This window comes from Vulpes vulpes, chromosome 8 (assembly GCF_048418805.1).
Source record: "Vulpes vulpes isolate BD-2025 chromosome 8, VulVul3, whole genome shotgun sequence".
Taxonomy (NCBI): Eukaryota; Metazoa; Chordata; class Mammalia; order Carnivora; family Canidae; genus Vulpes; species Vulpes vulpes.
In genome coordinates, this window is record NC_132787.1 from 6,749,873 (window position 1) to 6,818,457 (window position 68,585).

General features: G+C 54.1%; 2 protein-coding genes across 5 annotated transcripts; one reads left to right on the forward strand and one right to left on the reverse strand.

The window, feature by feature from the left end:
- Nucleotides 1-12,643: 12,643 nt before the first annotated feature.
- On the forward strand, nt 12,644-43,501 carry COL2A1 (collagen type II alpha 1 chain). Of its 4 annotated transcripts, none has more exons than XM_026000191.2 (54): nt 12,685-12,889; nt 17,168-17,374; nt 18,810-18,826; nt 19,041-19,073; nt 19,176-19,208; nt 19,326-19,379; nt 19,543-19,644; nt 20,683-20,760; nt 21,399-21,443; nt 21,549-21,602; nt 22,005-22,058; nt 22,837-22,890; nt 23,304-23,357; nt 23,490-23,543; nt 23,855-23,899; nt 24,434-24,487; nt 27,531-27,575; nt 28,121-28,174; nt 29,349-29,447; nt 29,748-29,792; nt 29,885-29,983; nt 30,170-30,223; nt 30,589-30,696; nt 31,062-31,115; nt 31,198-31,296; nt 31,447-31,500; nt 31,916-32,014; nt 32,343-32,396; nt 32,749-32,802; nt 33,123-33,176; nt 33,391-33,444; nt 33,674-33,718; nt 33,861-33,959; nt 34,120-34,227; nt 34,531-34,584; nt 34,855-34,908; nt 35,260-35,313; nt 35,679-35,732; nt 36,008-36,115; nt 36,707-36,760; nt 37,232-37,285; nt 38,010-38,171; nt 38,364-38,471; nt 38,724-38,831; nt 39,157-39,210; nt 39,386-39,493; nt 39,721-39,774; nt 39,936-40,043; nt 40,300-40,353; nt 40,737-40,844; nt 41,210-41,498; nt 41,828-42,015; nt 42,209-42,451; nt 42,919-43,501. In XM_026000191.2, the coding sequence occupies exons 1-54, from the start codon at nt 12,805-12,807 to the stop codon at nt 43,063-43,065; spliced, it is 4,464 nt and encodes a 1,487-aa protein (XP_025855976.2). In that variant the 5' UTR covers nt 12,685-12,804; the 3' UTR covers nt 43,066-43,501. The 4 variants fall into 4 exon arrangements, with proteins under 4 accessions (XP_072621545.1, XP_025855976.2, XP_072621547.1 ...); XM_072765446.1 differs by having other exon boundaries at nt 12,807-12,889; nt 17,168-18,393; XM_072765444.1 differs by lacking the exon at nt 18,810-18,826 and having other exon boundaries at nt 12,644-12,889; nt 17,168-17,377; nt 19,024-19,073.
- Nucleotides 43,502-54,613: 11,112 nt separating this feature from the next.
- Nucleotides 54,614-60,258, reverse strand: TMEM106C (transmembrane protein 106C). Its single transcript, XM_072765447.1, has 8 exons — nt 60,116-60,258; nt 59,438-59,649; nt 58,286-58,349; nt 57,661-57,820; nt 57,428-57,568; nt 56,727-56,776; nt 56,240-56,293; nt 54,614-55,347 (listed from the first exon to the last, which is right to left on the reverse strand). Exons 2-8 carry the CDS (start codon nt 59,619-59,621, stop codon nt 55,251-55,253), a joined length of 750 nt encoding a protein of 249 aa, XP_072621548.1. The 5' UTR covers nt 59,622-59,649; nt 60,116-60,258; the 3' UTR covers nt 54,614-55,250.
- Nucleotides 60,259-68,585: the final 8,327 nt, after the last annotated feature.

The window sequence follows — 68,585 nt, forward strand, 5'->3', positions numbered from 1 at the left end:
ATTATTCTACAAATTCAGCTCCCTGCCCACTGGAACTCTCCACTTACTGGGAGAGATAGGTCTTTGCACTTGAAGCCAACAGAGAAGAAGAAGGTTTGCAGATTTGGAAGACCCAAGTTCTCCTTTGGCCTCTGGTCAAAACTAAAAAAAATAATAAAATAAAATAAAATAAATAAATAAATAAATAAATAAATAAATAAATAAATAAATAAATAAAAAAAACAAAAAAAAACAAAAAAACAAAAAAACTAGTGTTGCCTTGAGGAACTCTCCACCCTTCCTGCCAGGGCCAGGCCTAGAGTGAGGCACTTACCTTGGGTGTGGACTTTAAGGTGCATAAAAAAGCTCAATCATTTAGATAAAGAGACTTTTAAGGCATCAATAATGAATGAAATATGAAAATTTTCAATAGATATGGAATCGATATTATTGATTTCTCCTTTAGCTTTAGACTTCGATATGGCTCACAGCACAGCTCTCTAGCCCCCTTTCCCTTATCTCCAAGTCACGAGGGTTGGACTATTTGTCCTCCAAGTAGTCTGCTGGGCCCTAAAGCTTTACAGCATGGTAATGAAGCGTCATTGGAGAATTAGGGAGCATTTCCCAAAGTCTTAATTGTACAGTCCAGACAACATTGCAGGTGGGTGGCTTGGAGTCGTCAGAGAGGCAACAGGACAGCAATAGAGCTGAGAAAGCTGGAAGTGCTAACATTTGGGCAGCTTTCTCTCTTTCCACTGGGCACAACCTCACCTACGCAGCCATGGAGGGGAGAAAATCCTCCCCCTGCCTCTTTTCTTCCCCAGGAAATGGGCCCATATCCAGTCAGAGCACAGAGAACCTCATTCAGATGTGGCTTGTGGTCCAGGGGCCTGCTGGCTAACAACGCTTTCTAAGGCTACCTGGATAACTGCAAGATACTTGGTAACCTACAGGTGGAGGTGGAGGTGGAAATGGAGGGGAGAGCAGAGAGGCACTTGGTCTGGCTGTCCTGGGACACTCCCAGTGCCGGCCCTCCTCCCTTGCCCCAATATGGGCAAAACATCATAGCTGGCTCTCTCATAATCTACCTGAGGACACCCTTGTACGGACGAGTCTCCTAAGGTCAAGCGTGGAATGCATGAGAAGAGCTGTGGATATAAAACTTAAGAAATTCTATGGACATGTCTCAAGACAAACGAGCTAATAGTCATATAGTTGGGGATCTTACGTCCAAAGTGAACCATTTGCATCTCCATATCACCCAAGTCAAGGATGATATTCCTCAGTGAGACTCTGGAGATCAACACCCCACACAGGGGCTGCAGCTCCATCCCTTGAGACAGCCTTGCTACTAGCGGGACCCAGTTTCTTCAGAGCCTGATTTCAGATGTGCTTTCCTTGAACCTTCACCCGCTGGGAGATGAAGACTCATCTCTGCAAATGTCAGTCATCACTAGAAAGTGGCTGGGGCCTCTCAGGTCCTGTTCAGATCAACAGGATGAGAGTCTGGCTCTTCAGGAAAACCCACCTTTTCTCTTTGGCCCCAGTGACCCTTGGGCACTTGCTGAGCTGCTGTAAGGGGCAGCCGAAGACAAGTTGCATTGGAAAAACCGGCAGCCTCCACCCTAGGTGGGAAGAATAGCTCCCTTCATGGGGTTGCTCTGCGATGCCAGGGTATCCAGCCCCAGAGTGAGGAAGTGAATCAGCCCTTCCCAGCCTTCAGTCATCCGGCTGGCTCAATACCCTTTGGTGCTGTGGCATTTGGACGTGTTTTGTCAAAAACTAATGAACATCTCACTTAGGCGCTGGAAACAAACATAAGCCCCAGCCAGTTCTTACACTTGCTGAGAATGAATAACTCCCTTTGGCTTCCCAGCCAGCAGGGCCCAACAAGTGAATTTAGAGGCTAAGGCTGAGTCGCTGGCCCTCACATGGACTCATCCATCAGAGTGTGACCCAGGCTGGCTGCATGGCCCCAAAGCAGCTGTTCTCAACATTGGGTGTGCATTGGAATCACCTGGGGGCTTAAAAAACACTGGTGTCTGGGTTTCATCCCCCAGAAATACTGGTTTAATCTGTCTGGGGTGCAGTCATAACATAGGGAGTTTTAAAAGGTTCCCAGTATGCAAGTGATTCTAATATGCAGTCAAGCTGGGAACGATGGTCCTAGACTAGCTTGCCTCTCAAACTTAATGTGTAAACAAATGACCTCAGGTTCTTATTAAAAGGAGGATTCTGGGACAGCTGGGTGGCTCAGTTGGTTAAGCATCCGACTCTTGGTTTGGGCTCGGATCATGATCTCAGGGTGGTGAGATGGAGCCCCGAGTTGGGCTCTGCGTTCAGTGTGGAGTCTGCTCGGATATTCTCTCCTTCTGTCCCTCCCCCACCCCCTCTTTCTCAAATAAATAAATCTTTCATTTGCTTTAAAAGGAAGGTTCTGATTCAATAGGAGTGGGATCTGATAGTCTGTATTTTTGAAATGCTCCCAAGTGATGGGATGCTTCTGGTCTGCAGAACACACTTTGCGCAGCAGGGACATGATGCTGAGTAGGAGAGTATGATAACTATGGTCATTTAATTAAAATTAAATAAATTTAAAAATCCAGTTCCTCAGTTGCATTAGCCACACTTGAAATGCCCAGTCACCGCATGGGGCTAGTGGCTATCCTAGTAAACAACACAGATACAGAATATCTCCATCAGCACAGAAAGTTCTATCAGGTAGCTCTGTCTTAGAGCATTTCTTTGTCTCTGACACCCCATTCGAGTGACCACCTCTTGAAATGTTGAAGATTGAAGCTTTCTTGGTGGCAGGGAGCCATAGGGCTAGAACACATTTCTTCTGTTCTCCTCGGAGTGCCCAAGCACTGGGCCTGTAGTAGGTGCTCAATTAATACTTGCTCAGGTTAGAGCACTCATGCTTTTGTCCGTAGACTACCCTATATAAATACTAGGTGATTACTTGATGCCTACTTGGGCATCAGTCAGCATTCTTGGCGAGTTGTATCCAGTACCGCTCAGTGGGTATGTCAGCCTGGCAAAGGTTAATGACCAGGTTGCGCTGGGAATGCTTCCTTACCCATGACTGGCCCATGAATCAGGCAAGAAAATGCAGGGCTCTGACACAGACCCAGGAGACAAGTAGGATGGGGCGAGTGGTGTTGAGTCCCAGAGGCAGAGGTGTTTCCCTCTGATTTAGCCACACTGGGTAGAAAAACTTTCAGCCAGTTGATCTCTTATTTTAGCTTCACGGTGGTTGATTTTCAGATTCAATGGGAGGGACATTGATAGTGAAATTAAATTCTGCTAGGATTAGGGTAAAGGATAGAGGCAAAGTGGAGCTGGTGCCTCTCATCACACAACTGCACGCAGCCACCCCACCTTACAGATTAACCATCTGAGGCCCACGGAGTAGAGCAAGTGGATCAAGATCACACAGGTCAGTATAAGATGTAGAGTTCCTAACTCCAAGGCCAATACTCTTTTCACTGCTTCATGCCCAAGAGATCTACAAGAACGTATAAGCCATTCAAGAGAAGAAATCGAATATTACGTAAATCTGTGTCTCTAGTACAATATGTAATATCGGTGTCCTCGAAATGTTAGCTGGAAAAGATGGTAATGAAATTGCTTTTTTTCCTGCCTTCTCACTCCCACTCACCACATCCTACTGCTGGATTCACCTTGCACACACTCCTTCTGGGATGACTAACTCCCCTCCACCAGCTCACATATCTCAGCCCTACAGCAACATCTTTAATGAGTAACTCACCATGCATAAAGAAAGAAGACACGATGAGCACCACAACTACAGGAAATGTTTCCAAGCTGGTAAAGCAGAGAAGGGTAGCTCCGTTTGTGAGCCTGTGGATACGCCACCTGCACATTTGCAAGCTGTGCAGCCCAAGGCGCTTCCCTGGTAAAAAGTCTGCTCTTAATAAACACATGAACTTATGTCCACCAGCTTTTCTCAAAAATCTCCTTTCTCTCTCCCCACCCCGGCACGGATCATGTTATTTACCAGTTCTCAGGCTAGACGCCTATCCCAGAGTTATCACCATTCAGAGTTATCTCCACTGAGAAACTGTGTGGGGCAAAAGTAATCCCTGCCCTTCAGTTTAACGCCAATAACAAACACACCAGACTGGACGGACACTCACAGGCTTTAACATTAGGGGAGTCTAACATTTGCTAAGTGCTGTCATTTAAAAAACATTTGGGGATCCCTGGGTTGAGCAGTGGTTTAGCGCCTGCCTTCGGCCTGGGGCATGATCCTGGAGTCTGAGGATCGAGTCCCACGTCGGGCTCCCTGCATGGAGCCTGCTCCTCCTCTGCCTATGTCTCTGCCTCTCTCACTCTCTCTGTGTGTCTCTCATGAATAAATAAATAAAATGTTTAAAAATAAAAATAAAAAACATTTGGTAGGTGCTCACCAAGAGTTGAAGACAGTAACTAAACTCACAAGGAGAATGTTGGGTATTTATGACCCTAATAGAAGAGTGATGTGACATTCACTATTAGGTGCATTTGCCAAGCCACGCTCCGGGCTCCTGGGCACTTTGCCTGCAATCGTGACACCAGGTGGATACCCTGTTTTACCTGTGGACAGTTTGAAGAATCTGGCACATGCAGTTTTCTATTTAACTATATCTTCCCAAACAAAACGGAACCCTTTGTTAATGCAGTTAAGTGTAAAGATCACAGAGAATCAGAGCAAGTAATTTAGAAATAAAGCTGCACAGTTCTAAGCAAGGTTTGAAGACACAGAAACACCTAGATACGATGAGGCACCTTTTTCGTTTCCCAGGAATTGCTCTCCCTGTCTGGGAAAGATCATATCGGTGCTCTCCTGACCTGAGAAGCAGCAGCTTCTCCCTCTCACATCTTTGAGTTAGATCCTTTCAAACTTCTCATCAAACCAGATCAAAAAGCCTTGCAGGTGGCTCCCCCACCCCCCACCTTTATCTTTCCACAGTCAAATTAAACTTGTCTTTTTGTTTAACCTGGTAAGTGTTGAGAAGGTCAGTTGCTATTTTAGTCTTCCTAGACCTCAGGACAACATGACAAGCTCCAGTTCTCCTTCTTAGGGAAAAACTGTGCCCAAATATCAGGTCTGTGTGTTCCCAGTGCCAAGGGTGCCTTTCGGGTAACAGTGAAAGTCTGTGCACCAAGAATCTGTGTTACCGATTTAAAAATAATTAAAATGTCTTCAACTGCAAACCTCAAATTCCAGGCTATTCATCGACCAGCCTAGATGCCATCGGTTGTAATCCAAACGCATGGAAACATAACTGGTAGGACAAAGATGGGGCTCAGGGAAGTGAGATTGCTTTTTCATGGTGTGGCAAGCAGGTGGGATGAGTGAGGGTCAGTAACTAGGGTGGTGAGCAAGGAGGATAAATGCGACTCTGAGCCTCATCTGTAACATCCTCTGCGGATGCTCCACATCGGTTACTTCATTTATCCCAGCAGTGAGCCCAGGAGAGATTGCTGTTACCCTTGTTTTATAGATGAGGTTCAGGGAAGCTGAGTAATTCGCCCAAGGGGACAAAGCTAGGAAGCGCACTTGCCATGTTGAACCTGAGCAAGTTGAAGGGCAGCGCTTATTTCTTGTTATGTTTACCCAAAAGAACAGTAGGGACTGGTGCTAGACTGACATCGTGACGGGCCTAGAACACTAGGATGGCCCTAGACTGACATCGTGACGGGCCAGCACAGGTGGCAGCTAGGTGCAAGTGGGGTTCTTTCCTCTCGTTCACATGAGAAGGATGTGAGGACTCCAGGGCAGGGTCCCCGCGTGACAAGGAGCAAACCGTGGGGTGGGGGCCTCGCCTGTAACGTGGCTAAGCTGCCAGAGGAAGAAACTTCTCATTGAGGGTGAAGGTAGGGGTGGGAAAAGGCAGCTCTATGGAGATCCTAATGAGATTAGGAAGGCCGTGGCCCAGCTGGCCTCCCTGCCCGGGGCCGTGTCCAGAGGAGCCACGCTCAGCTAAAGGCTGGAACAGGATGCTTCCGTGCGGGGCCCTGCGCAGCGCCTGTCACCCCTGGTCGCGTCACAGTGCAGCTTATTTACCGCTGGGTTTGGCTCTTCCTGTATCTCCTCTGATGGGGTCAGGTCCTTGAGCAGGGATCCTGCCGAGCAGATCCCCCCTGGTGGCCCCTGCACCCCTGAGCAAGTGTCTGGTGCCTTGTGGGAGTGCTGGCTGGGGACAGGCGGGAGAGGGGACAGGAGGGAGGACAGGCGAGGGGACAGCCAAGAAGGACTGCAGGGCCCCCAGTGCCTGAGCGTGCCCGGGAGGGGTTGGGCCGAGGGCGGCCCGGGCTGCGGGGGTGCGGGCGGGCGGCGCAGTGTGGCCGGGCTCCCCTGGACAGGTGCCTGGGCCAGGTCACACAAGGTGCCCTCCTTGGGTTTGCGGTGTGGAGGAGGGAGCACACGCTGTCCTGCTCCCTCCAGAGGTTGTTTTTGGCAGGGGAGCCCACTAGAAGCTTACCACTGGTTCCCTTGAGCTTTTCAGGGACTTCCTGGAGGGCAGCCCCCCCCCCCCCCACTGGGGCAAAATAAACTTTGTTTCCAGGCACCTGGCTTTCTCTGAAGGTGTACGTGCCCTGACAGGCCCAGAGGCATCCCTGGATGGCGCCTCGCTTCCCATGATCCTCGCCCCACCCCAGGAAGAATTCAGGGGTGAGCAGCCCCCCAGAGGCAGGCAGGGTGGAGGGGCTGTTGGCAAGGAGGCAGGACGGCAGCCTCTGCTCCCTGCTGTGCCTCAACACTCCCTCCACCTCCATGGAACCCAGCCCCTGCCTGCGCTCTCGTCCCATTTCCCATCTGGGGCACAGGAAAAGTGACCTCCCACCTACTTCAGAGGGAGATGTCCTTTGAGGGTTAACAGGATCACACCCCCAGCAGCAGGCTTGTCAAAGTCGTGCCTCTTCCATAGCCTTCTGTCCATCCTTTCTCCTCAAGTCCTTTCTCCTTTCTACCACCCCTTGACTCAGCCCCCCACCACCCCATCCCCGCCAGGCCTGCAGGTGCAGTGCACGTGTGATCCCAGCCATCTGTCACCGCAGGCCACACCGCCCCGTGAGCCAGGGCCACAAATAGCTAGCCACCCACCAATATTTAGGCCAGCACTTGGCGAGGTCTAGGGGGCATGTGAGTTATCTGGAGATCTTGGTGAAATGCCAGGCCTGATCCAGTAGGTTCTGTTGTTCCAGCAGTTCCCAGGGTAGGTTGGTATTGCTTGTCCATGGACCACACTTCCAGTAGCAAGAATTTAGAGCACTTCCTCTGTGACAGCACCATGCTACAGAGACTCAAAATGTCTAAGTCACGGCCCCTGCTCTCAAGGAGGATATGAGGACAGATTCACATAGGATTTCCCTGCAGGTTTGAGGAACAGACGAATGATTGGACGAATGAATGACTGACTAAGGGCACAACTCCACGGTGCTGGTACTAGTGTAAGTGTAGAGTTCAAGGGAGAGAGAGAGATGGGAGACAGAAGCAGCCACTTTCGCATGTCTTGCAGGGTTGTGGCCCCTAAAGGGTGTCCCTGGAGTCATTGGACTGTGCCATTGCTTGACGAGTGCCCAGGGCAAATGCTCTCTGGCTCTTAGAGACGGCTGGTGTGGCTGGACAAGCTTCTGATGCTTCACATGCAGCCTCTGGTGCGAGTGCTCGGACACCTCTGCAACGAGGCATGTACGCTTCTCCCTTCACCCCAGCACCATACAAGAGCTGATGAGAGAGACACGTGTTCCCTAAAGCTTGAATGCCACGTGTTTTTAAGAAAACACAAGATTTTGTATGAAAGGCCTCTGGAAAAAGAAAAAAAAGAGAGAGAGAGAGAGAGAGAGAGAGAGAAGGAAACAAAGTGAAATGGGAAGATCATTTCTGTATTTCTTCCAAAAGTAAGTCTTTGAAAACCCCAGACATCTTTCTCTTGTTCCTCCAAGGCCTATCTAGTAGGAGAGAAGTCCAAGAGGGAAAAGAGGGGAAGTAAGAAAGGCAGGGTCTGGGCCAGACTCGGTGACACCCAGTGGCATTCATGGTGTCCTCTGTGTGTGGCCTAGATCTCAACCTTAGTGCCACGTCTTATTCCCAGTGGCCCCCATGGCTGACTCCATACTCTTCTGGGACCTTGGCCACTTCTTCCAGTTTGTGGGCCTGTTGGCCTTGTGATAGGAGCCCTCCTGTGCTCCCGCCATACCTGTGCATTTCAAAACCCCACCCATCCCAGAGGCTCACTTGGCCCAGGAAACCTTCCCCAGCCTCCTCTATGGCCTCCAGAATGCTGTTCTTGCTCCCCCGCCCCTTCTCTGTGGTTTCTTTCCTTTTCTTTTTTTAGGAGGGTACCTTCCTTACAGGATTTTTTTTTTTTTTTTTTTTTGCAGTCTGTTTGTGTTTCCCTTACAAATTCAAAGACAGTCTCTTAATCCTGTCTCCCCATTTGACACAGCAGAAGGTGTTCAGTAGGAGTGCTGAGCTGGCTTTGCATGGTGCTGAGACAGGGCCAAGGAGACTGCGATTCTTGACGCCGTTTGCGTTTGAGAATACAGAGTGACGCATTTATGCTCCTATGCAGTGGAATGTACACCATAAATCTGGAAACCCTATCCTGGACTGTCCTGATTCTGTTACTCTTCCCCAAAAATGCCAAAGGAAAACAAACACGTCTTGAAAGGTTGTCTGAACTGAGCCCAACCAATAGAAGCTGAGTGTCGCTGAGTGAGCCGGACCTGCTCTCCCTCCACCACGGCCGTCTGGGTGAGGTGTGGCTGGAGGCTGAGTGAAGTGTGTGCATTCACCACCTGCCATATTTGGGGTGGGTTTACCTCTTTGGAATGTGAATCCTTCCTCACTTTATCACTATTTTTAAATGGAATTTGTGCCGAGGGAGAGAAAGATCTTTTCTTTACAGTCTACCTACAAATATCTTTCCCAGTGAGTCTGTGTCTACATCAGTCTAAATTTAATATCCCTCCACAAGGAGAACACAGTGGAACAGTTATTTCACAATACAAAATGACTGGATTAACCCAGCTGTCTCACCGAGTCGATCTCAACTGGGGTAGATGGAGCGATTGTGTCTGACTGTCCAACATTCTCCCTACAGTGAGGCGTGGGGAGTACACCCACATAGGGCGTCGAGGGTGTAGTGGATGATGAGGCCATGGGGGAGCTTCATCCTCAGCCATCGATGCCTCCTTCCACCATGTGGGGAAAGTGGCAGCTCTTGGATTCCTTGTCTGCAGTTCTGGACATCGAGGTGCCTCCTCATCAATTTAGCACTGCCTGGATAGAAGATGTGTCACATTAAGTGAACTCACACTTATTTTCATTAAGTTTAATGGAGACCTTTCTAAAATGCAACACAGATTTCCCTGCCTCTTCGAAGGGGCCATATTTCACTGAAGTGAACATTTTATTGGACATTTAAGTTAATCATTATGAACCACAGGATGGCAGCAAATGCTATAAACCAGGATACTCCCTGGAGCCACATAGGACCATAGAGCATTTGACCCCAACCCTATCGGCCCTAGGCTACCATGTTTGTTACTCACTGTGGCAACTTCTCATTGCTTTTCTATCTCCTTTCTTCTTGTCCCTTCTCGCTGTTCTTATTGTGTTTTCATCCCACAACTGCTCTCCTACCTTACCTTTCTGCATCTAACTGGGGGAGGTCAGATGACATTATCTGTTAACCAGAATCTCTAAACTATGAATCAACTGGACACTGAGCAAGAGGGACTCCAGTATGCGTAAAGTGCGTATGCTTTAGTACATGACCTAAATCCTGGCTGCTCAGAATTCTGAGTGGTGATTCTTCTGCTGCTCACTGGTTGCTTTTTTCTTCTTTTCAGCTTCTTGGCTATAATGAGATTGCTGGGTAAGTCATCCCCAAATCCGTGATTTATTTATTTATTTTTTTTGCCACATACAGGTTCAGTTTTAGTCTGAGTCACAAATTAGAGGTTTTTAAATGGTAGTTGTTTGGATTCATGAATGGGTAAAATATTAATATCGGTGTCTAGTTGACTTTAGAATTTAAATAATTTCCATAATTTATTTTGGCTTTGCCAATTTAAATTTTAAATTTTATTTTGCTTTGGTCAATTCTCATCTGTGATGAAAAAACTTCTGTTTTCCCCCACAGGGAGTGGAGAACTAAACTGTATTCACAGATGAAACATGATTACTGGAAAGACGCCAGAGCTCTTATATGTAGAAAGAGTTCACTGGCAAAGATGAATCACAGAGTTAGAGGATGAAATCTAGATCAGCTTAGCTCAGAAGTATGTTGCATGTCACTGCCTACCAGACTAGATCACCTTGAAATAGGATTTAATTTTTTCATATATTTGAGTGGTTTTCCCAAAAACTTTTTTTTTTTGTTGGATTTTTATGGCCACTTTTATTTGAGGTCAACTGAATGAATGCCTCACTTTGTAGCTGCCTATGTACTGCTTGTATCATAAAAGAAATCATATTTTGCATCTACAGGCACTACCTCACAGGGCTTTACCTAAATCCTTCTGTGGGCTAACATTGTGCTAGGCACTCTTCTTGTCCCCAGGAGGCTCGCAGGCTCATTGCTAAGATAAAACCAATGAATACAAAGGTAAAACAAAACAAAACAAAACAAAAACAAAGAAAACCATACACAAAAGGTATGTAGCATAGACTATAATAGTGGATGCAGGCTACAAATGCCAGAGGGATTCAGAAAGGCAGGGAGATGTTATGTTCTAGTGATATCAGAGACGACTTCTCTGGGGGGGGGGGGGGGCTTGCATTAGGGGTTCTCGAGAAATGCATGGGATTTAGACATCCTACCTTCCAGGCAGAAGACAAGCCCCAAGACCCCAAGGAGGGCATGGGACACTGAGGCATGAGACCTGCTTTCTCCTGGCAGAGGCTGGGGCCGAGGGAGGAAAGGCGCAGAGCTTATTAATGTAAGTCCTTGAACAGGAGGCTGGGGAAAGAGCGAGGGAAGGCCCATGGCAGGCTGAGAAGTCGGAACCAGTGGTTCGATCCTTTACCCACCTCCATCCAGACTGCACAAAACGTGGAGGCATCTCTTTAAACAACGAGACTTCTCTTTCTGGCTAGCACACGTGCACAGAAGTTCTGCACACTTGGAATTCCGGGCTCTACTCTGAGAATTTCAAAGCGTGAGGGATTGGAGAGAGGGAGGGGGAAGCCCAGAACTCCTGGTGGATGGAAGCCCGAAGCCTGGGTGATACAAGTAGCTTCTTCCAAGTGCCCTCAACTTCCAGGGGGGAAAAGGCAGTAGAAACCCCACTGCTGAGAAAGGGAGTTCGGTCAAGTCAGACCCCGAAGTCCGAGCTTCATGAAAGTTTGTATTTTTCCTACAATTCTTTGAGGGCCCTGACAGTCCTCAGGGATAGAAAACCATGTCCTCAAGAGGAAGAAGGCCTATTTGGGGTCCTTTCCTCTCTAATATCGTTGGAGAGACCAGGAGCCAAGAGAAGAGCATGGCTGGGCCCCCGGGGAGCCCCGAGCAGCATGGAGCCAAGGTGCCCCAGGGTGCTGGCGGGGCAAGGTGAGGGGAGGTGGGAAGCAGCACAGGGCCAGGGGGCCAACTAGGAAATCCTGGCTCCTCCGCCGGCTCCCGGAACCGGTCCAGCTGGAGCAGGCTCCTCGCTCCCTGGACAGGCCTGCAGCAGTGACCAGCCATCCCTGGCCAGAGCCGCGGGGCCCGGGCACCGGTGCCCACTCCCCCCGGGCGTCCCGGACCCCGGCCAGGAAGAGCAGACACCACGTCTGAGCCTGGAACTAGACAGTCCCCCACCTGGGCAGCAAGCTCCGCTCCGTCGCGGCTCCCCGGTCCTCCGGGGCCGCTCGAGCCCCCTTCCCGGGGCCTGCCCCCGCCCCCAGCCCTTCACACAGGTCTCCCTCTGTGCTGCAACACACCGGCCCCTTTCCTGGCGATGGGCTCCGGCCACCGTCTGCCAAGGCTCCAGAGGAGGCTCTTTCTTCGCGAAGCTGGATGGGGGAGGGGTTGGGAGCTGCTGTTCCGAATCTTCAGGTGGGAGCCCCCGGGCCAGGTACTCCGGGAAGCGGCCAGGAGGTAGGCCGGGGCAGCTCCCCAGACCGGGCCCTGCTTGCCCGTCTCCAAGATTTAGGGTTCCACACAGCATCGCGAGCTCCCCCTGCGCCCTCCTTCCCGCCCCCCGCGCAAGGCCCCGGCGCGGAGCCCCCCTGGCCCTCCCCCGCTGCCTCTTTCTACCACTTTCCCTGCTCCCTCCCAAGTCTTTCCGTCCACGGTCTAGGGCTCGCGGCCTGCGCCTCTGCAAACACCCCCCGCCCCTCCGATCCGGGCAGAACTCCGAGGGGAGGGGCCGGAGGCCCCCCTTCCCGCCTGCGGTCGGAGGGGGCAGCGCCGCAGCCCCGGGCTGGGGGGAGGACGGCAGCCGGCTCCGCGCCCCGCCCGATCAGGCCACTCAGCACACTAGGGGTGGGGGGCGGGGGGCGGGAAGCAGGGCTAGCGGAGAGGGGGGTCCGGCCCGGGCAGGTGCGGGCTCCGGCTGGGCCCCGGCCGGCTCCGGGGGCGGGGTCTCAGGTTACAGCCCCGCGGGGGGCCGGGGGCGGCCCGCGGTTTGGGCGAGTTCGCCAGTCTCGAGAGGGGCCGGGCGCATATAACGGGCTCCGCGGAGGCGAGAAGACGCAGAGCGCTGCTGGGCTGCCGGGTCTCCTGCCTCCTCCTCCTGCTCCAAAGGCCTCCTGCATGAGGGCGCGGTAGAGACCCGGACCCGCGCCGAGCTCCTGCCGCCTCGCCGCCGGCCCCGCGGTGAGCCATGATCCGCCTCGGGGCTCCCCAGACGCTGGTGCTGCTGACGCTGCTCGTCGCCGCTGTCCTTCGGTGTCACGGCCAGGATGTCCGTAAGTCGCCCCACGCCACCTCGCTGTGCCCGCGCCCCTCTGTGCGGTCCCGCCGCACGTCTCCGGCTCCGGAGCGCAGCGGGTCCGCGTTGGAGTTGGCCGCCGGGGTCACGGCGCGCCGGGACTCGGGCGCAAGATGCGCAGGAGCTCACCTGGCGGCGCTGCGGGTTAGGGCGCCCGGCCCGAGCGTCCTCCTGTGCCGCTCGCAGGTGGAGGCGTCGGCAGGTCTCCACGGCGCGCAGGAATGTGAAACCCGCGCAGTGTCGGGTCGGGAGGTTTGCGCGCAGATGTGAGCGCGCTCCTTTGCACCAGCGTGGAGAAGCAGGCAGGCGCACACGCACGCACCTGGCCGCCCCGAAGCCCCGGCGCGGCCCCTCGGCCGCAGGAGCAGGTGGGACGCGCTCTAGCGAGGGCGCCAGGAAGCGCCCAAGGGTTGACCTCGCAGTCTCGTCCAGGGGTTGGTGGCTGGAGGGTTCCAAGGGGAGTCAGACAAAGGAGATGCTCTGAAACCGGGGCTGAAATCCGAGGCCACAAAGAGGCTTCGCGGCCGCGCTCTGAGCCCTCAGCGCGTCTCGCAGCTTCCTCCCCTCCCCGCTGGCTCTGGGGCGAGGTGCAGCCCCCAGTCTCAGCTCGGCTCTCGTCCTGCCTCTTAACGGGTCCAGCAACTGCCCGGAGGAGAGGCCATCTGAAAGGCGATAACGTTCCAACCAGACCGTGCTTTTCAGACGCCCCAGAAACTAGCGCCCCCTCCCCGCGGTCTTCCTCTCCAAATCCCGGAGGTACTACAATGAGTTACTCTTCTAAGTTTCTGGAACTCGCCGAGCCAGGCTGCAGGCTGAGTGTGTGCGTGTGTGTGTGTGTGCGCGCGCGCGCGCAGGGGAGGGGGGGCACAGATGGCCAATTGCTGTAACAATTTCAACTGGATATAGTTAGGGATGACAGTTTTACAGTCTAGTCCAGAGGCGGTTCGGATCGCACCTCTCCATCGCCTCCCTTGGTAAAGTCCCACCGTCTGGGATTATATTCAGGACAAACGAAGCCTGGAAAGTGTATTAGGTAGAGAGGCTTCTTTCTTTCTTTCTTTCTTTTTTTTTTTTTCCCCACGTGTTTGGGCACGTTTCCGATGGCTGGGATTCCAGCCCCGGCTTTGTAGGTTACAGATTGTAAATCAATCGCGGGGGGAAACTTTTCGTGGGGGGCGGAGGATGAGAGGGGAAATCAAAATCCCTCTGCCCACCAGGCTCTGTTTGGTCTCTCCCGCCACCAGGCAGTCTCCAGAGACGGCTTGGAAGGCCCTGGGCCCAGGAGGACTTTCCGTTCCTCAGCGCGGCTGACCCAGGCGGGGGCAGGGCGGGGGCAGGGCGGGGGCAGGGCGGGGGCAGGACTGGGGCCGCCGGCGCAGCCGCAGGGAGTCCGGGGCAGGAGATCCTGGCCGGGTCGTCCAGCTCCGCGCTCCGCTGGCGGCGCGCTCCCGGGCACTTGTTGGAACACGGTGCGTCTCTAAGTGATCCCCAGGCTCGGACTGACCATATTTTTGTCTTGGCTCTGCCTGCGCATCCCCACACAGCTGTCTTCCTAACTGACCTCTGCTTAGTGCACGGTGAAATGAGCTAAGTGGCTTTAAGATCACCCCCCAATTCTGCATCTGGTATTAGAGGCACTCACTTAAGGGGCAGAGCGCTCTCACCGCCGCAGCTTTGCGGGGAGCGAGCGAATTCCAGGGCTTCTGGGGCCCAGATCTTCCAGTCGCTCCTCCTTCTCCCCAGGGGTGGGGGGTGGGGGGAATGCGTCGGGGCGGTTGACTTTGCTCCACGGCGCATCCCAGGCCCGTGACCCCCTTACCCGGGGGGTCAGGGGATCCAGAGAAGCGGCGTGGGAGGGGGGGGAGGGTAAAGGCACCGTCTGCGTGGACGTCAGGAATGTCAGAAACCTAGAGCTGGGGCACGCCCCTCCTCCCCATCTGTCCACGAGTTCGAGAAACTTAAGGGAGGCGCTGTCTTTGACCTACATCTGCATTTCACAGCCCTGGCCTCCAAAAGTGCCCCTCGGCTGCGGGGAGAGACCTCAATCCTCCTTTGTGAGGCTTGTTTGCGTTGGGAGATTGGCAGCGATGGCTTCCAGATGGGGCTGAAATGCTGCCCGTATTTATTTAAACGGGTTCCTTGCGGAGACCCGTGAATCGGGCTCTGTGTGCGCTCGAGAAAAGCCCCATTCATGAGCGGCGAGGTCCGGCGGGCGCCCCCGGACCCCCCGACCCCCTCTCCACAATGCCCCCCTGTGCCCGCCCGCCGCCACCTCCCGGGCTCCAGCCCTGCGCAGCGCGGCGGCGGAGCAAAAACAGTTCCCCGAAAGAGGTAACTTTTTAATTGGCCTGCGACAAAGGAGCACTTTATGCGGCGCGGCGGGAACCACGGGAACCGGATCGGGCGCGCCGGGATGCTATCGGCGGCCGCCGCGAGCAGCAATTACGGTGGCGCTGGGCTCCTCCGTCCACACCTAGGGGATCCGGTTACGGGGCTGGCTCCTTTCTGGGCCAGTCATTTAATCCTACTGCTCACCCTCCCGGTGTCCGTGGGCGAGCCGCGTCCCGAGCGGCCGCCAGGAGAGTCACCCCGCGCCTCCCACCGCCCGCGCTCCGGCCCCGCCCCCGCGCATCCCGGGCCGCCCCTCCCCGGGAAATCCGAGCCGCAGGCCGGTGCACCCCCTTCTCCCAGCATTTTCTTTTCTTTTTTTTCCTTTTTTTTTTTTCCACTCGGAGCCCTGTTGGGTGAGATCGGGCTTTTCCTGAGTCCGGATGGGAGACCATTAACCTCTCCGCCTTCCCCTTCCCCGCCGCCTGCTTTCTACAGCTGCAGCCCAGCCCTGGGAGACGCAGGGTGCGCCCTGCGATCCCCCGACCCTCGCCCGGATCATCTCGCCTAAAGGCCGGAGCGTGGCAAAGAAAAAAAAAAAAAAAAAAAAAAGATTTATCTTCCGATTTTCAGAGTCCCCTTCCAGAGCCGCAGGCAGGCCCATTTCTCTCTCCGCCCACCTGGTTTGTGGCTCTTTCCTATTATTCCTCCCCCGCAGCTGCCACTGCTTTGGAGATTTTGATGAGAAAAACAGCGCTGGGCGCTCCCTGGCACGTGGTGCGGCTCCTCGGCCCTTGGCGCTCCCGGGAGCGCTCTTGTCAGCACAGGTCTCGTCTGCAGGGTGAATTCCAGACGGCAGGGCGCTGGTGCAGAGGGGCGAGTCCGTGCCGCTCCGCTCCGGGGCTGCATTCTTGCAGGAGGCCCGGACTGGCTCATCTTAGCCCTGGCCAGGCCTTCGACGCCCCCTGCGCCCTCCCCGCCCCCCCCACATTGAGGTGTTGCCTTCTGATGAAGTTAGGGTCGCTCCAGGGAGGGCTATGGCTAGAGGTCAGCAGCAGGGGGCGGGGGGCCTGGAGGTCAGCACGAGGGTGGGGGGGTGGGGGGCCTTGATCCTCTGCCTCCCAAGGTATTTTGTTAGCCTGCTTGGGTCCCAAGTGTATTGTCTGAATCCGCCTATCCTCCTCCTGGAATTGAATTAGAATCCTGATTTTTTTTTTAAAGATTTTATTTATTTATGCATGAGTAACACAGAGAGAGGCAGAGACACAGGCAGAGGGAGAAGCAGGCTCCCTGCGGGTGTGGGGGGGGAGCCGGATGCAGGACTCGATCCCAGGACCCCGGGATCACGCCCTGAGCCAAAAGCAGATGCTCAGCCACTGAGCCACCCAGGTGCCCCTAGATCCTGATTCTAATATGATTTAAATAACTGGATATGGTCCTCATTCTGACAGCCCCTCCTTTCACCACCAACCCTGCCCCATAGATCTGCTTTTGGAGGCTGGCAGTTCCTGTGGGGCTGGGTGGGGGTCTTCTCCAGTTTCCCCTGGCCTCGTCTTTGCAGTCCCTGAGTTCCCGTTCAGGGTTTCACCCCCAGCTCCCCGTGCAGCTCACCTCTGCCCCCTCATGCTTCTCCCAGGCTAGATGCCGGTGCTACCGTCACCTTCATGGCTGGGTCCTGGTTTCCACCGGCCAACAGACAGCATAGCGCAAGGTGCACAATAAATACGCCTTGAATTTATTCAAGAAGATCGAATGATGGCTTAGAAAAATAATTTTCAAGTTCTCTATGTTTGGGTGGCCAGAGCCCGCATTCTTCGGCATTTGAATGATGTCAAGTTGACTGCAACCTCTTTCTCTTTTTCTCTTCTGGCCCCCGACCCCCTCCTTCCCTTTGCTCTCTGCTTCCCCTGCCCTGCCCTTGGTGCAGAGAAGGCTGGCAGCTGTGTGCAGGACGGGCAGAGGTATAATGATAAGGATGTGTGGAAGCCCGAGCCCTGCCGAATCTGTGTCTGTGACACTGGGACTGTCCTCTGCGACGACATAATCTGTGAAGACATGAAAGACTGCCTCAGCCCCGAGACCCCCTTCGGAGAGTGCTGTCCCATCTGCTCAACTGACCTCGCCACTGCCAGTGGTCGTAATTTATTTATTTCCTGTTCCACATAAATAAATTACTTGCAGGTGCAGCAAATGCCCTCCCATGGATGCTGGTCATCTCTGCGAAACAGAGGGACTGGTTATCCATGGGACCCCAGCAGCTGAGGCTGAAAGGAAAGGCCACGTCTTGCTTGCAGGTTGAAATTGAATGAGCCTGAGACACTAGCGGGGCGGTCCTCACCTAAAACCTCCCAAAAAATACACTTCCGAGATATGGAAGGACAGATGTGATTCCACAAAAGTATCCTCTCTGGAATCGTCTCCGCAAATCCCTAGAGCCGCAAGGGAGATGCCCTGGTCCGTGGGCCAAACCACAGCTAGAGTCCTCTCACCCGCAGCTAGAAGACCACTAAGTATCCACTGAACATGTGGTCTTCAGTGGGGAGAAGTCTCCGCCGGCTTGTAGGGAGACAGAAGACAGGCTCCCTCTTTGAATTATGGGACAGTGGTGGCAGTTTTCTTTTGTTTTTACCTCTTGGAATTAACTGCCAATTAAGAAGCAAGTTAATAAGGGAAGGAGGAGCCGGGCTCTGGGAGGCGGGCGGGGCTGGAGCCCTGCAGGCCTGAGCCCTGGTGGGTTTATTTGCTCCCAGCCAGAACCAGTGCTGCGGGCCCACCTGGGCCTACGTGACCCATCCCCAGCACTTGGACACAGGCCCCATCTCCCTATGGGGGGGAAGGTGGGGGAGGCACATGGCCAGGCCCCTCCAGTGGTCCTCACCCTCCCCTTCCTATCCAATGGGGAAGCAAGTTGACCTGGAAGCAAGGAGTTGCCCTTCCTTAACACTTCCCCAACACTGGTGAGCTGCCTTTGTGGTTCGGATTTTCGGATCATTTCTGAGGCCTGTGTGGAGGGAAGTGTTGATTGCCTCACTACTGTGCTGCTACAAAGGGGGAAGGGGTCACTGATTTGGGATGGCCCTGGCTGCAATGCCCTCTGTAACTCCTATGCCCTGCTGTGTTTTTGTGCTTGCTTCGAGGAGACCCAGCTTGAACGTAAGACCCTTCTGACTCCCTAACTTCCTCGGGGAGGGCTCGGGCCGTGGGCAGGGCTTCCTACCCTATGAGGAGGGAAGAGGCTCGGACCCTCTGCCAGCTTCTGGTGCTTCCTTTCTTGGTGCTAATTAGATCTTGAGCTCCTGGTTTTGTCTTCACACGCCCCGCTCCATCCTTTTGCATGCTGGCTGCTTTTTCAATAACCGAGTCTGGGTCGGCTCTGTGCCTCAAGGGACCTCAGCAACCCCGGGACCCCGGTGACCCTAACATCCCAGCAGGACAGGAAGCTGCCTCCTTCCTGGGTTGTGTCCTAGTCTTTGTGTAATTCATTCAAGAGCGTGGGAGTGACAAGCACTTGTTTTTCGTCCTTCTCCATCTCACAAATTTTTCATTCTTCTCTATTTTTCCACTTGCAGGGCAACCAGGACCAAAGGTAAGGACTTTCTCTCTTTTTTCTTTCTTTCTTTCTTTTTTTTTTTTTTTGCTTTTTTCAGAAGCAATGTTACGCTCACCCAGCCCGTGGTTTTTAGGCAGCAGCAGAGGGATGTTTTAGGGGGCACCTCAATGCTCGGGCTGCAGGGCAGGCTTTTGTGCTTGGGGCTTGGTGGGCTTGCGTGGATCGATCCTCAGACTGTGTCATGTTTCAGGGACAGAAAGGAGAACCCGGAGACATCAAGGATGTAAGTACAGATTACTCGCAATAGGGGTTGGGTCTCAACTGGGTCAGCTCCTTGGACTCCCTCTAACATGCCCTCGTGGGTGTCTCTTTCTCTGTCTCACAGATCGTAGGACCCAAAGGACCTCCTGGACCTCAGGTAAGAAAGGGAGAAATCCCTTCCACCATCCTCAAGTTACTGATCTGCAGGACCCACCCCTCCCACCCACCCCCACCCCCGGCCTTGCCGTCATCTCAACATTTTCTTTGCCTTCAGGGACCTGCAGGTGAACAAGGACCCAGAGGTGATCGTGGTGACAAAGGTGAAAAAGTGAGTTGAGAAATGCTCCCTGACCCACGTCCCCTGAGTGTCTCGCCCTCCACTCACCGCCGCCCCACCATGTGCTCTACCACCTCCTCAGGGGCAGCCCGTGGACGGATGGTTCTTGAGTAGGCCTTGCTTCATGTGCGTGTCCTGTTCTCTTTCTGCCAAGGGCGCCCCTGGACCTCGTGGCAGAGATGGAGAGCCTGGGACCCCTGGAAATCCTGGCCCCCCTGGTCCTCCTGGCCCCCCTGGCCCCCCTGGCCTTGGTGGAGTAAGTATCCTTATGTCCCCTTCCTTCAGGCTGTCCCTCCAGAATGTGGCTTCTAAATTGCTACTCACACTCACCTGGCTGGCTCCCAGGGCTGCCAGCAGTGTGTACACAGCCTGTCCATGGGCTTTTCCCTGAGCCTGTAATTTAGTGGAATCACATATTAGGCTTGAGACTGTGGTGCTAAGGGATGGCTTTTTTCACTCACGGGGCTTCTGCAAAGAAAGTCTTCAGTTCCCTGGCTCCCAGGCGTCTGTCCTGTGCGGTTGATTCCTGGGCGTGGGTGTGGGGGCTGAGGGACGGGATGACTGGGCACTTGTAGTTCCCTGGAAGAAGAGTGACCACTGTCCTTGGAAGACATTTAAACCTGGTCCTTGCCAGGTACATTCCAAGCAACTATTCATTCTCATGAAAGAGCCCCACTGAGCAAAGGTGTGTGGTTAAAGTCAGTTTTGGAATCCAGCCAGCCAACAGATTACATTATTGTCCAGTTTTTGCAGGTTTGCCCTTTTGATGTTTGCTATGTTTTAAATACGTAGGTGGCTTGCAGACGCTTACTCTTTCCCTTGCTGAAATATCTTAGGGCTGTTGATTTTAGTCTTTTGCTGGGCATCGAATTCCTGAGAATTAAAAAAAAAAAAAACTTTAAAAGTGATATTTTAGTTATACTTCTCAGTGTATATTGAATGTATATATTGTGTATATACTTCTCAATGTATATTGAACAATGTATTAATATTGTAGAATTTAAAAAATAATTCCATAAAATGAAATGCAGGTAACTGATGACCTGCGCCTCCGAAGAGCACTTTATCTTCCAGGGAAGTGATGCCACTGGCATCTAATAACACATTTCCAGAACGATTTTTCAGGAATCATTGGCAAGTCTGTTCAATGCTAGGTTAGTCTCCAACACTTAGAGTTTATCTAAAATGGAGCTGTCGTCGTTTTTTTTTTTCTATCCCAATTTATAGCTTACCTTGTTGAGAGGGAACAATCTGGGGCCTCACAAGCTCCTAATGTTGTTGGGTTGATTTGTAGAACTTTGCTGCCCAGATGGCTGGAGGATTTGATGAGAAGGCTGGTGGCGCCCAGATGGGGGTGATGCAAGGGCCAATGGTAAGAAAAAGACATCAGTTTTTTTTTTTTTTTCAGCCAGAGTGGTGGGAGGTGGCCCTACGCAGAGCAAGGGAATCTGACAACCTCACTTTATAGATAATTGCTTAGAGCAGCTCTTCTCCAGAGGTTATGTAACCTCCCATGTGGTTAGCCCAAAGCATTTGGTTTTTAATGGTGACGGATGCCAGTTCTAATGATGCGCTGGAGTGACCAAGAAGAATGAAGATGGAGAGACACATCTAGGCTGAGCTGTTGGAAGGCCGGTCGCTATTGCTCTTGGAATGAGAACTGAAGAATGCAGACAGCAGCCACCGTCCTCCAGCGCCCACAGGACTTCCAGCAGGAAATCTCAGCCCTGCAGCTCCGACTTGGCACATGCTAAATGAAACTCAGACTTTAGTAAACATGGCTGTGGGCCAGGAGAAAGCAGGGCCAGCTTCTCCATCCAAACGGTGCCTATAAATAAATAGATTGTTGCGTGGGGAGTGGGAAATGAGAGGGAGCAGCCACCGTAGGGCCCCTGCCCACAGAGTAACTTTTTGTCCTTTGTCTGGGCTGTTGGCTGGGAGGAGGTGGCGCTCTGGAGGCCGCTGGCGAAGCATTTCCAGTAACCCTCCTCCTCTCCTGTTCCAATGCAGGGCCCCATGGGACCTCGAGGACCTCCAGGCCCTGCTGGTGCTCCCGTGAGTACTGGGTCTTTCCTCTCCCTGGCAGGGCGGATGCTCTCAAGCTCTTGCATGTCAGTTTGTGGAGTCAATTAACCTGGTGTCCTCATGTTGCTTTTTTAGGGACCTCAAGGATTTCAAGGCAACCCTGGGGAACCCGGGGAACCCGGCGTCTCTGTGAGTACTGGCACGGGCCCCCCACTCCTCCTAGGGAGTGATGTATCACTCAGACCCTAAGACTGCCCAGAGCTTCCCCAGTAGAGGGCCCAGAGGTGCCACTTCTTAGCTCTGCGGGATCCCTGACAGAGGACCCTGGGTGGCAAGGACCACCAGGAACTCTGTCACCACCGTCCCCTTTCTGGCTCACCCCTGGCCTATGTTGCCTGCTGCCTTCTGGTATTATCGGCTCTGCACTCTTGCTTTCTCAGCACAAAGTGGGCTTCCCCTCCACCCCCCACCCCCACCTCTCTTCCTTATGAGAGAACTTAGATTCCAAAGGCTACAGTCCCGAAGTCTTGTCCACTGATTAGGTATCGTTCCCCCCTCCAACCATCTCTTACTCTCTCCCTTCATTTGTAGGGTCCCATGGGTCCCCGTGGTCCTCCTGGCCCCCCTGGAAAACCTGGTGATGATGTGAGTATACCTGAGTAGCGGAATGAGTGGCTGCCACCTCGGAGGGAGGGCTTGGGGAGGCTGTGTACTGGGGCAGGGTGCAGAAGCGCCCTCAGATTGGCCCAGGGTGGGGGTGTCCTCTGGTCCACCAGAGCCTCAGACCCTGTCTACCATCTACATTCCCACTTGCAACCTAGCTTACGAGTGTCCGGGGACTGCCTTGGAGCCACTGGGAAGGGAAATAATTAAAACATCATTAGCTCCAGAAAGAGAAATTGAGAGACGGGAGAAGGGCAAGGGAAAACACAGGGGGACCATGGTAGGGAGAGGACAACAGAGGGAGACACTCAGCAGCCCGACATTATCTTAATTGTAAATGAGTTAGGAAAAGTGGAGCAAGGCCTGGGCGGGGATGTCTGCAACGGATGCAAACAAAGGGTAGAGACAAGAGTTGGCTCTCAGCTGCTCTTGGGAATCACATTGGCCCGTTAGAAGTCTCTGGGCGTAGGGCAGCGCTAGCCCAGTCTGCAGAGCCCCCGGGGGGCCGCAGGGGAGAGAGCAGAGTCCCCAGGAGGCCGCAGGCTGGTCGGTGGCCCGTGCCACGTGCAGCTGTCTGAAAGAACACATGGTGACCCGGGAAAGGCATTGGAAGTCTGGAATCCGAAGGAGGTGAGGGAGATGAGTAAGCAGGTGGGCCACAGGCACAGCAGACCACCAGGAGAGGCGATCCGGATCCGGAGCGTGCCAACTGCGCTAACTTGTCTCCTGGGGAAGCTGAAGTGCATCTCTCTCCTTCCAGGGCGAAGCTGGAAAGCCTGGAAAATCTGGTGAAAGAGGCCCTCCTGGCCCTCAGGTAAAGTCCTCCCACCCCTTTCCCAGCCTCAGACCTTGTTCTGAGTCTCCCTCCTTTGCAGCTGAGGCCTCACGCCCAGTGCGTCCAGTTCAGCGGGCTCACTTCTAAAATGGGAACTCCAATAGCCCCTACCTGCATCAGGCCTTCGTGCTGATGTTTAGGATCCTGACACAGCCCCCTCCCCGCCCTGCCCCATGGTGGCTGAGCTGCTGTCATTTTCCCCATTTGGGATAAGACGGGGCGATCACAGGAAGGGGGGCCTCTGGGAGCTCCTGCGAGAGCTGCCCCAGTGCTGGGCTTCTGACCACTCGGCTGGCCTGAGGGAGCTGGCTCTGGAGGTTCTCCAGCAAAGCAGGGCAGCCTCTACTTTGCCCTCTGCTCTGGACCTTGACCATCTCCTCTTTGGACCACAGGGTGCTCGCGGCTTCCCGGGAACCCCAGGCCTTCCTGGTGTCAAGGGTCACAGAGTAAGTATTGCGGACAAGGGTTTTGGAAGGAAAGACTTATTCAGGGGGGAGAAAAAAAGCATGTGGGAGCATGAATCCCCTTATTAGGGTTCATCCCAGAAGTGTGATGGAACGTGTTCTCTCATCCCCTAGGGCTACCCAGGTCTAGATGGTGCTAAGGGAGAAGCCGGTGCTCCAGGTGTGAAGGTAAGGACCAAGGAACACATGGGAGTGGGGACAGAGGGAGACAATGAGGAGCCTTTCCCTCTGGTCAAGGAGATGCTCTTGAGTCAGTGGAGTGAGGATGTGAGGACAGCTTTGGTTGGGAAGACCCAGTCCTACATCCTGATGGAAGAACAGCAGGCCGGGGGAGCTCAGGGAATGGTGCCTTGCAGAACCCAAGTGTGGGGTCTCGGTGCTAGCTGAGTTGACCAGAGCTTTCAGGTTCTTCCTTGGGAGTTTTCCAGGTGGGGTGGCAGTGGGGTCCCGCTCACTGACCCTATGCGTCTGTTTCCCAGGGAGAGAGCGGTTCACCGGGTGAGAATGGTTCTCCAGGCCCAATGGTGAGTATGGACAGCCTCCCCTGGGAGGGCCTCCAGACACTCCTCAGACATCTCCTAAAGCCTAGCAGATGGCTCCGTTATAAATGCCCTGCTCCCTTTGTGCAAGGTAGATCGTCAGCTTTGTAGATCTGATGATTACGATCGGATCAAAAAGGTGAATCTATCGAATAGATGATGTGGTCAAGTTTCACCAACATTTCCTTGAAATAGCCCTGTGAGCACACTTAAGGTGTGCTTCAGTTTTTACAAATTCTGTTTTTTCTCGATATTTTGGGGAGTTCATCTATTGCATGAAGCAAGATGGGCACATGACAAGGCTCCCAGCAGGAACCACAGGAGCATCTGTGTGTTTGTCCTGGGCAGGAAGGCCTTTGATGTGATTTGGGGAGTCCTAGATGAGTCGGGAAGGCCGGGTCGGGGGCATCCACACCTTTGCCTCCTGGGCATGTGCATGCTCCCCACTCTGGTGTCTGGGAAGGACTTGCAGAGTGTCATTGAGCCAACTCATGCTTGTGTCGTCCTGCCGTGTTCCAGGGTCCCCGCGGCCTGCCCGGAGAGAGAGGACGGACCGGTCCTGCTGGTGCTGCGGTGAGTAATGACAAGGCCAAAGCCACCATTTGGCCAGCACTTTGGAGGTTGCTTTCATATAGGGCTGTGCTTGATCCTCCCAACAACCCCCATGAGGTGTAGAGGGTGTTGTCATCCTGGGAGGATTGATCATGTCTCAAAGCGCCAGGCTGAGCCTGCACAGTTGAAGGGCAGGGGTGGGCTGTGGCAGGGTGGTTGGTTGGTGAGGGCGGGACTTTCTCTTAAGCAGTCTGCATTACTCAGGTACGCCCCTTCCCAGCCCCCCGCCCACTCCTAGTCAATCCAGTTTGAATTTATGGACAACCTTCATATGGCTACAGTGCCAGGCTACATTTTGTCCTTTCTGGTTGTTGAGATGATGCTCTAGGGAAAGTGTAACAGTCTCAACTCATGGGGCCTTCATACTTGATGTCACTGGTGCTGGCAATAGGGCGACATTCATGGCCACTATGCCACAGGCACTTTCTAGGGTCAGTCAATACCTTCTGTGCTTTGACTCATCTCATCTTTCCTCAAATCCTGTAAGACAGATTCTACTGTTCTCCCTACTTTATTATTATTTTTTAATAAGATTTTATTTGAGAGAGCAAGCAGGAGCACAAGCAGAGGGAGAAGCAGGCTCCCTGCTGAACAAGGAGCCCAATGCAGGGTTCGATCCCAGGACTCTAAGATCATGACCTGAGCCGAAGGCAGATGCCTAACCGACTGAGCCACCTGGGCGCCCCTAGTCTCTCCATTTTAGAGAAGAAGGAACTGAGGCCTAGAAAGTTTAAATCGCTTCAGACTGTGCTGGGAAGCCTCAGACTCTGGTGGCCTCTTGTTGGTGTGGGAAGGGCACGGCGTGGGGATCGGTAGGGGATTTGCAGCCAGAGGAGTGTGCAGGTGTTTAGCTCTGATCCCTGAGCGGCAGAGCCCTTGCAGGCGCTCGCTCAGGCGAGTGATGTGATGAAAGCTGCGTTTAAGAGAGATTATGCTTTCCGTTGAGCTCATGCCCCAGCCACCCAAGCTCCGCGGCCCCTCCTCACACGTCCTTGTGGGGCTGGCCTGAGTAAATCAGCTTCGCTCCCCGCGCTGTTCTCCAGATAATGTATCTGTCTGGTGGACGTTTCCCTCAAAAGCAGATCGGTGAGATATAACAGGCAGCCTTGACCCCCGTTTGTCAACCGGAGCTGCTGAAGTGCCTTGTCCCAGAGTCACTCTGTGTGAGGGGATTAGAGAGTGCTGGGGCTGCCAAGAAACACCACTATTTCTGCAGATCCTTCGGCCCTGGCTTGTGGCTTGTTGGCCAGGCCTGAAGCCACGCGGGTGGCGCCCCGTGCGGGGCGAAGATGAGCTGCATCCCTGCTCGTCCTCCTTCCTGGGCACAGCAGGCCCTGCTTCTTGCTCCTCCTTGCTGGTTCCTGTCCCCACAGTAGTCTGGCTGGCAGGCTGTGCGCAGGATTTGGCAAAGAAAGTTGACAACGTCACATAAGTTCCCAGTGCGGGCCTGCTGTCAAGGCTGGGCCTGGGACCCGGCTGGGTTGGGCTCTGCTGGCTGTGGTCACGCGCCCCCTTGGGCCAGGCTGTGCCCTCTCCCGGCCGTACTGCAGGGAGAGCCACGGATGCCAGCCCAGGCCTGCAGCTTCCCTTTGCTCATGCTGGGCCCCAGGCCTCTCCTCCGGCCTAGTCCTGGAGGGAGGGTGCTCCAGGGTTGCCCGAAGCAGCCAGCCTGGCCCAGAAGGGGGGTCTGGCCAATGCCGAGGCTTTACGCACCCTCTGACGTTTTCTTTTCTGTCAAGTCTCCTCTTGCTTTCATGCTTAATGCCAATGTGGACTGTCTCCATCAGGAGAAATGGGCCATAGCCAGGAAGAAGATGTCTTTTTTAAAACGTGAGCTCCCCCTAAAGTATCCTTCTTCAGCACCCCAGAGAAAGCAGAGGCAGGGGCAGGCAGGCAGGGAAAGGTCACTTTCTCGGCTGCCCTGCCTAGGACCAGGGGCCAAGCCCCACTCTGCGTGGTCTGATGGCTCCTGGAGTTTGGGAAAAAGTTCCCTAGGCCCAGAGGGGCTTTGAGAGAGAAACTGGGGAGTGCTTACCTCAAACCTGGGGGGAAAAACCCTCAAAACTAGTCCTAAGGGTGCCTGGGTGGCTCAGTCGGTTAAGCATCTAACTCTTGGTTTTGGCTCAGGTCCTGATCTCATGGACAGTGAGATCGAGCCCCACATCGGGCTCCACGCTGAGCGGAGAGTCTGCTCCAGGATGCTCTCTCTTCTGCTCCTCCCCGCACTCACGTGCCGTCTCTCTCAAATAAACCTTTACCAAAAACAAAACAAAAACAAAAAAAAAACAAAACAAAAAACACCCAAAAAAGTAGTCTGAGAGAGAAAGAACTGGCAGCCTTGTCTTACTGTGTAAAGGACTCTCAGAGGCGTGAGCTCAGATGTGGTCCTCAGGCTGTGCCCAGTGTCCTGTCCCCATCACAGGCTGCTTCCAAGGCCAGTGGCAGACATCCTGGGGCATGTGTGCTCCCTTAGGAACAGGTGGTCTTGAGTGGCTGGGAAGGGGGTGGAGCCCAGAGACATCCCGGGGTTAACCAGGGGGAGGCCTTAACCAAGCCTTAGCTAAGGAGGTCAACCAAGCCCCGAAAGTGTCTCTCCTTGTGTGGGGGCAGGAATTGAGTTAGGTTTGCTGCTCGGCTTCCATTTCTCTTCAGCCCAGTTCACCGAGTCTTTAAATGATAACCTGGCCTTGCAGTTGGGGATATTTGGGGTCTGAAGGAAAGTTTCCAAAATGACGAAGTAGCGAGGAGATCACCAAGCTTTGTTTACAAGGAGAGCATGCCCACTGCGCCCCAGCACCCCTCCTTGCGGCCACCATGAAGGGTTCCCCGCTGCTCCTGCCCGGGGTGCTGGCCTGCACCTGCACCCGCACCCGGCCAGCCTGCCTCTCGTCCCCGGGGCCCTGCCCGGCGCTGCCCGAGTTCCCTGTGGGGGTGGACCGTGGACAGGGGAGGGCCTGGCCGTGGGGGGCCTCTCACCACGCTGCTTCCCTCTCCCCACTCACAGGGCGCCCGGGGGAACGATGGCCAACCAGGCCCCGCGGGCCCTCCGGTAAGTGCCCTTCACCGCCTGGGCTCGGCCTACCTGAGCCCCGGGGAGCAGGGAGTGGGCAGGTGCCTTCCGTGGCCCCACCGCAGGGCTGGGCCTTGGGGGGGGGGCGGCGAGGGAGGATGGGTAGGAGGGGGAGGAGGAGGGGGGGGAGGAGTGCTTTCTCCCTATTACCCTCTTACGTTGATTACAGGCTTTGAAATGATGCTTCATTTTGCTCAGCCACTCTTTTAGCATTTTTTTTTCTTTTTCTTTTTTTTCTTTCTTTCTTTGTTTTTTCCGAGGAGGGATAGCCAGGGAAGTCAATGAGTCCCCTGCTTCTCAGCATGTATATAGTCGGATACTTGCTTTGCCTTGGGAAGCCAGGCTCGGGGACACTGGCAGTGGGGACAGTTTTCATCCAGGGGCTTCGGGCTACAGGGGACGCAGAGCAAGATCAGTACAGACGTACTGTGGGGAGGAGTGTGAGGTGTGGGGTGGCTCCCTCTGGGGGTGGAGAAGTCCCACCCAGAAACAGCATTCCCCTCCCCCCTCCCCCTTCCTCCCAGGGTCCCGTTGGTCCTGCCGGTGGTCCTGGCTTCCCTGGTGCTCCCGGCGCCAAGGTACGTGCCCTGCCCCCTTTTCCCGTGACCCTGCTGCCCTTGCTGACTGCCACCGCCCCCCCACGGTGCCCCCTCCCTTCTTCAGAGTGTCTCCCACCGCTGCTCTCCTTGGGGGCAAGGAAGGGCCACCAGCTGGAAGGGAAAGTTAAGAGAGCATGAGGAAGAGCTTCAGACTTGGGGAGGCAGGAAAAGATGGGGGACCCGGCTGAGATCTGGGAGGGAGCAGGAGACCAGGGCTGGGAGGGAAGCAGGCAAAGCTCAGCAATCTAGACCCGGAGGCAGCGGGAGGAGGTGGGGTGGGCAGGAGATGGCTCCAAGCCCCCCCTGCCCCCCCAGGCTTGGCGCCCCCCAGCCCAGTTAGCGAGGATGAATGGGGGCCAGTGGGGGGCCGCCGGTCAGGGAAAGGCCCGTGGCCCCAGTGGCCCCAGGGATGCGGTGCAGGGTGCACGCTTCGCTTCTCCGGGAATTCGGGAATTCGGGCCCCAGATGAATGCGGGCCTCCATGTGGTCACTGGCATCAGGTTGCCTTTCCCCTCCTGGGGTTTCCATGGCAACCAGACAGTGTCTGAGGCCCGGGAGCTGGGTGAAGGGGACCCATTGTGACGAGGGACAGCGGAAGGTGAGGGGGCCTGACCTTTAGAAAGAATAATTACAAAAGTGAACCGAGAACGTTGGGAGGAGGAAGCTGAGGAGGCTCGGCCCTGCCTGCAGGTCCGCGGGCCTCGGGGTGTCCTGGAAAGGGGGGGAAGCCGAGGCGTCCTGGGGCTTGTGGGCGCTGCCAGAGGCGAGAACTGAGCCCCAGAGCCCCGGGGTGGAGTGGGGCGCTTGTCCCAGTTTGCTTCGGCCCCTGCCGGCCCCCCCAACAGCAGGCCCAAGCCAGAGCCGCCGCAGAGAGGAGCGGGGACTGCAGCCCAGACGTGGCAGGGCCCCCACTTCCTCAGTGCAAGAACCCCGCGGCTGGGGGGGGGCGCTGGAGAGGGCAGGACCCCGCACCTACAAGTGCACCGGGCCTGGGGCGTGGGGGACGTGGGGGGCACGGAGAGGGGAAGGCAGGGCGGGGGGGGGGGTGCCCAGGGGGAGCCGACAGCCGCCCCCGAACTGCTGCTGGCCTGTGAGAGGTCTGTGCCCCCAACCCCGTCGTCTTCTCGTTCCATCCCTGTCTGTCTCTACCCAGGGGGAAGCTGGCCCCACTGGCGCCCGAGGTCCCGAAGGCGCTCAAGGTCCTCGCGGCGAGCCTGGCACTCCTGGGTCCCCCGGGCCGGCTGGTGCCTCTGTAAGTGGTCTGTGGCCCTGGTGCTCTTGACTCTGTTTACCTCTGAGAGGAGTGGGGCCCCTGTCAGAGCTCCACTCACCAGACCCTCATTTTGGCCCAATGCTTGCATGCCCAGCTCTAGGGCCATCTGTAGGGTCTCCCTACAGCACCCCGTCCCCCCCTCCCCTGCAACCCCCAACGGGACCATGTCTGGAACTGAAAACTGCTGGTCTAGCCCCTGGATCTGCAGCGGGGCGGGCTGGGAGGTGCCTGGGGTTTCTTTGCTGCTTATTTTGTAATGACACCCTCTCCCCTTTCCAGGGTAACCCCGGAACTGACGGAATTCCTGGAGCTAAAGGATCTGCTGTGAGTGTTGCCCGGGGACTGGGCTCCTGCAGGGAGGGGAGTCCCTCCTGGCCGCCTCTCCTGATGCCCCCCTCTTCTACTCACGCTGACAGGGTGCTCCTGGCATCGCTGGCGCCCCCGGCTTCCCCGGGCCCCGTGGTCCACCTGGCCCTCAAGGTGCGACTGGTCCTCTGGGCCCGAAAGGTCAGACGGTAAGGTTCAGAGTGAACCCCAAGTACCCCTGGAGTCAAACCCCGCCGTCCCCCCTTCCTGTGCTCACACCGGAGTCCTTTGTGGGGGATGGTGGCGGGGGTGGGGGGAGCCTTTAAGGGTGTCTGGAGGTGGGGGCAGGTCCGTGGAGAGGACCCCATGTGAGAACCCGCCTCTGTCTCCCCAAGGGCGAACCTGGAATAGCTGGCTTCAAAGGCGAACAAGGCCCCAAGGGCGAGCCCGTGAGTATCTGCCTGCAGCTCTTGGCTGCCCCCCTCCTCTGCAGCCCCATCCCCTGATCTGGGACCTCCCAGGTTGTGGCCGGAGGAGGGGACCCTCCAGGTTGAGAGGCTGACGCAGCTCGAGCTCCCATGTTTGGTTTGAGCCATGTGAACAGTTTCCACTTTCCACCGTCCCTCTGCCCACTGGGCCGCCTGTTCCCCCTGGGCTGATGCTTTGCGGCCCCGCTTCCCCCCACCCCAGGTCCCCCAGCACCCAGCCCTGAAACAGCAGCGGAGGCCGCTCCCTCGGCCCACAGGCCGGTGACTGGCTCCGCAACGGTGCCGGGTCACCGCTCACCCGGTTTCTCTTTCCTCCTGATTCTCAGGGCCCTGCTGGCCCCCAAGGAGCCCCCGGTCCTGCTGGTGAAGAAGGCAAACGAGGTGCCCGTGGAGAGCCTGGTGGCGCTGGGCCCGTTGGTCCCCCCGGAGAAAGGGTAGGTGGGCTGGGAGGCCCCACTTTCTGAGGGGTGTGACCTGGATGTGGAAGTGGAGTCTGCAGCTGTGTTCTGGCCAAGTCCCCTGGCCTGAGCGTCAGTCCTCTCTCCCCACTCACTGCCAGGGCGCGGGGGCAGGGAGCCCATCCTATTTCTGCCCCCACCCCCAGGATGGCATGAGACGGTCTGAGCTCCCCCGTGGGACAGGCCCTAGCGGTTAACCCTTGCGGGCTGTCGCTCCTGCCCCCCAGGAGCTGTGGCTGGGGGGTTGGTGCGATGGAGCTCCCGAGGCCTCCGAGGCTCCCTGTGTGGTTCGGTCGGGGCCATTCTGACTCGCCACCTGTCCTCCTCCCACGTCCTTCTAGGGGGCTCCTGGCAACCGCGGTTTCCCAGGTCAGGATGGTCTGGCAGGTCCAAAGGTGAGTGAGGGGGGAAGGGGCTGGGGTCCCTGCATTGCTGGTCAAACGGCCGCCTGCTGACTCCCTGCCTCCCCCCGTGTAGGGAGCCCCCGGAGAGCGAGGGCCCAGCGGCCTTGCTGGTCCCAAGGGAGCTAATGGGGACCCCGGCCGTCCCGGAGAGCCTGGCCTTCCTGGAGCCCGGGTGAGTAGCCGAGCTGCTTTCACGCTTGACCTCCAACTGAGCAAGTCCTCATGCCCTTCCCCAGCTGGCCCCCAGCCTTGTGCTGCCAGGATTGGGAAGACCTGGGGCCTCCCCTGATACCCGTCTTCTCTCTCTCTCTCCTGATCAAAGGGTCTCACTGGTCGCCCTGGTGATGCTGGTCCTCAAGGCAAAGTTGGTCCTTCTGTAAGTCTACCGTCTGGGGTTGTTGGGAGGATAACCCCGGGAAGGCAGGCAGTAAGGGAGACGGGGGTCCGGGTGGGGGCAGCCTGTGAATTTTGAGACTTGAGAAGGGGCAGACGGTGGTTATCGGGCCAGGTGCGGAGCTCTGAAAATGCCAACCTCTGCGCCTTTGGGCCTTTCCTTGGAGGGAGACAGAGCCTGGGTGCGTTTTGAGGAGCAACACTTCTCATTCGAGCAGTGCCCTGTTGCTGACTGGGCCGCACGCGCGGTGTGGGCCCCCGGTCCAGACCTCGGCCAACCCCACACGCCGGGTGTCTGGCTGTTGCCTCGCCCTGTGCTGCCCACGCAGTAGGCACTCAGCGGGTGGATGACTGTGGGTTGAGTGTCTACACTCTGAGAATGATGCCCTCTCTTTCAGGGAGCCCCTGGTGAAGATGGTCGCCCCGGACCTCCAGGTCCTCAGGGCGCTCGTGGGCAGCCTGGTGTCATGGGTTTCCCTGGTCCCAAAGGTGCCAACGTAAGTAACAGCCGGCCCTTCCACTTCCTTCCACATGGTGCCACCTCCCCCCTCGCCCCCTGGAGAGAGGACTGGCTCCGAGTAGAGTTAACCCACAGGCAGTCATGAACACGATCCCTGGTGCCGTGGGCAGCGGGGGCCTGTGTGACCTGGGGAAACGCGGGGCACCTCAGCCATGACATTATTCCATCACACGCCTGAGCGTGAGACAGGGTGCCGACGCTGGGCTTGGCCTTTTGCCCATGGCCCCAAGCCCCGCTCTCCCCGGCCTGCTCTACCCCCCTCCCACCGACACCCTCCCCTCATGGTCCTGCACTCTTTCCTCCAGGGCGAGCCTGGCAAGGCTGGTGAGAAGGGACTTCCCGGTGCTCCTGGTCTGAGAGTAAGTACCCCGCCTCGCTGTGCACATGCATTGGTGCTGGCTGGACACCTGCAAGGGGAGACGCCTCCCGGGGCATGCTCCTGGGGCCCCTCGTCGTGGGTTCCTGTGGCTGAGCCCATGCTGCTCCGGGAGTCCCCACACAGAGACTTCTAGTTGCTGTTGGTCAGCAGCCCCGGGGGTGGGGAGGACTCCCACCTGAGAAAGACTGGGGAAAGGAGGGGCCCAGGGAAAGAAGGGGTAGAAATGGAATTCAGGTTGGGGGATCATGGACCACCAAGTGTGACTGCTGGGCACTGGGGTCTGCAGACCGAAGAACACGTGTCATGACACCACCCTTGTCTCTCCCCTCTAGGGTCTTCCAGGCAAAGATGGTGAGACTGGTGCTGCAGGACCCCCCGGACCTGCTGTAAGTAGCTGCCTGGCCCCCTCTAGGTGGCTCTGTGGGCTTGGGGGTGGCGGAGTGGGGGTGACGGATGAGGAGCCGTGGATCCGGATCCTTCTGGGGTGCTGGACCCACTCTCAGCCAAGGCAGTGTGGACCCCACCCCCGTTTCAGGGGTGCAGGTCACTGGGGGGAGAACAGCGGGGGAAGCAAGCATGCACATCTTTCTTGGGCAGTGCTGGAATGTGTCTGGCCCGCCCTCCTGCTGCCACCGAGGTCCCCTCCCACTGAGGCTCTCAGATTCTCTGGAACAATGGCTCAGGCCACCTTTGTTTCCCTCTGCAGGGACCTGCCGGTGAACGAGGCGAGCAGGGTGCTCCTGGACCATCTGGGTTCCAGGTAGGTGGCTGGACAGGGCCCTCTCTACAATTCTGTGTCCAGGGCTCTGTGGGCCGCAGCAGGCCCCTGGGTGGGGGGAGGGCACCCCCCTCCTGAGGGGAACAGGGGAACGAGGCCTCCCTGCAGTCCTGCCTCTTGTCCCGGCCTGGGCCTCCCTGGAGGGCTGGGGCAGTGAACTCACTCCTTTGCTAATGGATATCACTTTGCCTTCTAGGGACTTCCTGGCCCTCCGGGTCCCCCAGGCGAAGGTGGAAAACCAGGTGACCAGGTGAGTATGGGGCTCTTTGCAGGTGCAAAGTGTTTAGATGAGAAGATCTCTTCCGATGCCTGACGCCCAGGAGGTGAGGGCAGGAAGGCACAGGGCCCCCATGATGTGACACTGGGGATCCCTGGGGCCACACCCCAGCTCCCTCCAGGGGACAGTCTGAGCTCAGCCTCTCAGGGGAGGGACTCTAGGCCCTGGCTGGCTGTCTCACCTGTCCCTCTTTGTCCTCCAGGGTGTCCCTGGTGAAGCGGGAGCCCCAGGCCTCGTGGGTCCCAGGGTGAGTATCGGTCGCTTCTGCTGCCCCCTCCCTGCGAGCCTCTGCCAGGGCACCCCCGCGGCACTCTGCTGTCCTGCTCCCTGCTCCTCCCTGCGCCCCTGCCCCAGGTCTCTTGCTTCATGGCTCCTGGTGTCTGCCACAGGGTGAACGAGGCTTCCCAGGTGAACGTGGTTCTCCCGGCGCCCAGGGCCTCCAGGGGCCCCGTGGCCTCCCCGGCACTCCTGGCACAGACGGTCCCAAAGTAAGTGAGGCTGGCGGGTTGTCCGGGCCACCTGCTGGGGCAGAAGGAGGAAGGGGAGGGGCTGGGAGGGCAGAGGAGGAAGGGAAGGAAAGGGGGCCTGGGCGCTGGGGTCCTGGGCAGGTGCTGCCCACCACAGACCCCCTGCCCCCTCCTCCCGCAGGGCGCATCTGGCCCGGCTGGCCCCCCTGGGGCTCAGGGCCCTCCAGGTCTGCAGGGGATGCCCGGTGAGAGGGGCGCGGCTGGCATCGCCGGGCCCAAAGGAGACAGGGTGAGTACCAGGTTGAGCTCCCCCAAAGTCGCGGTTCCCCGCCCACACCCCGTCTCCCCATGGCCCGTGAATGGGGAGGTCTCTAGTTAACCCTCTTGAGGAACCTAGAGATCCCTCGGGCATGCTCTGTTTGCCTTGTAGTGACACCCTCCCCCCACTTCCCTCCCTCCCACTCCTCTCGCTCACCCTGAACCCGGAGCAGATCCTGCTGGGCGGGGCGGGGGCTGAGCTCTGCTGGGAGCCTCTGCGAGGGGGAGGCTGAGCTGGAGAACCCTGCTGAGGTGGCCCTTCTCCATCCCACAGGGAGACGTTGGTGAGAAAGGCCCTGAGGGAGCTCCTGGAAAGGACGGAGGACGAGTAAGTGAATGCTGGTCGCAGGTGCCGTGGGGACCCCGGGGGTCTCCAGCCCTGCACCCTGGGGACAGAAGGGCAGTGTGTGAGTGCAGCCCCTGGTCCTGTCTCAGCTGTACAGATCTGGGGACTCTCCTGACAAGACTGGGGCCATGGGGTGAGGGGGAGTTCTGGGGGGCTGTGGGAGCGTAGGCCAGGGTCCCCGGACTCCCTGCTGGGCTCCAAGTCCCTGGTCAACTCTTCCGTCACCCTCACCTTTGCCTGCTTTCTCCCTAGGGCCTGACTGGTCCCATTGGCCCCCCTGGCCCCGCTGGCGCCAATGGTGAGAAGGTGAGTGCCTCCCTCTGGCTGGCCTCCCCCATCAGCCTCCTCATCTCCTACCAAGGACTGCTTTCTCTCCCCCTCAACAACGGGCCCCCTCCTGCCCACTAGGGGGCTGCAGGCACTGAGGGGTGGGAGTCTTCTTAAAAGCAGAGTCATAGGCTGTGGGCCCTGTCCAGTGGAGCCATGGGGGGAGGGGGAGTGGCCAGGGAGGCCCCAGGACTGGGGGGGGGGGGTGCCTGAAGCAACAGGAGAAAATGGACCATCCATTGTGAGGCTTCCTGGATTCACTTTGCTCTTAAGAGCCCCACTCCGACCCCCAGCCCTTCTCCGTGACTCTCGTCCCCTTCCCCACCTTAGGGAGAAGTTGGACCTCCTGGTCCTGCAGGAACCGCTGGTGCTCGTGGCGCCCCGGTGAGTATCTGCCCCTGAACCTGGCCCTGTTCCCGGGGCCCTGGGAGCCAGAGAAGTGGCCCTGCCTCACAGCCTGGCTCTTTGGGGCTGGAGGGGGGGAGGAGAGAGGAGAAAGGGAGGGAGAGAGCCTGTCATCTCCATGATGTGGTCAGGGTGAGGGCCTTCAGGTCACCAGGTCCTCTGACCAAGGGAGGCCTCTGACTTGGGTCTCTTGTCACTAGGACAAGGTGTCCTCCCTCTGGGGTTATTGTGTAGGGCGGGGAGGGGCAGGGAGGTGCGGGGCCAGCCCAGAGGGCTCTGGTGTAGGAGGGGACAGAGGCAGGCAGGCATGAAGCCTGAGCTCTCCCGGGCCCCTTCTCTCACAGGGTGAACGTGGAGAGACTGGACCCCCTGGGCCCGCTGGATTCGCAGGTCCTCCCGTGAGTGTCCCCGACCACCCTCCTTCCCACCCCTCTGCTCAGGCCTGTGGGGGAGGGAGGGACAGAATGTAAAGAAGATGGAAGTGGCCTCTTTCTCTCCTTGCACACCCACACTGACCTCACGATCCCATCTGAGGGCAGCGTTCCGGGCCAGGGTGGACACAGGCTCGCTCACTCATTCACCCCCGACCACCCACTCACCCAGACTCCCTGGCCCTTTTGGAAGAACCCTGAGTATTCAGCTTGCCTCTCACTCCCCTTTCTCCTTGGGACAGGGTGCTGATGGCCAGCCGGGTGCCAAAGGCGAGCAAGGAGAGGCCGGCCAGAAAGGCGATGCTGGTGCCCCAGGTCCTCAGGGCCCCTCTGGAGCTCCTGGGCCTCAGGTGGGTAGCAGTGAGCTCCCCCAGCAACTGTTTTCATGGGGCAGGGGTGTCTGGGTGCAGGGTGAGGGGCCCGGGGCGGGGCCAAGGCTGGCCAGGAGGCCTGGGTGTAGCCCCTCCTGAGTTTCGCCTGGGACCTACCGGAGCCTGCCACCGCCCCAGACAGAGGGAGAGGCTGTGGGGAGGAATCTGTATTCTGGGATAAAGGTTCAAAAATAGCTAATTGGATTTCATTGTCTTGGGGTAGGGTGTGGGTGCCAGAGACAGACACAGGGTGAGGGTTGAGGACAAATAGCCCGGGACAAAGCAGCCAGGCTCCTGGGGAGGGACTGGGGAGCCCTTGGCCGGGCTCTGCAGATGCCTGATGGGCTTTCCTCCCTGAGGTCTCCTAGAACATGAGTCTATCGTGGCGGGGGTGGCAGGCCCATCTGTGACGGCTTCCTCGGGCTGGGATTTTAGCACCAAGAAAACTACGTCTTTGCAAACCTAGCCCTCAGGAGTCCATCATTGGGCATAGGGACTGTTTGACCCCCACGAGGCCCACAGCCCTCCTCTGGGTGACCAGGCCTCACTGTGTCCCTCCTTCCTTGCCAGGGTCCTACTGGTGTGACTGGTCCTAAAGGAGCCCGAGGTGCTCAAGGCCCCCCGGTGAGTGAGGTCCCCATTCCTACCAGGTGGGGTTGGGGGGACTGTGGGAGCAGCAGCTTCTCTCATGCTTCCACTCCGGCCTCATGAAGGCGGCCTGCCCGGAGGCTCCTGCGCTGGTGTTCTGGGATTCACTCACCTTTCTCAGCATTGCTTTTGCCCCCAGCCTCAGTCCAGCCCACAGCCACGTGGGAAGGAGGGCCCCTCTCTGCGGGTGTGCCGTGGCCCTGGGAGGTCTGTGGTCCCATGGAGGCCGTGCTCAGCTCCCAGGGGCACTGAATGTCCTGGCCGATGCCCCCTGTAGGGGCTGGAGGCAGAGAAGCTGCAGCTTCCTGATCCGATGGCCAGACCCCACAGGGCCCTCTCTAGCTCTCCTTTCCACACCAGCCTCTGAGACCCCCCCACCCAACCCAATCTGATTCTTGGGCCTCCTGAGGGCCCGAGGGATTCAGGACCTCTCTTCTCCTCATATAGGGAGCCACTGGATTCCCTGGAGCTGCTGGCCGCGTCGGACCCCCAGGCTCCAATGTAAGTGATGTTCCTGGCCGGTTCCTACCTTCCTCCTGGCATAAGAGGCATGGGCAGGGGTCAGAGTCTGGCACAGTCCCCCCAACAGGCACCCAAAGAGCCCAGACTGGCGTCCATCCCCTTATACCCATTCCTACTCCCCGGATGAGTCGTTACTTCATCACAGGGATCTGTTCTTCTTGTAAACAGCTGGGAGCAGGGGCTGTGACCCTCTTGTTAGCCAAGGGCAGCCTTCCCTGCTGACTTGGGCTTGAACCCTCAGACTTCTGGCACACTGGGTGGGATAGGTTGGCACAACCACCTTGATGCATCTCACCCACAGGGGGTTTGCTATGGAGGGAAGAGAGATGGTGAAAAGTCACCCAGGTCACCACCCCCACCAAGTGCTGAGGGAGCGGGTGCAGAGGCTTAGGGGTTGGAGGAGCCCAGTTTGAGTTGTTCCTTGAGGAACACTAGGCTTGGGGCCCAGAGTAAGGAGGCAGGAGAAAGTCCACATAGATAAGAAAAAGCAAATGCAGGGGCTGGGGAAGCCGGGGGGCGGGGTGGATCACAGATCCCACATGGGAGAGAAGATTGAAGAGGTGGACTGGGGGTCGGGGTCAGGCCATCCTTCGTGTGGAGGGAACCCTGGGGGGAAACTGTTATCCCTAGGGTCACAGTAGCTTTGGCAGCCTGGATGGGGCAGGGTAAGATGAGTTCTCATGTCTTGCATTTGCTCTTCTAGGGAAACCCTGGACCCCCTGGTCCCCCTGGTCCTTCTGGAAAAGATGGTCCCAAAGGCGCTCGAGGAGACAGTGGCCCCCCTGGCCGCGCTGGTGACCCTGGTCTCCAAGGTCCTGCTGGACCCCCTGGCGAGAAGGGAGAGCCTGGAGATGATGGTCCCTCTGTAAGTCCCTCACATGCCTGGCCAGGGAGTCTTCTGAGCTCCCAGAGCGCAGAGTGGAGGGGGATGCCATGGAGGGGCCTCTGCCGGGACAAGAAGAGTGCTGGTCCCTGGGAGTGGCAGCCAGGCTGGGTGTGGACGGCTGGCCACTCCATGTCAGAGCTCACGTTCTCACTCTCGCCTCCCCTCTCTTAGGGTCCCGATGGTCCTCCAGGTCCCCAGGGTCTGGCCGGTCAGAGGGGCATCGTTGGTCTACCTGGGCAGCGTGGTGAGAGAGGATTCCCTGGCTTGCCCGGCCCATCGGTGAGTGAAGGATGATACCCCCTCCTCTGGTGAGCTGGGCCCAGTCCGGCTCAGGCCTGAGCTCTCCACCCACAGCTCTTGGTGTGGTGGCCCTGCCTGTGCAGAAGCACCACCGCCCTCTGGGGCTTCCACCCGCTGTGCACCTGCAGAACTCTCCCTTCATCAGCCCTTTCTTTGGAGAGGCTCAGCAGCAGGTCCTGGGCCAGGATTCTTAAGAGCGCACACTCATCTTCCCTCTCGCTGTCCCCCCAGGGTGAGCCCGGCAAGCAGGGAGCTCCTGGTGCATCTGGAGACCGAGGCCCCCCAGGCCCCGTGGGTCCTCCTGGTCTGACTGGTCCTTCTGGTGAACCTGGACGAGAGGTGAGCAGTGAGACCCGTTGTGCATGGCCCTTACTGGGGAGAGGTGTGCTGGGCCAGGCCAAGTGCTGGTGTCCCTGCAGAGGGGATGACAGGACGGGCTGATAGGCCGCAGTGCCCGGCTGTGGTGGGGAGGATGTGATGGGAGGGAGAAGGGCATGGGATGGAGAACTGGTGCATGGGGAGGAAGGCACAAGGAAGCCTGGCGAGCTTCGGCAGCTCCAGCTGCATGGAAGGGAGCAGGCTGGGACCCAGGGGGGAGGCTGGGGGAGCAGAGTGGGAGCCGTGCAGGGGCAGCTCTGAAGGCATCCTGCTTCCCCTTGCCCAGGGCAGCCCCGGTGCTGATGGTCCTCCTGGCAGAGATGGTGCGGCTGGAGTCAAGGTGAGTATCTGGCGGTCTCTATGTGCAGTGGGGACAGGGAGGACATTCTGTTGGGCCTAACAGGTCAGCCTGGGGTGGCAGGTCGGGGTCAGGGTCTTGTCTCAGTTCGGGAGATCAGTTTCTCCATGTCTCCCTGGAACATTCTTCTCTAAGCCCGAGACCTCTCTCCTGACAGGGTGATCGTGGTGAGACTGGTCCCGTGGGTGCTCCCGGAGCCCCTGGGCCCCCTGGCTCTCCTGGCCCCGCCGGCCCAACTGGAAAGCAGGGAGACCGAGGAGAAGCTGTGAGTGTCCTGAATTCGGTCAAAGCTGGAAGTGGAGGAGGGTGGCCAAGGGAGCTGGGAGCTCACCCACCGTCTGCCGGTCGCCAGGCCCTGGAGGCGTCTCTGGGTCCGGGAGGTCTCTGGGCCCTGGGAGCAGCAGCCTCGGTGCCCAGCCCGGGGCAGATGCAGAGGAGGGCCAGCCCTGTCCCGGCTCTGCTCCGACACCGTTCCCACTCTCTCCCTCACAGGGTGCACAAGGTCCCATGGGTCCTGCAGGACCGGCTGGAGCCCGGGGAATCCCAGTGAGTATCTGCTTGTCCTCTGTTGGCTTCTCGAGGGTGGGGGGCAGGTCTGGAGGGCGGTGGGGACCCTGTGGCTCCTGGGACTCCTTGGCTGAGGGGAAGCCAGCAAAGTGCTCCTGCTCTGGCCAACCCGACCCAACCTGCATCTCTCTTGTTCCCAGGGCCCTCAAGGTCCCCGAGGTGACAAAGGAGAAGCTGGAGAGGCTGGCGAGAGGGGACTGAAGGGACACCGTGGCTTCACTGGTCTGCAGGGACTGCCCGGCCCTCCTGTGAGTGTTGCTGTCTATGCGTGGCTCCCCAGTGCCTCCCACTGCTCAGAGCCCCCCCGAGTGTCCCATGCTGCTAAGTCAACTTGGGCTCATCCTCAGAAATTGCCAGGACTTCCTCAGGGTTGGAGGGAGGAGCCAGTGGAAAGGGAACAGGGGTAGGACATGTATCATATGTACAGTCAAGAAGACCTCGCACCCTGGAAGATGGGGCCCTGTCGGGGCTGACCTCTGACCTTTGCCTCTTCCTTTTGCACAGGGTCCTTCTGGAGATCAAGGTGCTTCTGGCCCTGCTGGTCCTTCTGGCCCTAGAGTAAGTGAGATGGAGGGAGTCCTTCCTCATGGGGTGGACCGGGCACTGGCCAGGCGTTCTGAGGGGGACGGAAGCCTTGGGCTCAGGGAGGGGACTGGCTCAGGGAGACCAGGGCCAGAAAAGCTCCTGAGTCCACAGGCTGGATGAACATGACAACAGCTCCCGGCTGTCAGCCGGGCCCCCTGGGAGTAGGGTCTGACAAGGAGGAGCTTAGGATGGCAGCAGAGCCGTGAAACCAGCCTGCGGGTCCTTGGCCAAGCAGCCGCCAGCCCGGCCTCTGTGACTGAGACGTGTGCAGCTGCAGGGCCTCACAGCAGGACGGCTACGTGACCAGCCACTCCCGACGGCCCCCTTGGTGATGGCTCTTCTCTCCTGGCCTGCAGGGTCCTCCTGGTCCCGTCGGTCCCTCTGGCAAAGATGGTGCTAACGGAATCCCTGGCCCCATCGGACCTCCTGGTCCCCGTGGACGTTCAGGCGAAACTGGCCCTGCTGTGAGTGTGCTGACTCCTTCCCCGCTGTCCGGGCTGTCCCCAGCATCCCGAGGCTCGAGCTCTCTTGTGCCAAGGGCCTTTATCAGGGCATCAGCCTGCGGCCAACGATGATGGCATCCTTTATCCTGGGTCTTCCCGGGACGTTTAAAGGGTCCATATTGGTATTGGGACACAGAGGAGAGGGGCTGATGAAGAAGTAGGGGAAGGGCTAGGATTTTCTTGGCCTTGGCCTGCCGCACCCCTCCCCCACCCAGGGGACTGGAAGACGATACCCTAGTATCTTCTAGCAGGTGGAGAGGTACACAGGAGGGGCGTGTCCCCACAATTCCTGGCTGACTGCTGTGTTTCCGGCTTTCCTGCTGCAGGGTCCTCCCGGAAACCCCGGACCCCCTGGCCCTCCAGGTCCCCCTGGCCCTGGCATCGACATGTCTGCCTTTGCTGGCCTGGGCCAGAGAGAGAAGGGCCCCGACCCCCTGCAGTACATGCGGGCTGACCAGGCGGCCAGCGACCTGAGACAGCATGATGCCGAGGTGGACGCCACACTCAAGTCCCTCAACAACCAGATTGAGAGCATCCGCAGCCCCGAGGGCTCCCGCAAGAACCCCGCTCGTACCTGCCGGGACCTGAAACTCTGCCACCCTGAATGGAAGAGCGGTGAGCCTGCAGGGCAGGTCCCCCGGCCCCAGTAGAGCAGGACGTCAGCCCACTGGGCACGGCGCCTTCAGAAAAAGGGAGGTGGCATCTCTTAGCACCAGGCAGAGCCGGCCTGAAAGGTTCTCATGGGTGGCTTGCACCTGCAAGAGGGTCTCCTTGCTCCTGGGTCCCTGCTTCTCCCCCCGCCCTTGGGCTCCACGTGGCCCTCACAATCCATGCCTCTCCTGTGGGTCCCCATAAACCTTTCTGTCTCTCCCAGGCAGGCCCGGCCCTCTTGGGAGTGCCTGCCTCTCTGAACCCCGATGGGGTATTGCCTCCTCCCCCTGCAGGAGACTACTGGATTGACCCCAACCAGGGCTGCACCTTGGATGCCATGAAGGTTTTCTGCAACATGGAGACTGGTGAGACGTGCGTCTACCCCAACCCAGCGAGCGTTCCCAAGAAGAACTGGTGGAGCAGCAAGAGCAAGGACAAGAAACATATCTGGTTTGGAGAAACCATCAATGGTGGCTTCCACGTGAGTACCTGGCTGCTCTAACCAGAGATGGCGCCTCAAAATCTTTCTCTCTCCAAGCTGATGGCACCTCACCCACACTCTTGCCAGTCTTTTGGGGGCTTAAGAGGAAGGAAACAGGAGGGATAGTATCTTTAACTGGGATTCCTCTGGATGCTGCTCCTGGGCCTCACACCACTGCTGTCTGCCCTAACAGTTCAGCTACGGTGATGACAACCTGGCTCCCAACACTGCCAACGTCCAGATGACCTTCCTCCGCCTGCTGTCCACCGAGGGCTCTCAGAATATCACCTACCACTGCAAGAACAGCATTGCCTACCTGGACGAAGCAGCCGGCAACCTCAAGAAGGCCCTGCTCATCCAGGGCTCCAATGATGTGGAGATCCGGGCTGAGGGCAACAGCAGGTTCACATATACTGTTCTGAAGGATGGCTGCACGGTGAGTCAAGCTGGCTGGAGCTTCAGAGGGGTGGCCCACATCCTAAAGTGATGGGATCCTCAGGGGTGTGGGTGTGAGGAGTTGGGTAGAGAAGACATGCGGAGTGACGGGAGAGGGCAGGGTGCTGTTCCATCTTCTTCACTCCCCTGGCTCAAGGCAAATAAGGGGAATAAGCCCTACCCAGCACATCCAGTTACTCTTACTGGGGTACTCACATCATGAGTTTGGCTCGGCCCACAGGGTGGAGCAAAGAGAGGCTCTCACTATAGTGGACGGAGCAAGGAGGGAAGGGCAGTGTGGAGGGGGCTTTGCTCTAAGGACAGGAGTTGAGGTGGAGATGGCTCTGGGAAGCCAAGGAGAGGTTGAGGGAGACCCTGAGCGTGTTTTGTACTTTGTGCTCTATGCTGCTCAGTTTTGGGGTCCTTGGCAGCTGGCACTGAACAGTTTCTCCTCTCTTTCTCCCCTAGAAACACACCGGTAAGTGGGGCAAGACTATGATCGAGTACCGGTCACAGAAGACCTCGCGCCTCCCCATCATTGACATTGCGCCCATGGACATAGGAGGGCCCGAGCAGGAATTTGGTGTGGACATCGGGCCTGTCTGCTTCTTGTAAAAACCCGAACCCACAAACAACACAATCCATTGCCAATCCAGAGGACCCAAGTACTTTCCAGTCCCAGTCACTCTAGGGCTCTGCACTGAATGGCTGACCTGACCTGATGTCCATTCATCCCACCCGCTCACAGTGTGGACTTTTCTCCCCTTTCTAAGAGACCTGAACTGGGCAGACTGCAAAATAAAATCTCGGTGTTCTATTTATTTATTGTCTTCCTGTAAGACCTTTGGGTCGAGGCAGAGGCAGGAAACTAACTGGTGTGAGTCAAACGCCCCCTGAGTGACTGTCCCCAGCCCAGGCAAGAAGATCTCCCTTCAGGTGCCGGGCGCAGGAACTGCGTGTGTCCTACACAATGGTGCTATTCTGTGTCAAACACCTCTGTATTTTTTAAAACATCAATTGATATTAAAAACAAAAAAATTATTGGAAAGTACATATTGACCTGTGCTTTGTTCTTTATTTGCCCTCAGTCTTTGAGTCTGTAGGCAGGACCAAATGCCCATCCTAAGGCCTTAATCTGTTGACTTTTCAACCAGGAGGGGAGAGCACTAGAGTCACCTTGCCTAGTGACCTCCATGAACACAGACCTGCCTCTTTTTATAACCTTCGCACTGCATGGAACCCAGGAGTGAACTGGGACCAGAGGCCAAGATTTGGGAAGGGAGGCAGAAACTATAGGAATTGCCTTGTTCTGGAGCACACACAAAACACAACTCCAGGGCATATGGGGGTAGGACTCTGTGTGAGCCCCATCTTGGTGGATGGCAGGGCGTGGGGAGGACGGGAGGGGAAGCACGTCCTCAGGGGCCTGTGATAAGTGCACATGACGGGCCAATCTGGGTGATTTACTTATCTGTGACTTATGTCATGGAGAGGTGGTGTTACATGCTTGCCTGTACCCCTTATTCCATTTTCCTGCCCCCTGCTCTGGCCTTCCCTTCTCCACTTCCTAGGCCTGAACTCAAAGCTTCCAGGGACTTGCTCTCAAAACCAGGGTTATGAGCGGATAGCCTCCCATTTCTCCCTATCAGCAGGGGTCCCTTGCTTTCCAGTGACTCATGAGTGCACACTGAGGAAACTGTCACCTTCCCTACCAGAGGGTATGGTGGAAGTGATGCGCGACATGAGCAGGAGACATGAAGACAATCCAAATCAACACCACTAGTATTTTGTAAAATAAATTTCAAAAGATACCTGGCACTGCTGATAAACCAGGGAGCCATCCCTTTCTCCCATCCCTGCCTCTTCCTTCCTCCAGATGATGAAGGTAGATAGTTTTTCTATTAAACAGCAAAAATTAAAATACCTAAGATATTTTTGTTGGACTTGTATTAAAATCCAGCTTACAGTGTCAACTTTGTTGAATAAAGTGTAACTTATCAGGGCTAGTTTGTGACAAACTAAAAGAGTACAATGAAAACATAAGTGAAAATACCTAACTAGAAAAGCTATCTGATAATTTAAAATAACTCTTCCATCTACTGAGAGACCTAATGCCAGCAAGGGTAGGGCAGTGGGGTATACGGATGCTTTTGAAAACTTCTACTTAGACAAAGGTGGAGGTGAGTGGTGGAGTCTAGCTCCACCCTGTAGCTACATTCAATGAACTTACACTGCTTCCTAGCCCACTTTGCTTCCCACAGTGGTGTCACAGCTCCCGGTTCTTACTAAGGCAGCACAGAGGATTGTGACCATCAGCTCAGACTTTTATAAGAGAAGTCCCATTTATACCAGGATATCAAGATGATCCCTCAAAGCCCACCCACCTCCTCAGCACCTAGTAAAACCTAGAAATCAGAGCAACTGTTGCGTTGGTCATCAACAAGCCAGAAAGAAGAGCTCAAGGGAAGGGAAGGGAAGCAGTGGAACAGAAAGCCTGCATCTGCTTCAACTGTGGTCAAATCAAAATATACATCCTTGGCTGCCAATGCTGTGCTCCCTACCAGTGTTCTCTTGTCCCAACTTAGCCTAGAGGGAAAGGTGAGAATAACCTTTTTTTTTTTTTTTTAAGATTTTATTTATTTATTCACGAGAGACAGAGAAAGAGAGAGAGAGGCAGAGACATAGGCAGAGGGAGAAGCAGGCTCCCTGCAGGAACCTGATGCGGGACTCAATTCCTAGACCCAGGATCACACCCTGAGCCAAGGCGGATGCTTAACCGCTGAGCCACGCAGGCGTCCTGTGAGAATAACCACGTTTGTTACTAATTCCTGTGATCCCTGGTGCCCCAGGAAAGGCAAAAAGGTCTGTCTGGTGAGGATAGCCTCTCCTGACCCCAGTAGGATTGAATGGACAGACCTGGCTTACTAAAATGAGATCGCTTATATCCATAAAAACATAGCATTAAAGGGCTTTCACTAGGAACTGGAGCTCAGACTTCCTCAAGTCACTTAGTTCCTAAGTTAATCACAACTTCTGAAATTGGTTCCCCTTCTAACCATGTGAAGGAACACAGAATCTTAAGAGTGCTGTCAAGGTGGTAAAGAATCTTATTTATAGTTACTTGTGGGGAAAATTGCAGAGTAAGAGGATCCTAAGCTCACCCTGTCCCACAGATACCTCCAGAATTACCCATATCACTGTTAACAACCCAGAAAATGACACAAATAGTCGAAAATACCATAGCTAAATGTAGAGAAGAGGCCACATCAGAAACAGTAGAAAGGGCCAAGATGTGGTCCAGAGCTAAACAGACTTAGAGAACTGTCCATGGAAGGGAGGGACACCAAGGGTGTGGAGGAGGGGGAGAGAACAAACCTTCACACCAGAAATCCCAGGCATGGAGCTTGCATATGGAAAACGAAGTCCCTTAACACTTGGCTTTGAAAACCACTGGGCAAAACTTTGTAGTTCTTACAATCAATCAGCAGAGGCTTAATACCTGGAACTTTAAAAATAAGTAGGCTCAGCTCTGGGAGAGCTGGGAGGGTGACAGGGAACAGAGTCCCTGTCTTTAAAGAAACAGCAAAACAAACACCCCTGCTGAGATATAGCATAGAAGAAATGGTTTGAAAGACACCTAGGGTATATGGGAGGGAGATTTGTTTGCTAATCTCAGAGCATGTGCTGGAGGAGCAGGGATCTTTGGGAGACTTGTCCAGGAACAAAGGAGCTGGCAGGCAGCATAACTCTCCCCTGTCTCAGCCTAGACACAAGGATACCTGAGGGAACCAGTGTGACATCAACACTGCCCACCTAGCTTGCCAACAATGGCAAGCTAGGTTCTCCTGAAGACATGCCCCCTCCAACCTGGCTGGCTTTGGCCAGAGTTTTAGGCAGCTGCATATCCTCCCCCACAGTGGAAGGGTACAAGATTTACTGGCCACAAGCTCTGCTCCCATGCTGTCCTGTGGACCTGTCCCCTCCAATATGCCTTTGGCCAGAGCCTACCCAAAGTGGTGCCACAAGTGTGGCAGTGTGCAAACAGCCACAAAAGGGGCCAGCACCACTCCAAAGTGACTAATGCCCTGGGGAAAGGTGAAGATAACCATACACACTAGTCCAACTATGGCCCTAACAGTGGGCTAGGGGCAGGCAGCTGATGTGATTGCTGACCCCACTCTCCAATGAAAGCTCTCAGGGGATAACACAAGGAAAGCACCCTGCAGTTTGGTGCTACTATATCTCTGGCAAACATTTAGACTGACAACTCAAGCCCAAAGGCAGCCCCAGACTGGCCTACTAACACAGGGGCCAAACCTTGCCCACAATAGGCAAAGAGAGCCATTGCAGATGACTGGACTGAAGGCAAACACGGTTCAGCCACAACAGCAGGGCTCATGCAAAACACATAGGAGACACCCTTGAAGGACCAGGTCTTGGTGAACAGAGGACATTACACTGCAGGGCACTCCAGGACCTCTCCTTCATAAGACCTCTACTTTCAAGAGCGAGACACAGCTGACTTTCCTAATACAGAGAAACAGACACAGAGAGACAAAATGAGGAGACAAAAGGATATGTCCCAAGTGAAAGATCAGGACAAAATCACAGAAAGAGGGCTAAACAAAATGAAGATAAGTAGTATGACTAAGTAATTTAAAGTAATGGTCATAAAGATACTCACTGTACTGAGAAGAGTGGAGGATCTCAGTGAGACCCTTAACAAAGAGACAGAAAACATAAAGAACCAATCAGAAATGAAGAACTCAATAACTGAAATTAAAAAATACACTACATGGAATAAATAGGAGACTAGAAGCAGCAGAAGGATGGATCAGCAACCTGAAGGACAGAACACTAGAAATCAATAGAACTGAATAGGAGAGAGAGAGAAAAAAAAAAAATGAGAGGGGGTGGAGACAGACTTAGGGAAATCAGCGACTCCATCAAGCACAACAACATTCACATTATAGGTATCTTAGAAGGAGAAGAGAGAGGAAAGGGTGCAGAAAATTCGAAAAAATAATAGCTGAAAACATTCTGAATCTGGGGGAAGGAAACAAATCTTGGGGCAGCCTGGGTGGCTCAGAGGTTTAGCGCTTGCCTTCAGCCCAGGGTGTGATTCTGGAGACCTGGGATTGGGTCCCATGTCGGGCTCCCTGCATGGAGCCTGCTTCTCCTTCTGCCTGTGTCTCTGCCTGCCTCTCTCTCTCTCTCTCTCTGTGTGTGTCTCTCATGAATAAATAAATAAAATCTTAAAAAAAAAAAAAAGAAATCTAGATCCAAGAGGCAAAGAGAGCCCCCAAAAAAATCAACCCAAGAAGGTCCACACCAAGACACCCAGTAATTAAAATGGCAAAAAGTAATAAAGAATTTTAAATGCAGCAGGAGAAAAGTTATATAAAAGGGAAACCTAGAAACCCCATAAGGCTATTAGGGTACTTTCTGGCAGCACCTTTGTAGGCCAAAGTACTGGAAGAAAAATTCCTGCGGCTAAGAATATTCTATACAGGGATCCCTGGGTGGCGCAGCGGTTTGGCGCCTGCCTTTGGCCCAGGGCGCGGTCCTGGAGACCCGGGATCGAATCCCACGTCGGGCTCCCGGTGCATGGAGCCCGCTTCTCCCTCTGCCTGTGTCTCTGCCTCTCTCTCTCTCTCTCTCTGTGACTATCATAAATAAATAAAAATAAAAAAAAATAAGAATATTCTATACAGCAAGGCTATCATTCAGATTCAAAGGAGAAAGATTTTCTCAAAAAACCAAAAGTTAGGGGCACCTGGGTGGCTCAGTCGGTTAAGCACCTGACTCTTGGTTTAGGCTCAGGTCATGACCTCAGGGTTATGATATTGAGCCCCACACTTGGCTGAGCTCAGCAGGGAGTCTGCTTGAGATTCTCTCTCTCTTCTCCCTCTCAACCCCTTCTCTCAATCCAAAAAAATAAATAAATCTTAAAAAAATAACCCAAACTTAAAAGTTAAAGGAGTTCATGACCACTAAGCCAGCCATACAAGAAATATTAAAGGGAACTCTTTGAGTGGAAAAGAAAGATAAGTAGGAATAAGAAAAAGTAGGAAGCAGAAAAGCAGTAAAAATAGGTATATCTGTAAAAATCAGTCAAGCGATTCACAAAACAAAAGGAAATAAAGTATGACACCATAAACCTAAAATGTAGGGTGGGGGGAGAGGAGTAAAGAATGGGTTCAAACTTAAGTGACCATCAACTTAATATAGACCCCTACATGCCTAAGAGATTACAAACAAAATGGTAACCACAAATTAAAAAAACCCACTGATAATACAAAGAATAAAGAGAAAGGAATCCAAGTATATCACTAAAGAAAGCCAGCAAACTGTGAGAGAAGAAAGCAAGAGAAGAAAGGAACAGAGAAGAAGTACAAAAACAAATATAAAACAAGTAAGAAAATGGCAATAAGTACATACCTATCAATAATCATGTTGATTGTAAACAAAAGACACAGAGTGATGGAATGGATAAAAAAGCAAGACCCATCTATATGCTGCCAACAAGAGACTCAGTTCAAACCTCAAGACATATGCAGATCGAAAGTGGAGGGATGGAAAAGAATTATTCAAATGGAAGTGAAAAGAAAACCAGAGAAGCAATACTTGTATCAGACGAAAGAGACTTATGAACAGACTGTCACAAGAGACAAAGAAAGACACTACATAATCATAAAGGGAACAATTCAACAAGAAGATCTAACAATTGTAAATATTTATGCACCTAACACAGGAGCACCCAAATACACAAAGTAGCTATTAACAAACATAAAGGAAGTAATAAAGAGTAATACAATGGTAGTAGAGGACTTTAACAACTCAGTTACATGAATGGACTATTCAAATAAGAGTATCAACAAGGAAACAACTTTGAATGACACACTGGACCAGATAGGTCTAACAGATATACTCAGAACATGTCATCCTGAAATAGCAGAATACATATTCTTTTACAAAACAGCCTCAACAAATTCAGGATCAAAGTCATACCATGAATCTTTTCCAACCACAACGCTATGAAACTAGAAATCAGTCACAAGAAAAATATCTGGAAATAACATAAATACATGGAGGTTAAATAATATGCTACTAAACAGTGAACAGGTCAAGAAGTCAAAAAGGAAATAAAAAATACATGGAGGCAATCAAAACACAATGGTCGAAAATCTCTGGGACGCAGCTTTTGCTTAGAACATGCCCAGAGATGTTCTAAGACGGAAGTATATAGCAATACAGGCCTACCTCAAGAAGCAAGAAAAATATCAAATAAACAACCTAACCTTACACCTACAGGCGCTAGAGAAAGAACAAAAAAAATCTAAACCAGCAAAAGGAAGGAAATAATAAAGAATAGAGCAGAAATAAATGATATACAAACTAAAAAAACAACAGAACATTATCAGTGAATCCAGGACCTGGTTCTTTGACATGATCAACAAAATTGATAAACCTCTAGTTAGACTCATCAGAGAGAGAGAGAGAGAGAGAGAGAGAGAGAGAGAGAAACAACCTAAATAAACAAAATCACTAATCAGAAGAAATAATGACCAAACACCACAGAAATACAATTTTAACAGAATATTATGAAAACGTATATGCCAAAAAATTGGACAACATAAAGAAATGGATAAATTCTTAGACATATAACCTCCAAAAACTGAAGTAGAAAGAAACAGAAAATTTGAACAGACCAATTGCTAGCAATGAATTGAACCAGTCATCAAAAAACTCTCAACAAACAAAAGTCCAGGACCAGACAACATCATGGGTGAATTTTACCAAACAATTAAAGAAGAGTTAATGCCTATTCTCAAACTATTCCAAAAATTAGAAGAGGAAGTAAATCTTCCAAATTCATTCTTTGAGGCTAGTATTACCTTGATACCAAACACATATATAGACACTGGAAAATGAATTCAGGAAAATCACAGGATACAAAATCAATGTGTAGAAATCCACTGCATTTATTTTTTTAAAAAAAGATCTTATTAGAGAGAGAGAGAGAGAGAACAAGCCAGGTTAAGGGGCAGAAGGACAGGGAGGAGCAGACTCCCCGCTGAGCAGGGAGCCCCATGTGGGACTTGATCTCAGGACCCTCAGATCGTGACCTGAGCTGAAGGCAGACACTTACCTGACTGAGCCACACAGGCACCCCCCATTGCATTTCTATACACTAAAAATTAAGAAAACAATCCTATTTACAATTGCACACACACACACACACAAATCTAGCAATAAACTTAACCAAAGAGATGAAAGAGCTATCCTGTGAAATCTAAAGCACTGACAAAAGAAACTGAAGATGACACAAAGAGATGGAAAAACATTCCATACTCATAGATTGGAAGCATATCATTAAAATGTCTGTACTACCCAAAGCAATCTACAGATTTAATGCAACCTCCATTAAAATAACAACAGCATTCTTCACAGAACTAGAACAAACAATCCTAAAATGGATACAGAACCACAAAAGATCCCATAGCCAAAGCAATTTTGACAAAGAAAAGCAAAGCTAGAGGTATCACAATTTCAGACTTCAACTCATAACATAAAGCTCGTAGTAATGAAACCAGTATGGCATTGGCACAAAAGCAGACACAAAGATCAACAGGACAGAAAACCCAGAAATAAACCCACAATTATGTGGTCAATTAATCTTTGACAAAGGAGGAAGGAATATCCGATGGGAAAAAGACAGTCTCTTCACAAATGGTGTTGGGAAGACTGGTCAGCTACATGCAAAAGAACTGAAACTGGACCACTTTCTTACACCATACACAGAAATAAACTCAAAATAGATTAAAGACCTAAATGTGAGACCTGAAACCATAATAATCCTGGAAGAGAGCATAGGTAGTAATTTCTCTGACATTGGCTGTAGCAACATTTCTCTAGATAGGTCTCCGGAGGCAAGGCAAACAAAGGCAAAAGGAAGCTACTGGGACTGCATCAAAATAAAAAGCTTCTGCATCGCTAAGGAGACATTCAAACAAACCAAAAGGCAGCCTAGGGAATGGGAGAAGATACCTGCAAATGACGTATCTGATAAAGGGCTACTGTCCAAAATATATAAGGAACTGATACAACTCAACATCCAAAGAACAGATAATCCAATTAAAAAATGGGCAGAAGACATGAACAGACATTTTCCCAAAGAAGACATACAGATGGCCAACAGACACATGAAAAAAAAGCTCAACATCACTCATCATCAGGGAAATGCAAATCAAAGCTACAATGAGGTATCACCTCACACCTGTCAGAATGGCTAAAATAAAAAACACAAGGAACAGGAAGTGTTGGCAAGGACGTGGAGAAAAAAAGGAACCCTCTTGCACTATTGGTGGGAATGTAAACTGTTGCAGCCACGGTGTAAGACAGTATAAGGGTTCCTCAAAAATCAGAAATGGGGGCTGCTTGGGTGACTCAGCGGTTTAGCGCCACCTTCAATCCAGAGCGTGATCCTGGAGTCATGGGATCGAGTCCCACTTCGGGCTCCCTGCATGGAGCCTGCTTCTCCCTCTGCCGATGTCTCTGCCTCTCTCTCTCTCATGAATAAATAAAATCTTTTAAAAAAATAAAAAATGGAACTAACATATAATCCAATAATCGCATGAGTGGGTACTTACCCCCAAAATATGAGAACACTAATTTAAAGGGATACAGGCACCCCCACATTTATTGCAGGGTTATTTACAAAAGCCAAATTGTTGAAGCAGCCCAAGTGTACACTGATGGGTGGATGGATAAAGAACATGTGGTATATGTACATAGTGGAATATTATTCAGCCATAGAAAAGAATGGAATCTTACCATTTACAATAACACGGATGGAGCTAGAATGACGTTAAGTGAAATAAGCCAGAGAGAGACAAATGCCATATGACTTCATTCATACGTGGAACTGAAGAAATAAAACAAGCAAAGGAAAAGAGAGAAACCAGGAAACAGAGAACTACAGAGACCAAACTGATGCTCGCCAGAGGGGAAGTGGGTGGGGAATGGGGGCAACAGGTGAAGCAGGGGAAAAGCACATAGGATGAGCACTCAGTAACGTACAGAAGTGTTGATTCACTAAAATTATATACTTATAATTAATATAACAGTGTTAACTACATTGAAAACAAAAATCTTACTTATACAGGCAAAGAATAAGTACTGCTTGGCCCAGAGGAAGTACTTGCAGCCCTTTAGATTCATGTAGAGCTTTTATAAACAGCTTTTATAGTATTTTTTAAAAGATCTTTATTTATTCATGAGAGACAGAGAGAGAGAGAGAGAGAGGCAGAGACACAGGCAGAGGGAGAAGCAGGCTCCATGCAGGGAGCCCGGCGTGGGACTCGATCCAGGGACTCTGGGATCACGCCCTGGGCTGAAGGCAGACGCTCAACCACTGAGCCACCCACGCGTCCCATATTTATTTTTTAAAAGTAGGCTCTACATCCATCGTGAGGCTTGAACTCACAAACCTGAGTTCAAGAGTCACACAGTCTACCAACTGAACCAGCCAGGGCCCCGCCGAATAGGTGGAACCTTTTAAATAGTTTGGTTCACACCTGAGGCCAGAGTCCCTAGAACAGCTGATCCAAAGATCTCGGGGATCCTGCTTTGAGGAAACTGCGGATTGCAGAATAGAGGAGGAGGCAAATTGTGGCCTATATGGAGCCTGGCAAATTTCAAAAGCTTGGGACAGATAAACTTCTAGCTCTGATTCTGGACAAAATGCATCAGACAAAATGCAACCCTTGGCATACAGCAGGTGCTCAGTTAACATTTTTCTGGCACAAGTAAACAAATGGAGATTTCCACCAGGTGACATAGAAGTAACCTGAGAGCAAAAAAGCTGAGAGTACAGGCCAAGCCAGAAACTACAGCGATACCAATAGTGAAGCCTCATCTCGAAGAAACATATTCTCTCCAAACCTCAGCGTGCTAGAAAAACAATAGTGACGGCAGCGACGCCCAAGCCAACCACTTGCCCTATTTTCGTGCTGCTGACAGCAACCACGCAGAACAGCCCGAAGGCTAGTTTGGTTATGTCAGGATATAAACAGGCCTGGGAAGCCACATAGCATTTTGCAGTCAGACGTGTTTAAAGACTGTGAGGTGCTGTCATCTGACTATCATAGCTGAATTCTATGGTTAACATGTAGTAGAAATGCTGAGGCACACGGCCATAAAACGGGACTCAAAACTGAAGTACCAAGATGAACGACTTTTCCAAAATTACATGAGAAATGTGCTAGAGGCTGTTTGCAAAAGGGAAGACTAAAGAGAGAGCGTGCAACTGTGAATGTGTTCCTGTGTCGAGGGCACGTTTTGGTTTGGGACAGTGCCCTGAGATGGCGACGTGCCCCCGCGCCGCTACACCCAACAGGCATCGCCAACACGCACACGAACACCCCTGAAGGATCTGGTGCAGCAGTGAAACGCGGCTTCTCACCCTCAGCTTTGGGTTACTCAATCGTAGTCAACATCAGCCAAACAGTGGTGACATTTAACCGTGGCTGGAAGATTCGGGAGTCCAGAAATCATTAAGCAAATACAGAGAGGCACGCTACGGGGATGGGAAGCAAAACTGAGCTAGGCTCCCTGCCACCTCCTTTGCCCCAAAGTAAGTTGGCCAAACGCTGAGTACTTACACCTGTTGCTCTGTGAGGGAGAACACCTCAGCCGAGTCCTGAAAACTAACCACTCAACTAGATTCGCGGCCGTCACGGGCTGGAGCCCACTCTCTGGGTGCCAAGAGGGTGGTGGTCACACTTCAAGGAACTGCCTGCCTCGAACCAGGTCCTCTAAAGTCAGCACTACAGCCAATTGATGGGGGAAGTGATTCCTCCTTAGGAAAGCAGCTTCTCACTCCTCAGGCATCTGCGCTATCTCTAGCTACCTCCAGGGGTACCGAGTGCTCCGTTTCAGAAGAGCAGGAGGGCAGCCTCCCACCACCAGGGCCAGATGGAGAGCAGCAGGGCTGCTGTGGCCGGAGGCTGCTTTTCTATGATGGGAGCTCACGGGGACAGTGCAGTCAGGGCTCCTTTTCCTCCCTCCTAATCCTGTGTTGACCCACTTAGCAGGCAACTATTCTAGAGTCCCCCGGAGGTGGCTCCTAAGACACCCAGACAATCAGAGGAGACGCAGATGAATCAAAAGCAGGGTTTATTTTTCTACCAAATCCCCAATCCATGTTCCAGCCAATGGATGAAGGGTAAATCAAGCCTCACATAGACTCTATGTAAAAACAACTGTAATTTTCTACAGGATAAAGGTTTCTGTTAAGTTCCTAGGCATTTGTGAGATGAAAAAATTTCCCGTAGTAGACAGTCTGTGCTTTCTTACGTATTCAAACATTCCCACCTGCTGCCTCTTCTGCACAGATGAGGGAGACCCGTTCTGGAGCTGCCCTAACAGTCCAACCTCCATGTCACTCCATGGTCTGATAACCTAGAACCGCGGTAGGATTTCAATGTGTAATGCCCAAGAACAGCTGAAAAGACGGGAATTCAATTCTTCAAACTTGCTCTGAGTGCCTACTATTTGCCAGGCACAAGCGAGGCACTGGGCAGTGATTCTGCTGGTTCTGAGAAATACAGATGGTGCTACAAAGAGGAGCTCTCCCCACCCCCACCCCTAAATGGCAGGAGGATGTTTGCTGGGGATTAAGAGAACCAATTTCTCCTCTACTTCTACCACCTGGGATAGGTCTGTAACTCAGGCCCTGGGAACAGGTGCTGTGTCTCTTCTGGCAGGTGCTGCCATGGAAGAACCAAGAGCAGTTTCTAAACAGCTGTGGAATTAGCTCCACAGTCCACATAGTGATGGGTTTCCAAGGAGCTCTGGGTCATGTGGCCAATGTATGCAATCTTCACTGAAGTTCTAAGGGGGAAAGAAAACAAAAACAAGAAGAATAAGTTCTGTTTTTGAGATGAAGTAGAAAAAAATGCCTACATAATTTCTTGCAAGCTCAGGCAACAATATCCATGGGTTCCAGCTGCTTATCTTCTTGCTTACAGAACCAGGAGGCCAGAGGATCTCTGTACATTCATAGAAATGCTATGCCATGAGATGACCTTCTAAATAAGTGGTTTTCAACCCAGGACAATTTTACCCCACAGGAAACTTCTGGCACTGTCTGCAGACATTCTGGGGTATTACAACTGAGGGTAGGGGGAAGTGGTGACTGTCACTGGCGTTCAGCAGGTAGACGTCAGGATATAAACAGGCCTGGGAAGGCCTGTTTGTTGTAAAACATCTTGTGAGGCACAGGACAGCCCCTCACAAAAAGGGCTGTGAATCTTCTGCTGAGGTTGAAAATCCCTGCTTTAGACCCTAAAAGTAGTTCAAATGCCTGCAGCAGGTGCTTTTCATCTGCAGATTTAACAGTCATGGTTCTAGGCCGAGCCCTAAAGATCCGTGGCATAGGGTAATTTGTGTGGACACAAAGTATGTTGGCCAAATGCTCAGTACTTACACCTTGAGAAGCTTTTCTATTCTTTACTAGTCTCATTAGGATTCTAATGGGATCACAAAACTAGACCTCACTTCATGGAGAAAATGGTCTAACAGCTCACTGTAAATCTGGTGATTTGTGATTTGGAAGCCTTTAGAGGACACCCAAGGGTCTACTTGTCTTTGCCTGTATGGCACTGGGTGTCCCCGCTTTGGTTAGGTGCCTCTACTTTGTGGGTCACACAGCACCTCCCGAGCAAAGGTGGTGAGGTCCAGGCACAAACACAAAGGCCATGGGGATAAGGGAAGAGCAACGTACCGCATGAAGATCACTATGTTGTGCACCAGGATATCGGGCAATGTGCAGAAGAAGCTACCAAACGGCAAATATGGAAACAGTCGTGTTTTGTTTTGTTTAAAAGAAGAAGAAGAAGAATCATAAGAATGCTGAGTTACATGGTCAGCCCTGTATGGGGCTCCTCTCCTCCCCCACCCTTCTGACCTAAGCGGCTGCCAGGGTCCACTAGCTCTGAGTTCCCACAGTGTCCATGCATCTTCCCACATTATGATGCTTTTCTGGTTTTTTCAAACCCACCATATACATGCTGAAGCTTGGAGATGTTTCTAGTGCCTTAATGTTCTCTTAGAAATTCCAGCACTTCAGTCTCCTATGCAACAGCACATCCTCCAAAGAAACTTCAGGATGGCCAAAGCCTGGGACTTAAGGTAGGGCTGGCCCCAATTGAATACACTCTGAATCCCTTCTATCCGGCAGAAAGCACACATATAGAGAAGATTGTCCTTACTATACATAGGAAAATGGTCCTCCCATCTCAGCCTTCGCAGTAAAATTCACCTGAAAATAAAGACACCAGAGTCAGTTTTTGGCCAGGCAGGCTTGACCCAGAATGGTACTGTTAGGAGCAATTCATAGGCCTGGGAGCATTCTTCTATCACATACAAAATACTTCCCCAAGGGATCCCTGGGTGGCGCAGCGGTTTGGCGCCTGCCTTTGGCCCAGGGCGCGATCCTGGAGACCCGGGATCGAATCCCACGTCAGGCTCCCGGTGCATGGAGCCTGCTTCTCCCTCTGCCTGTGTCTCTGCCTCTCTCTCTCTCTCTCTCTGACTATCATGAATAAATAAATAAAATCTTTAAAAAAAAAAAAATACTTCCCCAAGATTATCCCTGACACAGACTGTGTCCCTTTAACAATGCCTGCAACCTCTTCTCTTCTGAGGCCAATGGACCTCGGACTGTCCGGTGGCCTACCCCCACTTCTTGATTTGTAGAGAACTGCTTGCTCTGACAAATTCTTCTGTTCCCCTAATACTTAAATGCTGATTTCCTCCCTAATGTCTCAGTCACAGGGCATGATCAGTCTTCCCCACCAACCAGTTCCTACCAGTGGAAATGAGGAAACGCAAAGTCACGAAGCTACAGCATCCCACAGCCCCTACTCCTCCTGGAAACCTGTGAAGCAAGGACCCTCAAAGAACAGCATACCAGTTGTTCGCTCCGAGGAGGAATGAGGGAGACGTTAGTGGTCACATATGTGCCCACCACTGTGTTCATGTACTGAACCTGGCTGGACAGGCTGGTCACTGCCACCGAGTAGAAGTTGGAGTTCCTGATTTTCAGGGTAGCCTGCATCCGGGCAAGTGAGGAAACAAGTTATGAGTGTTCTGGGTCCCAGACTTGCAGATGCATGATCTGGGAAGCAAGGCCCTAAGTCTTACCGTGATGGCAAGGATCACAAGGGAGTCCTGCTTATTAAATGTGACTTTCACCACTTTGATGCCGTCATCATCCACAAGGACTGAATGTGGAAACAGGAAGAAAACCACCAAACCAGATGCCAGGAGACAGAGCAGGACAGACAGGAGGACGTACTGCTTACTGCAAATGACACAGCACATGATCAACCAGGCAGAGAGCAAGGTCCAATTAGTCAAGATTAAATGCAAAACTAGATATGAGGGAAAAGGGAAAGTACAAAGAGCCAGGAACCATGAATCAGGCAAGAGTGAGTGCAGTGGGAGGAGCCTTTAAAACCCATCTGACTGCTGTCTGTCATCTGGGAGAGAAGCTGAAGAGAGCAGCTCCGAGGACAGAAACATTTCCTCACCTCCCACGATACCCCTATTCTCCAAAGTCTTCCAAGTCAGCTCTTTCACTTGGCCCTGAGAACGTTTCTAGCAGTTTCCTTCCCCAGACTGTGATGGGGCAGAGATATCTTGCTACGGCAAACAGTATAAAAGGAAATGGGGAATTTACAAGAACAGATAAAAGTTTTCAAAGAGTTAGCAGGTGCTCATAAATTTATAGGACAGTAGTTATTAACAGGAGAGGGAAATAACTCACGTTCTCTGAGGGCGCAACCTCTGATCACTGTGTGGGATCAAAGCCACCAACTCATTTACTTGTTCTAGGAAAGAACCAAACAGTTAACGTTGGTAGAAATTAACCTCATGTGCTGGTGGTAGTTTCCTTTATGTCACAGGTCAACCTGCCATAACACACACTTGTCTGTAATTAGACACTTCTAGGATACAGGTTTCATATTTTGGGTCTAAGGAACAAGAAACAAGTAAAGCTATAGAGTGTGCTACAAATTACAAAACATTAATCAGTCATACCAGGACTGTGACACGGAAGTTGAGAAACTTATGATCTTGTTCTAGTTTTTTTTTTTTTTTTTTTTTTTATGATAGTCACAGAGAGAGAGAGAGAGGCAGAGACACAGGCAGAGGAGGAAGCAGGCTCCATGCACCGGGAGCCCGATGTGGGATTCGATCTCGGGTCTCCAGGATCACGCCCTGGGCCAAAGGCAGGCGCCAAACCGCTGCGCCACCCAGGGATCCCGATCTTGTTCTAGTTTTACTGCATGGCGGCCTGGAGCTGTCAAATGGCCTTGGGGAAGTAGTCATTACTGCTCTAGGCCACGGTCACCTCATGTGTCATACGAAGGCTCTGAAGTAGATGGTTTCTAAGGTTCTAACCAGCTGCAAACATCCGTGATGCTCCATCTAAACTGTTAGGACTTTCTGAGGGCCAACTTAGTGACACATGATCCTGCACTTTAATCAAGGCTTCATTCCTGAGCACATGTTTTTCTCTCCCCACTTGAAATATTTTCCAGACCTTAGGCTGTTAATGATTGACTACCTGCCTCCTTGAAAAGAAGCTTCCAAGATGGTTCACCTGTAGAGCTGTGCCGGGCCTCATGAGTGAGAGCGAGCAATAAAGAGATGTGCCTGTCAACAATCCCACAACGTGGAACAAATGGAACATTCCAAAGCAAGGAAACAAAGAACAAAAGAGAGGAAGTGAAGAAAGGCTTTCGGATATAAGGAGACCAACAGAAGTTGTGGAACCTACCCAAGTCTATCAAGTCGGCTCAACTGGCACTGCCTAGGACTACGGCACTACTGCTAGAAGAAAAGCTTCGCCTGGGAGACAGGAGAAGCCCTGTGGGTACCTTGGGAACCCCTCCCATGATGACCAGAGTCTCACCTGTTGGAATGTAGCCTGTCCCCTGGCACGTGAGACAGGTGATGCTATCTCGACCGGTGAACTCCACATATGGGAACTGAGCAATGGCTTCTTCTTGCTCCCTTTCTGCCAGCAAATCCTCCCTGTTCTCTTTCTTTCGCTTGCAGTAAGAGGGGCGAGCGGAGGTGGAATGCTGGGACCCCATGGCCGGGATGTGCCACTTGTGTCATGTCCTGGGAGGTAGGTAGAGAGGCAAAGTAAGTGCAGGTTGAGTGGCCGCACTGAGTGAGCCAGGTACAGAAGAAACTGCATCTTTCTAGGAGAAAAGCGAAACCACCAAAATGACCCAACTGCCGTCCCGTGATTCCACACACCTGCACAATTTCATCGAGGGTCATTTTCTAGCGTCGTTCCCCACCCCTCCCACCCCTCCCAGCCCCTCCCTAGAGCCCAAGGAGCCACAGCCCCCCCCCCCCGCCGGGCTCCCCGCAGCCCGGAGCCCCGCCCAGCGCCGCCCCTCCCGGTCCACTCTGCGCAAACTCTGCGCGCTCCGCCAGACCTCCCCGGGCCGACCACGGGGCTCCGAGCTCCCCATCCCCCTCCAGGCCCAGCCCGGGGGGCGCGCTCAGGTCACGCCCCCTGGCAGAGCGGCGCTCCGAGCCCACCACGGGCGCCCGCGTGGACGCCGACGCCTCGGACCTGCAGGGCGCCGACTCCCGGCAGCTCCGGTTCCGGGCCGCACCCGCCGCCACCTGCCCGCTCCGCAGGTTGACCTGCCTCTCCGGTCCTCGCAGCTGCCGGCGCTCACTGCGCACGCGCCGAAGGGCCAGCGGCGTGGGGGCGGGGCCTGGGAAGGGGGCGGGGCCTGGAAGGGGCGGGGCGCGGGAGACGCCGGCGTGCGCTCGCGCGTGCGCTCTTCGCAGCCCGGCTGGGGCGTCGGCAGGGGGCGGTGGAGGCCGGTGGCGGCGGGCGGCGGGCGCGGTGCTCCGGTGCTCCGCGGCTCCTCGGAAAGGCCGGTCGGGGCCGCGTGTCTCCGCCGGGAGCGGGCGGCGGGACGAGGGAGGAGCCGGCGGTGGCCGGAGCCGTTCTCCACTACGTGGACGCGCGCGCTGCCCCATGCCGCCCCCATCCTGCCTTTAGTCCCAGTCCGCACGCACAGAAGGCGTGTGTAGGACGGGGTAGAGGACACTTTTTATTTTATTTTTAAAAAGGTTTTATTTATTTATTTATTTATTCATGAGAGACACAGAGAGAGAGAGGCAGAGACACAGGCAGAGGGAGAAGCAGGCTCCATGCAGGGAGCCCCATGCGGGACCCGATCCCGGGGCTCCAGGGTCACGCCTGGGCTGCAGGTGGCGCTAAACCGCTGGGCCACCAGAGCTGATCCTGGAGTCCAGGGATCGAGTCCCACATCCGGCTCCCTGCATGGAGCCTGCTTCTCCCTCTGCCTGTGTCTCTGCGTCTCTCTCTCTCTCTGTATCTCATGAATAAATAAACAAAATGTTAAAAGAAAAGGTGGATTTCTTTGCACGTACTGCCCCGTGGAGCTTAGCCTGCAGCAGCGGGCAGACCTTAAGCAGGTGACATTGCTTAAGATGATGCTGGGGAGGGGAGAGAGTCTGGCCTGGGAGGATGAGGGGTCTGCTTGGCAAGGGGGAGTGAGGCTGGCCACCTCTGCCGAGGCCCCTGCCCCCTCCGAATCTCTCTCCTCATTCCGTGGGTAAGGCTGGCACCTCCCCTTCCGCTGTCTAGACACCTGCCCAACCGCTGGTCACAGTCGGTCCACTGAGCCCTTAGAGTAAGTGCTAAAAAAAAAAAAAAGAGAGAGAGAGAGAGAGAGAATGACACTTGTTAAAGACAGTAAGGCAGACTTGACTGAAGGGGGCCATGGCCACAGGGGTAGGGACGGCTGCACCAGGGACTTGGTGTGAGGGAGAAGGGTTGGGCGAAGCTCTGAATACAACATGGGCAAGGAGGAGTTTAGAGCCAAGGAGCAGGGTAGGGGTCAGTGGATGGAAAATTACTAAGAGGAAACCTCAGGCGTAAGGAAGATTTCTGGCTAAACCGACCTAACAGGATTCCTGCTGAAGACAGGCCAGGGTGATCAGACATTTCCTGAGGGATGGTGGAGAATGATCAAGTATCCAGGGTCAGGAGTTCTTGCTCAGACTGGCTTGTACAATACGCACACAGATGGGCCTATGAGAAGTCTTAGGAGCCTGACTAGAGTTTGGTCGAGCAAAGAATCTTTATCAGAAGCGACAAGGAGCCGTTGTTCTTCTTTTTCTGTGTCCAGCCCGTACCTTCTCTATCCTGAAATCTGATCTTCACGTCTCTTTGCAAGCTCTATATCAATTTATATTCTTTATTTATACAAATCCGATTTTGTCTTGAGACAACGATATTCTCAATTAAAAATATATCTCCTTAAAAGGGACAGACATGGGCAGCCCAGGTGGCTCAGCAGTTTAGCGCTGCCTTCGGCCCAGGGCCTGGTCCAGGATCGGGTCCCATGTCGGGCTCCCTGCATGGAGCCTGCTTCTCCTTTTGCCTGTGTCTCTGCCTCTCTCTCTCTCTGTCATGAATAAATAAATCTTAAAAACAAAACAAAAAAAAAAGGATGGACACTCAACTGGCCCCTTGACCTTCCTCTTCCTGTTTGTAGTTTGAACTTGATGTTGAAGATAGGGCAGCCTTCTTGTGGCCGTGAGGCAAGAATTGCATGCTACAGGGAGGCTGGGTAGAAGCATACAAGGAGCCTCGGTCCCTTTGGCATTTGGAGCCACATTCAGGCCCCCACACTGCCTATCTTTTGACTTCTCAATACGTGAGAAACATAACCACTCCCCACCAAAAGTGAGTTTTCTGGTGTGTCTCTCACCATGAGATGCGATCCTAAAAGATACAGACACAGACCTAGTTAGGGGTGAAGCCTGGGCTTTAAGGCAAGCAGTCTCACTGCTTTAATCACACACTGTGTAGGCCACACTTAGGTTTCTATCTTCTGCTAACGTCTGCTCTTAGTAGGAAGGAGGCCTTTTTCCTGCGTGAAGCCATTCTTCCAAGTTCAGCTTTCTTGTCTGAGGACCCTCTTCTGACAGAGAATTCATCTGGGGAATCTGGCGAATGAGCCCATCCTTTCATCACGTGGGTGTTGCCTCACCTTATGGCCTCTGTTGGAACCCTGCCAAGGACTGATGTCCACACTACACATGGGCGTTCCAGAGCGTCCTGGCTGTCCCAGGAGCGGAGAGGGTGAAGATGCAGCTGCCTGATTTATAGGAGGTGGAGACCAGAGGAAGATGGCAGGCTGTGGATGCTTTGAAAAGAGAAGGGAACAGGCTAAGGAAGCACTTGGGCTTGTGGTGAAGACAAAAAAGGGCTTCGGGTTGGTAGAGGCTGTGAAGGGGGCCTTAACCAGCAGAAGAACCTCTGAGGCTCTCTGGTCATCTGCTTCTGAAAGTGAGTGTGGGACAGATAGACTACACTCTCCAGTGTGGCTCGAACATCTCCCTGTGTCCCCGGCACCCAGCTCAACACCTGCATCGTAGGCTCCCAGTAAATGCTTGCGGGATGGCTCAGCCCGAAGGCTGGCCAGCACTGCCTGGGGGAGCAGTCCCGGCATCCGCCTGTGCCATCCGGGAGGCAGTTTTAATTGGGCGGCGCATTCCTGAGGAGGCACCCATCACTTCGCACCTTTGCCTGGCTTCCAGGTTTGTCTCACCATCCTGGTTATGAGCAGTGAGGTTACTGCAGACATGAGCTCACTGGGGCTCTCCGGGTGGGCCAGGGCAGAGTGGGGCCACCTGGGGATCCCTGCACTCCCAGCCTCTTCAGTTGCTCCCTGTGCACTAGGTAGCCGGGCCTCACAGGCAGGGAGCAGTAGGGGCCCCAGGGCTGCCATCCTGAGAGGCACCGAGGGATGGGGGAGACGGAGACCAGCTCTGCTCAGCTCCATACCCTCCCCCCTCGCACATAGGGACGGGTGTGCAAAGGAGAGTTTAGGACTATGCTAACCTCCCTCTGCTCTGATGTGGAGGCTGAGGGTTGAGAGCTGGAGCACTCTTCAAATCTCCATTCTGCTCCCTTTATCTATTCCACACGTGGGAGAACTTGCTTGAAGTTAAGGGACACCCTGTACGTGAAACAGCATTTGCTTCTAAGCCCGGGAAGCAGGCCACCACCGTGCCCTGCTCTCTCCTCCTTGGACAGTGTGCCACGGGCCTCTGGTTTGAGTGATGTGACTGCTTTGCCTGGGCTGGGACCCGCACGCCGTTCCCCACGACAGTGCCAGGGCAAAGGTCTCAAATCCTTGTGAACCCTCCAGTGGGCTCACCTGCCCCAGGTCCCTTCCCCGCCTAGCACAGGCCGTGCCTCTCCCTGCTCTCCCCATGTTTTCCCCTTTCTCCTCAATGGCACTTCATGGATACCTGGTGTCATCTCCCCAGTGAGCTGGACCACTGAATGAGGATGGTTGAGGGATTTTCCAGAAGCCATCTTTTAAGAAAGATTTCTGCCCCACAGAAATCAAAGAAACCGAAAGGACTGTTATCTCTTTGGAACGAGGGACAGAAATACAAGGAAAACCCAAACACAAACCAACATCTTAAAATAAACACTGGAACCAGGCTCTCTTGTCGGGGGACTCGCAGATTGAGGAGACCACTATCTGGCCCTCGGATACTGTTAACAACTGTCCCCAGTGTCCACGTGATGGCCCCGGGGGCCTTGGTCCTTAGTAAATGCCAGAAGCCCCCCTGCAGCCCCTGCTGGCAACCTCAGAGGAACACGCGCGCCGAGTCACATCAGTGTGCATGCTACACACATGTGCACTGCATGGCCTCCACCCCTCCAGGAGTTGCCACCCCTAGGTGCCCCCGCCTGGAAGTTCTGGACCTTCTGAGTGGGAACTGTGTCGGGAGTCGGCACCCTCAGGCCAGGTGTGGGAGGAAGGTGTCTAGGCCGGCGAAGCAGGGAAGCCTGCCTGGCAGAGGTGGGGAGGCCAACGTGGGCTTGCTGGATTTTAACTCCTCAGTGAGTGTTTGATGGATCCTGAGCAGGAGTCAGCCAGTCTCCTGGTCAACCTCCCCCAGCACTGCCTTTCTTACCCCCTGTGTCAGCCTCAGGGACAAGTCTGGTGGCCAAACACATCTATACCTGACTGTTGTCACAAACTGCCATTAAACTCCTGTCTGGGGATCCCTGGGTGGCGCAGCGGTTTAGCGCCTGCCTTTGGCCCAGGGCGCGATCCTGGAGACCAGGGATCGAATCCCACATCGGGCTCCCGGTGCATGGAGCCTGCTTCTCCCTTTGCCTATGTCTCTGCCTCTCTCTCTCTCACTGTGTGCCTATCATAAATAAATATTTTAAAAAATTAAAAAAAAAAATAAAGATTATAGATAAATAAATAAATAAATAAATAAATAAATAAATAAATAAACTCCTGTCTGTGTGTGCCGCTGCGTTGGGCAGGGTGCCTGGGGCCTCAGCCAACAGAGCCTCGACCCCCTGTGGTCTCTGAGACTCCACCAGACGAACGGAAGAGGGACAAGCAGTGAATGGGTGGACACCCTGTGCGAAGGGGGCAGCGAAAACCGTGGGCGAGGAACGAGGGATCCGCAGGGCAGAGCCTGAGGACAGACGACAGAGGTGACCTCCTAGAGGATTTGAGAAAAACAAAATCCATCCTCAGCCCCATCCCCTAAGTTAACTGTCTGAATTAGCTCTTGGCGGCTTCTCTTCTCTGTCTATGGTCAGGCCACATACATCTTTGGCCGGGGCAATGCAATGGCTTCTTAGTAGGCTTCCTGGCTTAGAAAAGGGAGCAGTTTCTCGGGTAGATACTACGCGTCCGGCACTGTAGCAGGCACTGGTTACGTGTTTAGTTCTCGCAGCAACTCTGCAGGCTGGCTAGCGACGCCCCCCTTGGATGGATAGGCCGCCTGCGGCTCAGGGAAGTGGGGTGGCTTGCCCAACATCACACGGGGAGTAGGAACAGCACACCGCCGCTGGCCGCGTGCCCTTCCCGCTCTCCTGCGGAGGAAGAGCGGTCCTTTAATAAGATGCAAACGGAGTCATATCATTCTGTTTCTTAAGACCTTCAGAGGCTCCTCACAGGCTTCAGGAAAAGACCCAAACCCCTTCCAAAGCTGACAAAGTACTCTCCTGCTGCTCTCTTCCCACTAACCACACGCTCCGACCACAGAAGACTATTTGCAGCTCCCTAAACACGCCGGCACTGTGTGTGCTTGCTCCTTCTGACCTCTCTGTGTAGGACATTCTTTTCTCCCCACCTCGCCCCACTCCACACCCCATTTCCTGCACCCGGAGAGCTCCTACGAAGCCGTCCAAGCCTAGCCCAGATGCCACTCTGCACCCTTCCCTGCACACCTACCTCCCGCTGTCCCCGAACACACACCGCTCAGCCGCAGCACAGCTGTCGTCACATCTTCTCCAGCACCTGTGCTCTCCCTACTGTGCTTTAAGTGCCTGTGAACCAGGCGAATGTCCTGCTAGACTGTAGACTCCCTGAGGGCAGGGATGGAGTCCCTGAGGCCTAGAAGAAAGCCTGGCAGAGAGTAGGTGCTCCATCAACATTTTGTTGAGTGAGTTGAGTGAATGAATGGGGAGGGCAGGGACAGTGTCATAGTCACAGGACTCTTTCTGTGTCCCCATCTCATGGCGCGTGCTTGGTACCCAATGGACGTGCAGTCATGGTGAATGACCAGAGGCAGGAGGAGAGAGGACACAGTCGGGGGAGAGGGGAAAGAAAGCAGAGCTTAGGTGGCCCTCCAGGCCTGGCGCCGCTCTGTTCCTTCCACCAGGGGGCGCGGGAGGCCCAGCACCGGAGGCCTCCACCTTGGAAATTCTCTTCCCCCTGAGGCTCAGCCTTAAAACCTGCAGAAGTTTGGGGTTGTTCCCCTCCACAGCAGGGCCAAGGAGGCGGCCAGCTTCTAAGGGAAGGAGCCCACCCAAAGCTGGGTTACTGCAGCGGCAGGCCTGGGCCTGGCTGGCTGGCCCTTGCCTGGTGGGACAGGAAGCAGCCAGCTGCTGGCATCTAGATGCGCCCGGGCAAGGCCCACCTTGGGACAGATAGAGGCTTGCAGCTGGTGGCTCTGGCTGGAGCTGAACTGGGAAAGGGTGCAGAGCAGGGAAAGGGTGCAGAGCCTTCCACATCGTGGGCGTGCACAAATTCCTGGACACTAGTAACTCGTTAGAACTCACAGCTTTGTCTCTCTGCTCTACCCCATGTCAGTCAAGGCCAACCCAATCTTTTAGGGAGTCAGGGCCCTGGGCGACGGTGACAAACAGGACGTAGTCCCTGCCCTCCAGGTGCTCCCCTTCTCCTCTGTGGATGCCCTGCACCTGCCTCCTCCTTCCAGTGGCTTCTAGAGCCAGACTGCGGCAGGGGATGCCTCTCACTAGCTGTGTGACCTCGGGCACTGACCTTAACCCCTCTGTACCTCAGTTTCCTCATGTGTAACATTGTTTAAATGATGGAGTGAGTTATCCCATGACAGCCCCTTAGAGGAGTTCCTGTCAGGTAGTAAGTATTCAAGAAATCACAGCCATCATCATGGGGACGATTCTCTATCAACCGGCCCTCAGAAGCTTGCAGTTGAAGGCATATAGGAGAAGAGCTAGACTTGTGTCCTGGCAGCATTGTCACCATCTTTGGATTACCTTTGAGCATCCCTCCCCCCAGCCGGTCCCTCCAAGTCCTTAGATGTGGAAAAGAAGATCCTGTAGGACTCAGGGGACTCTGAGTTCATGGGGCTTTTGGATCTGAAAGGGAGCACACCAGACAGGTCCAGAGAGAGAACTGAGGCCCAGAGATGCCAAGGGACCTGATAAAGGTCACAGAGACAAGTAGAGGCAGGGCAGGGAGAAGGTTCCCGTCCCCTGACCCACCACCCTATCTCTTGGGGGTCTTTGGGCCACATGGCTGTGTGGCCACTCTGGTGGGCCATCCATCCCAACTGAGACAGCTTGGTGATTTTTGTCTAAATTAAATGGCACCAAACATTTGTATTATAAAGACTTTTTGAGTGTTCTTGTTTTGTCTTTCACCCCTCCTTACGGACAAGTTTGTAGGGGACAGCACAAACAGTAAGAGTGAGAGAACTGGGCAGGTAAGAGAGGGGTCGGAGGTGAGAAGCAGCTGAGGGTGTAGAGAGATGGAGCAGGAATCTGTCCACGGTGACAGATGGGGTGTGGAGTGGGGCGAGGCGGGGAGAAAAGAATGTCCTACACAGAGAGGTCAGAACGAGCAAGCACTCACTGTCCACGGTGGCGGCCTGGGCGCCCGCACATCCTTCCCCGAGCTCTGGGCTGCTGTGAGGACAGCCTCTTGAGCGATGGGCGCCATACGTCGGGACCTGGGCCTCTTGGGTCCTGCATCTGCCTCTGCTCATGCCTCATCTCTCTCTGCTCCTATGGTCGTCTCCCTGCCACTGCGCATGGGCCCTCACTCCCTGCTCTCCTTCCAGAAGCAGCGCGTATGTTACTTCCTCCATGAAGCACTTCTGTCCTAATCCTCTGCCAGGGACCCTCTCTCCCTTCTGCAAATTCTCACATTAATTTCTCTAGACTTCTCTCTGGGGCGGGGGATGGGGGGGTCAGGGTTGCTTCACCCTTTGCATGGTCCTCCAGAGGTGGCATAGCACGGTGGCCAAGAGCCCCTAGATTCTGGGCCCGCTGAGCACAGAGCCCCACTGTTACACCAGCTGTGTGGTGGTGTGAGAGTTTCTTAACTCCCGCGTGCCTCAGTTTCCTCCTCCACAAGACCGGGATAATGATAGTACCTTCCTTACAGGGTTGTAGGGCTTTGAGGGAGTCGATGCATGTAAAGCACTTAGACCAGGACCTGGTGCATGGGAAGTACTCTCTCAGCGGGGGCTGTTGTTGTCATTGGTGTGTTTGTGTCTGTGCCCTGTCTCCTCATTAAGCCCACAGCTCCTTGAGGGGAGGGTCCCCCTCCTTTACTTAAGTCAACCTGTGTCCCCCCCCCCCACCGCGGATCCTCGCAGACTGTGGAGTGATGATGGGGTCCAAGGGCCCTCTCCCCTGGGCCGCAGCCCTACCACCGGGGCCCCTGCCGAGAGCGGGGCTGTCTCCGTGGCTGGGGCCCTTCCTCTCACGGCCCCGCCCGAACTCCGGCAATTTTCCC

What these genes read in the sequence shown, in the direction of transcription:
- COL2A1 (XM_072765444.1), top strand. Translation starts at nt 12,805, where the DNA reads ATGATCCGCCTCGGGGCTCCCCAGACGCTGGTGCTGCTGACGCTGCTC. An exon ending in AAGGACCTCCTGGACCTCAG is followed by an intron (nt 19,209 to 19,325) that starts GTAAGAAAGGGA and finishes CTTTGCCTTCAG; the next exon opens with GGACCTGCAGGTGAACAAGG. An exon ending in CAGGCCCCGCGGGCCCTCCG is followed by an intron (nt 27,576 to 28,120) that starts GTAAGTGCCCTT and finishes CCTTCCTCCCAG; the next exon opens with GGTCCCGTTGGTCCTGCCGG.
- TMEM106C (XM_072765447.1), bottom strand. Translation starts at nt 59,621, where the DNA reads ATGGGGTCCCAGCATTCCACCTCCGCTCGCCCCTCTTACTGCAAGCGA. An exon ending in AGGTTGCGCCCTCAGAGAAC is followed by an intron (nt 57,821 to 58,285) that starts GTGAGTTATTTC and finishes TGTCATTTGCAG; the next exon opens with TAAGCAGTACGTCCTCCTGT. An exon ending in GGACCATTTTCCTATGTATA is followed by an intron (nt 56,294 to 56,726) that starts GTAAGGACAATC and finishes GCCGTTTGGTAG; the next exon opens with CTTCTTCTGCACATTGCCCG.